The 72,089-nt window shown below is 42.4% G+C and overlaps 1 pseudogene; it reads right to left on the bottom strand.

Moving 5' to 3' along the window:
- Positions 1-33,209: 33,209 nt before the first annotated feature.
- Positions 33,210-35,438, bottom strand: LOC125901431 (uncharacterized; annotated as a pseudogene).
- Positions 35,439-72,089: the final 36,651 nt, after the last annotated feature.

Here is a 72,089-nt window from a genome sequence, read left to right as displayed (position 1 = left end):
AAAATGGAGTTGTTTGTCTGGCCAGTGATGAATAAGAATAATAAACACTGACATATCCATTTCATTATTTTTCAAAGGGTCCAAAAAATAACCCTCTGGAAAGATTTTAAGCACAAGTGGCCCATTGTAACTGCAGAGCAGTGCTGCAGGACAGTTTTTAAAGTAAGTACCTACATAAATCAGTTACAGAAAGAGTACTCGGCGATTTCTGATTCCTGAGAGGGTATTTTAAAAAGACAAGCACCTTTTGTTGTTTTTGCTGAAACACAGCATGCTGTTCCACTGTCTGGTAGATCCAAGCAAAGATGCCCTTAAGGCTCAGTCAAGCATAAAGCCCCAAATATATATTGATCATTTCAGTGGCCTATAGAATCAAATTGCTCCAAACAGCCTGAGGTATTGAATTAATTAGGACTGTGCAAGGGGTAAAGTGCTGCATCAACATAATAATTGAAGAAACAATTATGTTAACAACTCTTTTACTGGGAGCACACTGACTCTGTGTTTCATTTTTCATAGATACTCTGTACAGTGGCACAGTTTGTGCTCCCACAGTAACAACACATAATGAACAGCTCCACTGTGTTACAAGATGATTAAAATATGCTCAATTTCAATTTAAAGACACTTTGGATTGTGAACAAAGCTGAGTGAGCTCTGGTTGTCCGTCCAACATGTAATTGAATTTTTTTTTTTTTTTTAATTTTATTTACTTTATTAATCCCAGAGGGGAAATTCAATTTTTCACTCTGTTGTCAATTACACACAGGTCCGAACACACACATTGTAGTGTAAAAGTTTGTGCTCAGTGAATCAAGTAACAAGGTTAAGATACCTAAGTTGATTGGGGAACAAAAAAAGAGCTATATGATCATGTATAAGACATTATAAGAGCTTTGGACCTATATTAGATATTGTCAAGGTACTCAAACACCAGACTATGTAATGTTGTATGCACTTACTGAAAGAACACACCATGTCCTGTTTAATGATGAAACACATACTCAAATGTTGTAACTCACACACACACACTCACATATTGTATCTTGCACGAAACTAGGAGCACTGTGGACTGCATAGAGAGTCCCCAGAATTCACATATTTTTTAAAAATAGAGTGAAAATGGAACCAGACCTAAGGGTAGGAGATTTGGGAAATTCCAGGCTGCATTACACCATTAAAAACGGGCCCAATCAGAATTGGACACAAAGAAAAGTTCTCCACCAATAGAATTGGTCCTGAGTGGGAAGGATTAGCAAAAAGAGGTGGAGACTCATTTGAATCTCCACCAGCATATAAGCTAGGGCTCTGAAAACAGATTTTTAGTCACACTCCGGGGTCTGACTCACTAAGTTGTATGTGTTAAAGCCTGTTGACACATTAAACTTGATTGCATCGGACTTTGTCTGTTTCCAGTGATTCTTTAAGTGTTTGCAGCTGAGCCTAAGATACCAAATCGACATTTGAGGACAACAGACAAGAGAAGAGGTTCAAGGTCGGGAGCCTACAGGCCCACTTCCAGGCACCGATTTTTGACACTTCAACATGCACAAACTGGACCTATACATGCACTAAGTGGAGAGATGTCAGAGTGGGCTGCCCATGACAGGCGCTCCAAGCGGTTGGGGGGTTCGGTGTCTTGCTCAGGGGCACCTCGGCAGCGCCCAGGAGGTGAACTGGCACCTATCCAGCTACCAGTCCACGCTCCATATTTTGGTCCGGACGGGGACTTGAACAGTTCGGTTCCCAACCCAAGTCCCTATGGACTGAGCTACTGCTGCCCCAAGCTGTAGATATTGTTTCAAGCCAACACTCCACACTCTGTGAAGTATAGAGGCAGTGGTGGAAGTGAAAGTAATTTTAATAAAGTACTGTACTTAAGTACAGTTATGAGGCACTTGTACTTATCAATCAATCATTTAGTTCAATTAGTTCCACTTTTGTCAGCTGCTTCATAAGAGTGATAAACTTATTAAAACATAAATAGTTATAGTTCAGAATTGTGTCTCTGGTTTTCGTGTATGATGTGGTTCTGTTGGCTTCATCACACCATGACCTCCAGCAGGCACTGGAATGGTTAGCACCCCAGTGTGAACAGGTTGGGATGAGAGTCAGCAGCGTTAAATCTGAGGCCACGGTTCTCTGCCGGAAAAGGGCATTTGCACTTGTTAAATGTACATTCTTTAAAGGGCCAGTGTGTAAAATGGGTTGAAAACATGGCATCAGTGGTCAAATTCTAGATTGCAGGGCTCACTCGCTCATCCCTCCCGTCGGGTAAATGACGGTGGCCTCGTAGGGACAAAAAGTCTTGCGCACGAGTTTTTCAGGAGTAGGTCTATCTAGCGATGAGGTGAATGTTTATTTAGAAATCTAAACCATGTTACGATATTGTAATGAATCCCTCACGAGCAGGAGACCAGAGGAGCGTTCAGGAAAAAGGCCCGTTTATTTGAGCACTCCAGAAACTCCGGTAACACTCCAGGGGGTAAAAGACTCCGTCCCAAACTCTGACTCTTCTAGCGTAACAGACACACTTCATAACTTTACACACATACTCGTTTACCATATTGAGTGGGGACCCCCCTCCCCTCTCTGCTCCGCCAATCTCCAGCCCGCACACTGACTGACAGCGTAGCCTGTAAACAGAGCTCAGCTGTTTATTTAGCCTAGCAATATCTCCGGATTATAGTAGCTGCAATGGATGACTTTGATCGCGATTTTGAAGAGTTTCTTGTAGCGGACACAGACCCAGAGCCATACCTGTTTGAGCCGGAGCATACAGATAAGGAACTCCATGTGTTTGTTGCTGAGCGGGCAAGAAGAGAGGCTGAATGCACAGAATGGGATTCGGTGCTACTGCTACCATCGTTGGGGAGATATATCACCAGGAGGAAAAGCACCGCAGAGAGTGCATCACAAGGAGTGAAGTTACGTCTTCTTTTCCTCGCAGATGACGGTTCGGGTTCATTCTCTCCTGTTACGTGGTAAGTGTGGTCCATTCGCAAACTTTATAACTAAAAAAACTTTTCACTACTCTCTATCGACGAACTACTAACACTGCTGTTTCTTCCTCCTTCTTCCTTCCTTCTGCTGTCTTCGTTGGTTCATTTATACACGCGAAACGCGTTCTCTGGCTGGCTGGATTGTCCACTCGGTCTGCCGTACATACATGGCAGCGCAAGATGGCGATATCTCTCTAAAGCAAGGCCCTTGCTCTATATAAAAGCATAATTATAAGGCTACGAAAACCAAACGAATTTTATTGTATAGCGATCATACACTTGTATAAACATATTAATGGGTAGAATATTCAGATTCAGATTCAGATTGACAATAAACCATGCCAAATATTACACACTGGCCCTTTAAACATTAATTTGTCATCAATCTCAACTCCTAGGTATTTGTATGAGGAGACCCGCTCTACTGGTATGCCATTAATTCTGGATGTTGGGACCAGGATCCCCTTTTTATTAAAATCAATGACCATCTCTTTTGTTTTCTTAACATTGACCTCAAGAAAGTTGTCTGAACACCATTTACTAAAACTTTCTATCCCTGTTTCAAAATGGGACAAGATATCATTCTTAAAAAACTCACTACCGCTATACCATCTGCATATTTAAAATAAGCGTGGTCAGGGAAGGTTGCTTGACAGTTTTTGGTATATAAAATATATAGACTAGGTGACAGTACGCACCCTTGTGGTGCTCCTGTGTTAGTGCTTTTTAAGGACGAGACGCATAAGTTAAATCTGACTTGCTGGCTATGGTTAGTCAGGAAGTTCATAATTCCAAAGAATCTGCCAGTTTCAAAGATAAACAAAGCACTTCTTTTTTAAAACCTTCTCTTCCTTCTACACAAACGTGAGATTGATCGGTGGCTTAGTGCTGCGTCTGCAGTGATGCAGGCACTGCACTGCTGTGGTGCTGGGCAGCTGAGCCAGAAGGCGAAGCTTTCAATTTACTGTTTCATTTATGTCCCAACCCTCACCTGTGGTCATGAGCTTTGGGGAGCGACCAAAAGAATGAGAACGCAGATACAAGCAACCAAAATGAGTTTCTTCTGTGGGGTGGCTGGGCTCAGCCTTGGAGATAGGGTAAGGAGCTCAGACATCCAGAGGGATCTCAAAGTGGAGCCGCTGCTCCTTAATGTTGAAAGTGGCCAGTTGAGGTGGTTCAGGCATCTAATCAGAATGCCTCCTGAGTGCCAACGGTAGGAGGCCTCAGGGTAGTCCCAGAACATGCTGGAGGGATTACATATCTCATCTGGCCTGGGAGTGCCTTGGGGTACCCCAGGAGGAGCTGGGAAGTGTTGCTGGGAAGAGGGACATCTGGGGTGCTTTGCTTGGCCTGGCCTGCGACACAGTTCCGCGTAAGTGGATGAAAATGGATGGATAGCTATAATTCAGTGATATAATATATATTATTCTGAAATGGGAATGAGTACTTTTACTAATACTGTAAGCTAAATCGTGTGTCTGCCGTTAGTGTTTTGATGGCTGGTTAACCACGCTCGTTTGCACATCTGTTGTCACCACAAGGTTAAAATACTCCCAAGATGCAACAGCTTTCCCTGAATCAATGGGGATTTTATGAACTCTCCTTCTGCAAGTTTTTGCTTTATGTCATCCGGCGGCAGTAGCTCAGTTCATAGGGACTTGGATTGGGAACCGGAGGGTCGCCGGTTCAAGTCCCCATCCGGACCAAATGCGGCGTGTGGACTAGTGGCTGGAGAGGTGCCAGTTCACCTCCTCCTTCACTGCCGGGGTGCTCTTGAGCAAGACACTGAACCCCCCAACTGCTCGGGGCGCCTGACCAAGGCAGCCCCCTCACTCTGAAATCTTTCCACTTTGTGCATGTATAGGTCCTGTTTGTGCATATGTGTGTCTTTCGGACCTGTGTGTTAATGACAAAAGAGTGAAAACATTGAATTTCCCCTCAGGGGGATTATATAAAAATTAAAAAAAACAACCGGTAGCTGGCCAGTCTAATGCAATGCATTAGTTGCGTTCTGTCTCTCTTCCTGCTTCCTTATAAGCATTGTGTATCTATTTGCATTACATGACAGACATCAACACAGATAATTGGTAGACTCAGGAAAAGTGAGAGCCAAGCTTGAAGCTTAACATGCAAATAAAGGGGAAAAAAGGCAGAAAAAAAAGGCCCAAACCCAACTGAACACACAAACATTGTCATGACCCACTGGGTTCAGATCAGGTTACTGAACTCAAAGCCTTGCCCAAAGGCATCTCAGGGTTTGCAATAAGGAAGGGGGGACGCATCCTGCTCTTACACTCCACCACATGCAACTGCTTCCTGTCACAAGCCTGCTTCGCTACCCTTTTGGCAACCATTGCCCCGTTTAAGTCCTGTATTCCATCACTACCAGCATCAGGAGCCTGTATTATGAAGCAAGGTTAAAGTGTTAGCTGGCTAATCTGTGGCTTAACTCAAGTTTTTGTGTTTGAAGCTGGCTCGCTTTTCACCAGGGCAGATTATCATGGTAACCCACTCCAAACTGACCAATATGCACCTACTACATTTGAACCTGAGTTTCTATTCTGAGCTTTGGAGGCCCGTATCTCTGCGACGGCTTGGCCGATTTGAGTAAATGACACCTCGTTTGATTTGTTAGAGCCAATAGAATGACGCTATACCCACCAAAACAAGATTGACAGAATCAGAGTCAGCAGAGCGCGTTGTGGGGAGATGTCGGCTGCTGTGGGTGGTCATTGTTTTTGTTCCCCCGGAACCTTTTTTTTCCGCCCGGATTCATTTGAATGACGGACAACTTTTACAGCGAAATTAATAAGGTAAGAGCCATATTACAAATATATTTTGGCAAAGAGATTTCTGTTGTTGTTCTTTGGGCTGTAGCTCTGTGATGGTTAAAGGGAGAGTGATTTGGAGTATACATGTGGAAAGAGTGGAGTCTCAGCTTTCATTTGAGATGAATGGTGTGTGTTTTGAATAACATGGTCGAGTTAGAGCCCGAAATATACCGAGTGGGTCGGGATATCGGTGCTGTTTGGAGTTGTTGGAGTTAGTTGTTGTTGTTGTTGTTGTTTATTTAGTTGATGTTAAAACTGAGTTTGGGGCATGTAAAAAGTTTTTTTACAGCCTAATCTGTGGCTTAACTCAAGTTTTTGTATTTGAAGCTGGCTCGCTTTTCACCAGGGCAGATTATCATGGTAACTCAGGCTGCAGGATTACCCAAATTGTCTATTGTATATACCCATTGTAGTTTGCAGACCCACTTCCGGTTTAAAATTTGACCTACTGTGAATTGTGCACACAGTTTTCCTGTACAATTAGGGATTATTGATATAATATTAATTAGATAATCTAAATGTTTGCTTGTTACCAAACTGCCTTGTTGTGTGACTGCATATTTCTTGTTCTTGCTCAATGAACGTGGTGAGTACAAGATTCTCATAAGTGGCTGACTCTTTGCAATACTTCACACTATACTCTATACTTGAGAGTGGTTATGAAGGAACAGGTGAGTAATGAAACAACCTGATACTTCATGCATCATTAAGTAGTTCCTGAGTAACACAGCATGGAGGTTTATATAGTACATAATGGTGAGTTCCTCTACCAGACTAGGAGATACTATATTAATTTATCATTAGGTATTGAATAGTTCATAAATATCAGTGACTTGACATGTTGACCACTTACCACATAACTTCTGAATTACACTAATTCATTTCTTTTTATAGGCCTCTGCTCGAAAATTGGATATCCCTAATGAAATGAATATATCTCTGCAACCACAAGATCTATTTGAATACTTTTGGTGTCATGGTAAAGGGAACACTTGTTAAGATGTGTAAATATCAGTATATGTGTTACATGTGAAGAGTAAATGAAGATGGCACACAGCACAAATTAAAAATCTTGAGGTTCGCCTAAAAAAAAAAAAAAGCATTTTTAGGATGAGTATCTCTTTGGAATGATGCAGCTGCAGCTCTAAACCTCTATCGCATCATAGTACAATATGTGAACATTAACTCTGCAAAGGTTGATTCTGATAAAGTGAAGCAGAAGAATATTAGAGAGGTTTTAGTACAGGAAATTCAGGCGAGCTCTCCAAAATTGCTCCATGTTTGCAGGGGCGGAAATCCCGGGGGGGACAGGGGGGACATGACTCCCCCTTCAGTAAAGCTGTCCACCCCTAGAATAATTTGAGATACAATTAATAATTTTTGAACAATGCAGTAGTATTTATTGAAAGCACAATGTAAGTGGTGCTCATTATAATCGCGCAATAATGTGCTATTTAAATCTTAAAAGATTTTGTCCCCCCCCTCCCATTCCTAGTAGTGGTATATCCCACACTCTTTCCAACGGGCGCGGCTACTTGGCAGCAGTAGCAGCGTGTGGCTGGACCCGCTGCCCACATTGCGCATCACAGGGTAACATGTACACTCACACAGACACAGTTTAACTTACACAAGTTACAACACATCCCATTTACTGTTACAACAAGCCCCAGGCCCAGGCTGATAACCCTATAAACTGTCTGCAACATTTCTCCTGCATTGTTCAAAAGTCTACTCAATTACGAGTGCTGCTAAGCTAAAAGCTAATGATTAAGTTCAGAGTTTAGTGATAGTTAGAGAGGACCATGAGAAAGAAGAGGGAGAGGATAGGACAAGAGCAGTCAGTGGCGGAATGGCTCATAGCTAATGGGTACCTGTCTGTAGGCTCTCCACCTGTCAGTGAAACATGAGAGACGTGCAGTCTAATGGACGAGGAGCAGTCATTACGTGCGACTATTACGCAGGGTTGTGGCGGAGCGGCACGTAGCTAATGGGTACCTGTCTGTAGGCTCTCCACATGTCAGTGAGACAAACATGAAAGACGTGCAGTTTAACCAACGAGGAGCGGTCATTATGCACGACTATTACGCACGGTTGTGAGGTGCGCAGCAGCAGATCTCACAGCACACTGTTTATAAACCAGTTTACCAGTTTAATTGCAGGAAATGTTTAGTTGTTGAGCCATTTCTCATAAGTATAGACATTCACTCTGCCTGTTGGAGAGATAGAGAGACGATTAAAGCGTCAAATTGCGGTAAAAGATGCTGTATAAAAGACAGGCTACAACTTTTTTTCCTTGTCCCCCCCTGGAATTATTCTCTAAAATTTTACTGTTAATTGTCCCCCCCAGCTATGAAATGGGATTTTCGTCCCTGCATGTTTGCATGTGGTTTTTGTCATGTCCTATCCTATTCTATCCTATTTCTTTCATTTTTTGTTTCTGTAAATCCCTACTGATATTTAGGGTATACACATAGAACTGTCTGTTTCCCTCTTTTTTCTATTTCCCACTCCAAACTGACCAATATGCACCTACTACATTTGAACCTGAGTTTCTATTCTGAGCTTTGGAGGCCCGTATCTCCGCGACGGCTTGGCCGATTTGAGTAAATGACACCTCGTTTGATTTGTTAGAGCCAATAGAATGATGCTATACCCACCAAAACAAGATTGACAGAATCAGAGTCAGCAGAGCGCGTTGTGGGGAGATGTCGGCTGCTGTGGGAGGTCATTGTTTTTGTTCCCCCGGAACCTTTTTTTCCCACCCGGATTCATTTGAATGACAGACAACTTTTACAGCGAAATTAATAAGGTAAGAGCCATATTACAAATATATTTTGGCAAAGAGATTTCTGTTGTTGTTCTTTGGGCTGTAGCTCTGTGATGGTTAAAGGGAGAGTGATTTGGAGTATACATGTGGAAAGAGTGGAGTCTCAGCTTTCATTTGAGATGAATGGTGTGTGTGGAAATATACCGAGTGGGTCGGGATATCGGTGCTGTTTGGAGTTGTTGGAGTTAGTTGTTGTTGTTGTTGTTGTTTATTTAGTTGATGTTAAAACTGAGTTTGGGGCATGTAAAAAGTTTTTTTACAGCCTTGTAGCCCAGGTTCTGCTGTTAAATTTGATGTGCAACATCACTATATTCTTCTGATCAGTGTATTGATACACACCAGGCATTTATTAGCAGCTCTAGAGGTCCCTCATTTGGGGGACTTTAGGGTTCAACAGGTTTTAAACATTATTTACTGTATTGTAAAATGTTATCCATAACTGATTGCAAGTTAGGTCAGTCATACACTGTCAGTATCCTGCAACGACAAAACATCCCTCTGCTCCCATCACGGGTTATCATTTGACAGTTATTAATTAATTTTTTAAATGTGTATATAGGCTGTTACGGTCAATACAAATCCTATTATTATTATTATTATTATTATTATTATTATTAACTTTTTGTATAGTTTATAACTTACAGAACATTTTTTATGGGAATGTAATGGTTTGCAAATCCTTTTTTGACCTCTATTCATATGAATATAGTCCAGAGATAAGGATATATGATGGTGTGATGTGTGTGTGTGTGTGTATATATATATATATATATATATATACATATACATATATATATATATATATATGTATGTATGTATGTATATATATATATGTATGTATTAATGAATATACACCTATATTGAATTTGATGCCTGCAACACATTCCAAAAAGTTGGGACAGGAGCATGTTTACCCCTATGCTACATCAACTTTTAACAACACTCAGTAAGGGTTTTAGAACTGAGGACAATAATTGTTGAAATTTGAAAATTAAATGTTTTCCCATTCTTCAGGGGACAGGTCTGGACTGCAGGCAGGTCAGCCTAGTACCTGCACTCTTTTACTATGAAGCCACACTGTTGTCATGTCTTGCTGGAATAAGCAGGGCCGTCCCTGAAAAAGACATTGCCTGGATGGCAGCATATGTTGCTCCAAACCCTTTATGTACCTTTCAGCATTCATGGTGCCTTCACCAATATGAAGTTACCCGTGATGCCTTGAGCACTAAGACATCCATATACCATCACAGTTGCTGGCTTTGAAATTTAAGATGGTAACAACCTGGAAGGTCCTTTTGCTCTTTAACCTGGAGGACACATTCAGTCCATGATTTCCAAAAACAATTTGAAACGTGGACTTTTAACACCACAGCATACTTTTCCACTTTGTGTCAGTTGATCTCAGATGAGCTTGTGCCCAGAGAAGTTGGGGATGTTTCTGATAAATGGCTTTCACTTTGCATGGTAGAGACTAAACTTGCATTTGTAGATGTAGAGATGCCCCCTCCCACCCCCCACAAAAAAAAAAAAACAACAAAAAAGAGACTATCAGTTTGAACATTACATATCTTGTTTTGTACTGTATTCAACTAAATATAGGTCGAAAAAGATTAGCAAATCATTTCAATGTTTTTACACAGTGTCCCAACTTTTTTTTGGTATAGGGGTTGTGTATATACACCTACTTTTTTTTTTACACATGCTTGGGTACATTATACTCCTGTGTTTCACCATTATTTACTCAACTTTGTTGTTCTTGTTCTGTGCCAATAAAACTGATTCTGTTTCTAAGCTAAAGCAGGGACGCAGAACCAGTGTTTTGTTGAAGATAAGAAATATTAAGTGTGCAGCGGTGACCCACAGAGAAGTTGAAAGCCAGACTTTTGTCACATAGTGAGCAACCAGAGCAGTGCTGTTAAATTCTTGTTAAAATTAATAAATCCACATTACAACTTTCCAAACATTGTCCTTCAGTTTGTAAAACACAAGTCATCTCCTGGAGTCAAGTCAATATTAAAATGCATTAGTGCTCTGCAGAATGATATTCATGGGGTGTGCCAGCTGGATACAATTACTACTGTTGTTATTAAATCTGTGCATGAAAAGAAAATAAATAAATCATTACTTAACAGAAGTCTTCCTGCACAACTTGTGATGATGTTTAGGTATTACAAGGCTTCTCAGGCACAGTGTGGGCTCTCTTTCCATACTCGGAAAACTAATTAAGAGCCTTTGAGAGATTTCTGTTTCAACAGACATGGCTGTCAGGGAAGCATTTGTGTATGTATGTTGTGAGGAATTATCTGTCATAATCGATGCTTTGGAAAGTTTTTGCAGCTCTGTGGGCAGTACTGGCTCACACCAGGAAAAAAAAATCAACTGACAGTGACTTGAAAGTTGTTTGAAATCGATAATCCACCACACTGAACTTTTTCTGACACCTTTATTTGTTGTCAAAGGTACGTTATCTTTGTGTGGTTCTTCAGACAGCTGTGTTGAGAACTCTCCTTGTTGTTGTGTTCAGCGATACTCTGAAACCTGACATTTTAGGGTTGTTTGCCAAAAAGCTTTGGAATGTTCAACTAAGCTGTCAGAAAAAAAAAATCAAACACCAAACAACAGAAAAAATAAATCAACTGTGAACATATTGTAGGATCTCTACAGCTAAAGAATAAGAGTAGAAAGATCGCTATGGTAGTTTGGGCCTAAATGTGATTAGTTCATGAGGGAAAGCTGTGGTGCTTAGGATCAGTCAAAGGAATGTCACTGTATCTGACCTTCAGCTACAGGGTAGTTAGACTTCCCAAATATACAACAAATGATTATTTATTATTATTATTATTATTATTATTATTACTTTTTAAACACTGATTGCTTTCAACATTACTATGTGACAATCATAACGCTTAACAACAAACAAAACAGATAAATGGGGCAAAGTTGTCACTGTGACAGATTAACTTCCCAAACTGATTTTCCTTTTACACTGAATCAAAAAATATTGTCATGGTCCGGCTGTGCCTCTCCTTCCTTCTTAGTATTTTCTGCTGTTTATCCCTCCTTGTGTTAGTTGTTGGTCCTCTGTTTGTCTCTCAGTAGCCCCTTTTACACAACCTCTTCAAGGCGGAAATTTCACAGCATTTTGCCACTTCACTGTTTGGCATAAAAGGTACAATTGTGGAATGGGGGACAGAGTTGTCTCACCTTTAACGCAATAGCGGAGGAAGTAACAGCGCCAAAATGATGCCGGTATAACCAGGACAGCCAGCAGGACGGGATCATTTTGATGATATCCTGCTGCCCACAGCTGGAAATTTAAAAGGTAGCTGTGGGCAATTAGCAGCTAACTCAAAGACAAAGAACAGCAGCTGAGAATGTCTGGAAATTGGGAAAATAATGACGTCTGAGAGCTTCCTACCCTCCGAGCAGAGGACGAGATCAACCGCCATTATACAGGGACTGTAAGGACTGTTATTGACACATTATGCCATTGTTATTATTTATAAAGAAGTACAGACTTTTTGAGATGGTTCAGGCATCTGATCAGGATGACTCCTTGGTGCCTTCTGCTATATGGAGCTTTTTCCTGTCTTTATTCAAGAGAGTGGTATCAATTTGAGAACATTATTTATTGATTTCATATTCAGATTTATAGTACTGTCCCTCAAAACCCTGCCGTCACACTCAAATAGCCTCTGCTTGCGCTTAGATCTACCCTGTTTCCGCTCAAACTGTGTGCTCGCACTCAGATACAATGTTGCTTGCACAGATTTCCTGCTCCAGCTTCAGCTCTTCTCCTCGTGCTCAAGCTGCTTCTGTGCACTTGCGGAATTTCTGCTCTCAGATTTCTACCTTGCACTTGGATTTTTTTGTGTAACAACCCTGTCAAAATCCCCCAACCAATAGAACGCCAGGTTTATTGTTGACCAATGAAATGATCCCTGCCTCCTTGCGGGCGAGCTCGCTTCAGTTTTAGAGCATCCCGTCTGGGTGGGTACTCTTTAACCGGGTTCATCCACTCCCGCCTTCCAGGGCTTTATTAAATGTTCTTCCCTTGCTTTCTTTATGACTTTTGGCATAAAGGGAAAAAAGTAATAAAACACATTTTCCCGTCTCAGGTATGTAGATTTTATTGATGCCACACAATTATTTTCAATGTCCTGACTATAACACCAACTATTATAATCCAATGTGAATCAGGGTGGGAGGCCCCTGGACAACCCAGAACACGCTGGAGGCATTATACATCTAATCTGGCCTGGGAACACCTCGGGATCCCCCAGTAGGACCTGGAAAGTGTTGCTGGGGAGAGGGAAATCTGGAGTGTTTTACTCAGCCTGTTTCCCCCACAACCCAGTCCCAGATAAGTGGGTGAAAGTGGATGGATGGATGGATGGATGGATGGATGGATGGATGCTGACGTGTATATTACATGTCAAAGTAGAGGCTGAGGCTGTTGTCTGACATGTCAAGCCTCTATTGATTCTGTGATGCCAGCTTGCTGTCTGTATCACACACTGGAGCTGAATGACGCTGCCGTTGTTCGGTTCTATGAAAAAATGCAAAGGCAACATGACAGAGGGACTTCATGGCGGCCCTATAGTGCCCTCTCTCTGTAAAAAGGGCTTATCTCTTTCTCCAAACTCATTCTCATTTCCACTTCGTCAAAACCTGATGTTTTGTCAAAACCCCTCAGCATTTCATAGTGATGCACAGGACACCCTTTAGAGTATCTGCAGTGAGGGAAATAATTGTTTGATCCCCTGATGATGTTGTAAGTTTGCCCACTGACAAAGAAATGATCAGTCTATAATTTTAATGGTAGGTTTATTTTAACAGTGAGAGGCAGATAATCAACAAAAAAATCCAGAAAAAAAGATAGGAAAAAAGTTATAAATTGATTTGCATTTGATCGAGTGAAATAAGTATTTGATCCCTTTGCAAAACAAGACTTAGTACTTGGTCTCAAAACACTTGTTGGCGATCACAGAGGTCAGACATTTCTTTTGGTTGGCCACCAAGTTTGCACACATCCCAGGAGGGATTTTGTCCCACTCCTCTTTGCACATCATCTCCAAATCATTAAGGTTTTGAGGCTGACATTTGGCAACTTGAAGCTTCAGCTCCCTCCACAGATTTTCAAAGGGATTAAGGTTCGGAGACTAGCTGGAACACTCCAGGACCTTAATGTGTTTCTTCTTGAGCCACTCCTTTGTTGTCTTGGTAGTGTGTTTTGGGTCATTGTCATGCTGGAATACCCATCCATGACCCATTATCAGTGCCCTGGCTGAGGGAAGGAGGTCCTCACTCAAGATTTCACGTTACATGACCCCGTCCATCTTCCCTTTGATGTGATGAAGTTGTCCTGTCCCCTTAGCAGAGAAACACCCCCCAAAGCATAATGCAACCACCTCCATGCTTGACAGTGGGGATGGTGTTCTTGGGGTCATAGTCAACATTCCTCCTCCTCCAAACATGGCGATTCGAGTTGATGCCAAAGAGCTTGATTTTTGTCTCATCTGACCACAACACCCTCCTCCAGTCCTACTCAGAATCATTCAAGTGTTCATTGGTGAACTTCAGACGGGCCTGTACATGTGCTTTCTGCAGGGGGACCTTGCAGGAGCTGCAGGATTTCAGTCCATTACAGCGTAGTGTATTATTAATGGTTTTCTTGGTGACTGTGGTCCCAGTTGCCTTGAGATCATTAACAAGCTCCTCCCGTGTAGTTCTGGGCTGTTTGCACACCATTCTCATGATCATTGAAACCTCACAAGGCAAGATATTGCATGGAGCCCCAGGCCGAGAGAGATTGACAGTTTTTTATGTTTCTTTCATTTGCAAATAATCACACCAACAGTTAACACCTTCTCACCAAGCTGCTTGGCAATTGCCTTGTAGCCCATGCCAGCCTTGTGCAGGTCTACAATCTTGTCCCTGATGTCTTTGGACAGCTCTTTGGTCTTGGCCATGGTGATTGCTGCTTTTATAAAGGTAAGGAGCTGAGATTAGAAGTAGGCTTCTCTCTTAAAGGGAGAGGACTAATTTGTGTGCCTCGTGGACACATAACTGTAAAGTTCTGGAATAAAACTCTGACACAGCAAAGTAGCTTTTGGTCTCTTTAGTGAACTTATAAATTTCTGTTACAATTGTTTACATTTCTGTTATCTCCGCCATCTTGATTCTGATTACATCGCTGCTTCTGCAGTCTCCACCGTGTCTATGAACCCAACAGTGAAACTAAAACGCCCCCTTGTGGACTGAATAAAACAATGTCTGTTTACAACCAAAGACACATCACATGTGGAGCAACTATAACATCATAACATCACATGTTATAAATCATGAACAGTACAATAAACAGTCTGTGGGAGCCAGAAATCTTGCTGGTTGGTAGGGGATCAAATACTTATTTCACTCGATCAAATGCAAATCAATTTATAACTTTTTTCCTATCTTTTTTTCTGGATTTTTTTGTTGATTATCTGCCTCTCACTGTTAAAATAAACCTGCCATTAAAATTATAGAGTGATTATTTTTTTGTCAGTGGGCAAATAATTATTTCCTGCACTGTATGTGATGCACAGCTGAAACTCATTGTAACACATGGGTAATGTGAAACAGTCATGGTTAGATTTAGGCAACAAAACTGCTTGGTTAGGTTTAGAAAGAAAATAATGTTTTGAGTTAAAATAAGTACACAACATGATGGAAATATGTCACATGAATGACATCAGTGTGCGATGACTGTACGAAAACCATGTTTCATTGTGTTAAAACAACACTGACTGTGGTCTCCTTGATAAGGGTCTATATTCCTTTGCCTCATCCATCTCCCCTCTCCTCCACCTTATGTGGACTTTGTCCTTCTCTGTACTATGCCAGTTGCTCTCAGTGTCAAGCAATGCCACAGATGGGTTTACAGTGGAATAAGTTCAAAGCCTTGTGTGTCTCATAAAGATGCTCAGTGGCATGACACAGTGTCTGTATTTGACGACCTAGGAATCAGAGCTCTGATTCTCTGCCCAAGCTCAACTGGGCCTGACCCAACCTGGTGAATTCAGGCTGGGTCGGGCTGTAATTTAGCACTTTTCTCCTGGGCTTGAATCAGGTTGGGTTCTTGCCAATTTAACATTTTTCTATGAAACTGGCAGCTTTCATGCATAGATGGCAGGAGAAAAAGACAGAGAAAAAGTGGGGACTGCAACTGAGAGAAGGAAATTGACAAAACAAAGGAGTAGAATATAGTGGAGAACTGAGGGACAGAGAGAGAGCGTGCACCAGAGAGAGGGACATAAAACGAGAGAGAGAGTGCACCAGAGAGAGGGACATAAAACGAGAGACAGACAGACAGACAGACAGAAGGACAGACAGATAGACAGACAGAGAGAGGCTTCAAGGTGACTTGGTTGGCAGTGTTTCCTTCTGCTTCTCCAGCAGTGTGGGAGAGACATGCATAACATGCTGCAAAGAGCAGGGATCATCATCTGAGCGCCTCATCGCTATTAAACGCTGTGCGCACTAGACACACAGTGGCGCAGCCCGCTCTGCTGTACTGCTGTGCGTCATAGACTTTTGAAATAAGGCGAAGAAGAACGAGATGTGTTGCGAGGAAACACATCAGCCTTTAGCTTGTAATTAATGTTTTAATCTTTAAAAAATATATAATAAACATTTCTTTTACATTGGAAACTCTGGTTTTTAATCAGGCTCGGGTACAAAACTGCTGCCGTGGTTTGTGCTCCAGTTGGGCTGGGACAGAAACTGTGTGGGTTCATTTACAGTTGGGCCTGATTTTCTGGGCCTGGTCAGAGCTCTATGGGGAATAAGAACAGGCTACTCTCTGCGTGTGTGTGTGTGTGTGTGTATGTGTGTGTGTGTGTGTGTGTGTCCGTGTCTGTCTGGGTGTGGCACTTTTTTTCCATTCTGCTTCCAATCAATCTGCAGACCTGTGATCCATCCACGCTTTAAGCTCTTGCAGTATATATAGCCCAGCTCAACAGCTTTCTCACCAGATTATTCAGTTTACTAATGTGGTACGTACGCTACAGCCAGTCTCTAGTTCAAGTCTGTAATTTCCTTGAGTTTGCCAGTGCTCTGAGTGACTTCATATCTACCTGTGCCTCAGGTCAGGGGTGTTGCCAGGCATACAGCTGTGCAGGGGCACAGGCCCCCAGTCACTTGCCCACCCACAGCCCACGGTCCACCTAGTTTGCTTTTTAAGCATCAAACTGTACCACCTGCTTTTCATCTCAGCAAAATGGTCAATGACTTGACTGTGACTGACTTTATCAAGTTGATCCCTTTCAACAGCCTGCCTTGTGACATTGTGGACCTTGTGGACCTTAGCCAAGAATGTAGATCTCTCACAGCTGCAACTGTTGATTGGAATTGTGAGAGCAATCTAAATGATCTGTGTCAACGATGGGAACATCATTGTATCTAGTGAGTTATAAACAGACTGAGTATCATTCAATTGAAGGGTTTCTCTTCTGCGGTTTAGGTAGTTTTTTTGCTACTAGAACCTCCTGTGATTTCAGCTGAACCTGTAATGACCTGCCAGGCCAGAGAGGTGCTCCTCACGGAGAAAGTTGTCTGACTGTGGATCACAGGCCTGAACACCCTGTAGAATTTGGCTGTTTACAGACGAGAAGCGCTGGTCCATCGCTGCAACCATCCTGTCCAAACAAGGTAGAAACAGGTTCCTCTTTAAGTTTTCTGAATCACTGAGGTCACTTACTGCTCCACAACTAGACTCCACGACATAATCTTCCATGCACTTCTGCCTTTGTCTGGAAGTGGCACATGGTTCAGGAATCTGATTTGCAGCACATAAGGCCTTCACTGTATCATACAGTTCAACAGCCTCCTCATCAGTGTGCAACTGTTTCAGCGACTCACACACAGCTCCCTTAAACTCAAGCAGCCTTTGCCAGATCCACTGACTCACTTTGCAGGTATTTATGAAGGTTCTCAGTAAGAGAGAGCAACATCTTAAACACCATAAGCATGTAAACAGTTGAAAACTGTCTGAGTCCCACATGCAGTGCAGTTCTTCAGGCTAGAGATGCACTGGATAACAGCCGGGGAGTTTTCCAGCACTGCATTGACAGAGCGCAACTGGAATGACCAGCGTGCTTTAACAGCAGCACCAGTTCAGTTGGTTCCAAGCCCAAACAACTGACTGGCCTCCGGTATAGCGTGGCAGGTGTGACAAAGCACTAAATTCAATTGAAGGGCATAACAATGGACATAAATTGCCTCCGTATGATTAACTCTGAACCTTGCCTGCACACTAGAGGGTGACACGGGAGTAGATATTCAGTCCCGTCCCAATCCCACAAGAATGACTCCCGTCCCATCCCGCTCCCGTTGTAGTGTAAGATTTAATCTTTAATCAAGTAAAGGTGTTGTACTGCATAAGTTGATTAAGAGTAAAGGTTATATAACCATGTTTTATGTATAAGTTCCTATAAAACTGTTTGTTATGCATCTATGTGTGATAAAACACTGTTATACAAGTCTGTGTATTCATAACACAAGGCTATGTATTCACATTGAAGAGCACACATATACCACATCATGTAGTGTTTAATAATAACACACACACACACACACGTTTTTATTGCATGACACACACTCTAAGAGTTCACATTGCATGAAAGCACAGGGGATTGTATAGAGAAAAGTCCCTAGGTTTCATATGTTTTTAAAAAATAAAGTGAAACCAGGTTCAAACCTAATGGTGGGAGAATTTGGGGATTTCCAGGCCAAGGGATTACACCATTAGGTCATGTTTGGACAAAGGCCCAAGGAGCCTGCCACCAATAGATTTGGACCACATGGAAAAGGGCTAAAAAGAAAAAGACCTGCCACCAATAGGTTCGAACGCAGGTAGGAAGGACTAAAGGAAAAGGGTGGAGATTCTCACCGGCATAAAAGAGAGAGCGCAGAGAGTGAAAGTTTAGTCTTGCTCCGGAGCCTGACTTACGAGTTGTATGTGTTGAAGCTTGTGAACACATTAAACTCGATTGCACCAGATTTTATTTGACTCCAGTGTTTCTCTAAGTGTCAGCCTACACTAAGATACTAATTCAACTCAGAGGACGATCTTGAAGAGAAGTAGAAGACGAGGTCGGGAGCCATCTGGCCCACTTCCAGGCACCGATTTTCGTTGTGTTTCAGTTACAGTAAAAATATATATATATATATCTATAGTACATGGATCACACAATGCCTACCTTAGTTGAATATAAACCCAAATATGACATCTAATGTTGTGTTTTGATGTTTATTGCCTAATTATTTTAACATTCACTCCACCTTGATGCTGTTCAGAATGATAAACAGATTTGATTTCTGATGTGGTCAGACAACACGTCATAAGAACCAGTTCTGCGAGAGAAAAATGTAGTTAAAGTATTGCAGTAGAAGCAGTGTTTGGTTCCTCTGACTGGTATTATTATACATGACATCATTAGATTATTAATACTGAAGCATCAGTGTTAGAGCAGCTTGTTACTGTTGTAGCTGCTGGAGGTGGAGCTAGTTTCGACTACTTTATATACAGTTAGACCATAAATCAGCATAAACAGCTGTCAGCAGGTGTCCTGACTCCTTGCAACAAACAGAAAGATTGTTTTCTTTTCCCACTGCAGCACAACCAAACTGTTTCAGTAATAGGTATGACCAGTGAGCCATTGTGAGATGTTTACACTTTTAATGAGAAAAGACAAATGTTATTTTCTACATATTTCTTTTTCTGCTGTTCAGAAAACATACTGAATCATGACTTGTGTGTATTGTTACACCCCTAATCAGAACCATCTAACATTTGAACAATGAGTCCAGGGAATTTATATGTTACTATACAGAAACAAGAGTGTGTCCACATTTCCGGGACTGAGGCTGGTACGCCTCTCCTCAGTTAGTCTTCCTGCAACACTGAAACTCCTCTCTGATGGGGTACTTGTTGCTGGAATTGCCAGCAGGCTTCTGGCAACCGGCACTAGCCCACCTGACAACTCCTTTCAGAAGTTGAGAAGGCACTGGATATATCAGGAATCAGGACTGTATTATATTACCTCTCTCACAATCACACTGTCACCTTTCTGAAGCAACAAACCCTTCAGCAGGACGAGGTGGAGAGTCGGTTTCTGATCACTGGAGAGGTGCCTGGTAGCCTCATCAAAAGGTTCCAGAAGTTGGATGATGTCTTCAAGAAGGTCTGGATCAAGGCTGTTGACATACCGGAGCTCGTTTCAGTGAAGCAGGACCTCGTGCAGCTTACCGGACTGCAGAGCCTCTCTCACCGATTGAAGCATTGCAAGTCTGGTATTCCACCTTGTCTCCACTGCTTGCTTCAGTGATCTGTCCAGTGCCTTTTGTAATCTGAAATTCAAGGAAGAGACAGTGCACACTCAGTAAAGTAGAACAAAGTGATAAAACTTTCAACTTGTTGGCTGAGATTTTTGAAATATTAAATGTTTGTTTATAAAAAGATTTACAATGGAAATAGTTAAGTCAAAATAGCCTGATGAACAAAAAAAGCAATTTATATGCTGCAATTTATTAATTACAGCAGTTTGTCATCTTGATTTTATTTATTCTATTTTGAAATTATTTAAGAAGCCTTATCAGGCAGGCATGATAGAACTAATATATCTTACCCCGTTCTTTTGAAGTGTGTGACAAGGGTCTTTGCATCCCTGAACAGGTTGATGATGATGCTGTCCTGGGGGTTCTGCTCATCCAAGTGGTCTAAGATGTGCTTTAAAATCAGGTTTATATTATGGCCGGCACAGGAGAGTCTGGTGTAGTTCTTAAATGCTGCCACCACATTTGAACCATTGTCTGTTACAAAGACAATGTCCTTGTTCAAGACGCCAAATTCCTATATGTTAGGTTAAAAAAAAGACAGTACAAACATGAAAGATTAGGAACCCAAATATAACAATTTTAAAACAGAAATATAACAATTTTAAAACATAATAATGATTAACAATAATTTGCTTTTACTTATAAAGTGCCTTATCCAGAAGTCAGAGCACTTAAAAACATAGTACTATATTAGTAGGACAATAAAAATAAATATAGTGTAACAAGTATGTATACTGTATGCATACATCATACATAGCACAGCAGGAGAGACATAATGTTCCCTGAAGGATTGACTCCACGGTCCTTCTGATGTTGTCATGGGTTTTGACACCCAGAATCTCCCCTGGGGCCAGGACCTGGTTCACCATTGTCCAATCAAGAAGGTAATGGACTGTAATTGTGATGTAGTGTGTGTTTGTCCTCTCTTCTGCCCAAAGGTCAGTGGTTACAGCGCAGTCTGGGCACTAAAGGAATATTGAGTATTATGTTAATTGTTATTTGAAGCCTCACACAATCTTACAATGGATGGACAGATGAAGCAATTTTTTTTAAAGAAGAATAAAAAAAAAAGCTGTTAGGAAAACTTATGTTTTAGTTAAATGCAGACACGAAAGATAGTGATAAATATTGTGTAATATGTTCTACATTTAGCTATAGTAGGTCAAGCCAGTGTAAGTACTCAGAGGCCTACCTGCTGGAGCTCCTCTTTAACATGTTTCTTTGCCTTTTCATACTCATCTTCAACATGGCGAGAAACTGTCTGTGCACTTGGCAGAACATCTCCAACGTCGACACTGCTTCCATACTGAGCGCCAATGTTAAGTAGCTCCTGAGCAACACTGGCGAAGCCTTGTCCCTCTACAAAAGCAAAGGGTCTTAAATCCTGGCTGCACATCCGAACAATAGTGTTCGTTAGTCGAGTCTTCACCGCTGCTGGCACTTTACGCCGCACAAAAGAGGTGATTGTGGGCTGCCTTTCGCCGCCAGGTTTACAGTTGTGCCTCTGAAGGTCACTCGTCCCTGAGTGACTCCCTGAGTATATTTTACTAGTAATTTACATGTCTTACAAGCTGCGTAGGAAGACTTAACACCGTCAGTCTCGACTCTTAAAAATTTCTTCAGGACTTCAGACTTGTCCGAAAGCTCCGTCAGTGTGATGCGCGGATCATTTTTCTTGACTTTAATCTGTAATGCTGCTTTCCCTACCTCCTCTGACTCCATTTTAGAGGGTTGTTACACCGTGCGTCAACATCCGTATACGTCATGCGTTGGTCAGGTGGCTGGTTGCTGGTTGGTTGCAGCCATCCACCTGACAGGAGAGAATAAAAATGAATAAAACAAGACAACAGATCGACCAGCTTTATATTAAAAATAAGGAAATAGCATTTATTCATTGTGGAACTGCATTTTTGTATATAAAACTTGACTATTGTTATTATGATTCCCAGTCCCGCCCGCTCCCCTTGACTTTTTTTCCCATCCTGTACCAATCACGTGATCCAATAGTGAAACTGATTCCCATCCCGTGGGAATCTCATGGGAATCACGTGACCCGCGGGACTCCCGAAAAAATGTCAGCCTCTACTGCACACCTCCAACAACACTGCTCATTACAGGTGCCCCATCATAAGACCGTGCAACACACATAACATCTTTGATGCCACTGAGTGACAACTGATTTTCCATTGCTAAAGTTATGCTTTCTGCATCAAATTCTCCCTCAGGGCCAGCAAACACTCCTTAATCTTACCCTCATTCACATAGCGGACACATATGGCTAACTGTTCAGTGTTGCCATCCCTGGCTTCATCGGCCATGATTGCAAACACTCCAACACGTTTGATTTCGCTTGCAATAGTCGCTGATACTCCCTCAGCACAGCACTCAATCATCTCATTTGAGATGAAGGTGATAAATATGTGCTGTGTGAGGGGGCTGAGTAAGACTGCAGGAAGGGATCAAACTCCTTTAAAAGGTTCATACATTCAAGAAAATTTCCTTTATTATTGCTGGACATTCCCTCATTATGGCCACGGAATGGAATACTCTGTTTTGCAAAAAATGTTGTGGTGGCAGCAATGTGTGTCAAGTACTTACATCTCTCTCTTATTTCAGCCTCATGTGCTGAGTGTGTTAGGGCCTATGTCCACATAACGCCTTTTCTGGCAGAAAGGCGCTGGAAGGGCGCTGCAGAGCGCTGGGATGAAGCATCTGTGCGCCCAAAAAAAAAAAAACGCTCACGAGGGTTTTCATTTCTATGACAACAATATATTGACAATTCCTGTAGCCGCGCAGTTTTGCAGCATCGCAAAGCAGCGAACTCCTCTGGTAATTTCATTAAAAGGCATGGCATATAGGTCCACAGTAGCTTATTATTATTATTATTATTGGGTCTTATAAGAGTGGGCTACAATGAGTACCGGGCCATCAAATCACAGCATCCACAGTGAGAGGACACGGAATTATGTGCGCTTTTACGTACACGGGTGTAGGTGATCACGGATCTTTATTGTGGGAAAGATGTAGCCAGATGTATTACCTGTTTTAGATACGTGGCTGTCTGTCAGTCCGTCCGTCCATCCGTCCGTAGCATGAGTCATGTGCGCCACTTCACCACCAACCCGTGCGTAAAAGCGCAAACAGTCCCTCAGCCGGCAGGGCGGCTGAGGGACACTCCCTCCTCATTGGGAACAATTGAAAAAAGACGCTGGCCTTCTTCTGGCGCCCAGAAAAAGGCACTATGTGGACACAGGGCCTAAAGCTACATTACCATGAGAAGCACAAGATTTAATGCTATACTACCTATCATGCTTGCTCTTTGGGCAGGTGTTTTCTCATGCTCTCTGATCCAGCGTCTTTCTCCAATTAGACATACCAGTGCTGACAAAATTATCATGTCTCACTTTTTTTTTCCAAACATTCTGCATGAAAAACAGAAAGCTGCATCTCTAGACACAGAATATTCCAACCATGGAAATTCAGCAAACCAGGTGGCACTGAAGGATTGTTTTTTCAATCCAAACCTTTGCTGGGGATATTGAGGCAATTTTATTTGATTCAGACCATCTTATTTCTGCCCCAAATCAGAGGCATCCCCAACCAGATTTTGAACAGTTTTGCATCTTGCCCCCTGACCAGTGCCTTCCTCTACAGGCCTATCTGTTTCTGTGGAATCTGTTCCCTCAGTGTGATCTCCATGGAGTGGTGGTTTCTCATGTCTTTTGCCTGTCTCTCGCCTCTCTCTCTCTACTTCCTCCCTCTGACTTGACTGTTCATCCAGTAAACTCCCTCCTCCTTCTCCTCCTCCTTGTCCTCCTCCTCCTCATCCTCCTCCTCCTCCTCCGCCAGCACTTTGCTCCTCATTCTCTGTTCCAGCAACATAAAAACAGTATACTCTCTGCATGCATTCAGGCTTGTATAGCCTAATTCACAGTCTTTAAAAATATCACAAGGAGGTTGTCCTGTTTCAATGCCTAAGATATAGTTAACAAGCAAACACATGACAGCTTTAATGGACAGTAGGATTATGCTAGGTGTCTTTCCCTCTGCCGATAAAATGGCATTTCTGAACGTTATCTAAAGTGAATCTAAACCAGTTTAATTTGGGGTTGCAATTTGCAAGACTCATATTTTTGGCGTCAACACAACAGACAAAAAGTTTGAACCACTAGACTTTTAACCAGATTTTACTTCCCTCCACCTCATTCTCATCTCTCCTTGCTGCTTCCCTGTCACTGCCTCCTCTGTTTTGCAAAAAGAATCTCCTTATGTCCATGATGATCTATCAATGTGTAGTGGTATTAGTGTAGTGGCCGCAGCAGCTTGCCTTCCAACTCCAATTTCGCATGGACGCGTGCTAGGCTTCATGCGCGTTCATTCACTGAATATGCACAGACGCACCCAATGCCTGCAAGTGCAACCTCTCCACTCTTTGATATGCGGCGCCAGCCCTACTGCGTGGTTGAAGTAGGAAGAAATTGTGCCCATGCTATTCTTCCTTGACACATCAGTCATAGCGTAGCCCTAAGGATATTCAGTAATGAATACGGATATTCAGTAATGAAAAAAAATAGGCTTATTTATGAAATTTGATTGGGAATTTTTACAGGGACACAGTGCATGTTTACTGAGGCTCCAGTGAAAAGTGTCTGGCGACACGCCTACCTCAGGTCCGTTTTCCTCCTGTGATCCCCGCCTGCCTAACCTAGTGCCTCACCTGTCTGTTTTCCAGCAACCCTGCTCTTGGGGTGGTGCGATGTAACAATATTAGATGTGTACGTTGCCTGTGGGTTACATCTGTAACAGGAAACCGATGGAATTGGGAGCCGGCAGCCCCCACAGCTGGGGAAATCACAAGTTTGCACCATTTTGGTATTCCTCTGTTTACCTACAGCAACTGACGAGGGTGTGTTGTGAGCCTGAGCTGGTGTTTGCGCAGGTAGTAGCAGGTATATATAGGGCTAGTACATCTTTTTCCTCACAAATAATAGCCTACTGGTTCTCTGCTGGAAACAGCCGATGAAGTTTCCGTTAGCCATTGCTATTCTGCGCACCTGCATGGCGTGGTGATGAACTGTCTAATTGATTTCTGTTCACGTGCTGTCTTGCGGGCCTGCACGGCGGAGTGATACTGGCCAGAAAATAGTCCTAATTGATAGCAAGGTCTGACATAATGCGGGGATGTTTTAAAATTATTGAAATAGTCTAACAAAACACATGCATACTTTTTTGTAGCTTAAAACCTTTTGGTTACATGTTCCCCTTATATCTTCAGAACTACTTTTTCTCCGGTAAGCTACAGGTGATTTCTCAGAGCAGGAGGCTGGTTGACAATAGTGACACTGTCACATCAGAGCTACAGATGGTCAGTGTTTCACACAACTTCATGTTCACTATCAATTTAAGGTTGCGGTACCTGTACACAATGGGCATGATGGGTCCTCATTTCCCCACAGTTTTAGGTTCTGGGGGGTTGGTAACACATCGTATGTAGCCCCTACCAGGAATCTAAAATGATTCTCCTCCATATTCCACAGGTCCCTCCATCTGAGCTTCCTCTTCTCTACACTTTCCCAATTCAACCACTGTCCCTGCTTAGTCTGGGCCACTACCTTTGCACCCCTTAATATCTCCTCCTGTTATGTATCTGTTCCACAGCCAGCTTTCTTTTATCTTTGGGACCTGCTTTATACCATACCGGTTTGCCTGAGCCAAGCCCCAGGCCTTCCCGGCCAAACTGAACATTACCTACATTAGAACACAGTGCAAACCACAGTTATTTGCAAAGTTTTCAAAGATAAGGACCACATGTCGGAACCTTTTTAACCACCTCAAAAGAAAGCACTCGAAAGAGTATGGTGACAGACAGACAGTGAGGGGATCCTATGTGAGTGCATCAGCAGCAGCTGTTGTTGTTCCATTTATTTTTATTCTATTTTTCATGTTTATTATGTTTGTTACATACTGCTACCTCAAAAACAGTGTGAATAGACTAGTTTAGGTGAGGATATAATAAGCTACCTTACTGTTACAATTCCTACCAAATGTTAGATTTTTTAATATTATGTAGTGAGGGTGCACTTTATGTGTGTGTTGTTTAACTTTTGAAACCAATGTTCATTTTGGGAGTTATGCAAACATCTCTTAATGTACTTGAATACATTCAAATAAATAAGAATTTTGTGCTCTACATAGCAGATCAGCGCTCAGTGAATAACCTCCTAAGCCCTTTAATAAGCTATTATGGCAAGGCTTAACTATACAGACGAATGAGCAGTGATAACTAACATGTCTTTCGGGTCATCAGGTGGGAACTTCCTTTCACCAGTGTTTCGTTTAGTTGGTCCCACGACACCTCCAGGAAGCTAGACAGTGATCTCTGGCGTCCCAGAGACACTCCCCTAATGCCAGGTCTCACTGCTCCCCGCACCAACCCAACAACCTCCTTTACCTTACATTACACATGGCTTTCTCAGCCCAAACAGCACTGTCACCTTCAACAAACCCAGGCCCCGTTTATGCGAGCTCTACGTAGTGGCCGTGCCGATACTACCTCTCCTAGCACATTCACCATACTCTATTTCACACGCTACATATCATAACTCCAATATAAGCTAAAGTTAAAGGAGATAGAGAAAATAAACTCACAGGCTTTCTCAACCCAAACAGCACTGCCACCTTCAACAAACACAGGTTAAAGTTAAGGGAGATAGAAAAGACTAACTCACAGGATCAGCAAACACACTCACCTTGCAGCATGGTCTCAAACAAAAGAGATTTTCTCCTGGGAGGATTGATTGGTGGATCTCTCCACCTGAACTCAAGGAGTTATGTACCCTGCCTAGTGGGTCCCCCTGCTGGCCCTCAACTGACATTATTCCTCCTCATCCAAATCCACTGACTAAGATCTAGCTGTTTCATCTGACATTTCCTTCACTGTCTTCCTCAAACTCTGTCCCCACACTCCGAGTTCCCCCAGGAGCGAGACAATTGATCTTGCTATGAATCCCCTACACCCCACTTCCACTGGACAAATCCTAGTTTTCCATCCTCACTGCTCAGCTTCTGCTCCTAAGTCTGCATACCTAAGCTTTTTTCTTTCATAGGCTTCTTCCACTGAGTCTTCCAAGGGAACTGTCAGCTCAATGAAATAAACTATCTGTTGACTCACTGACCACAACACTATGTCAGGCCTCTGCCTGGTACAAACTATTTCCAGTCTATTTCAAGTCTAAAGCATGTCAAAACCTGCCTAGGATATCTGCCTGATTGGGACCCAATGTATTCTAGGGTATGTCTCACCCTTGCTGTCACTGTAAAAAATAAATTAATTGCCTTGTAAAACCAACAGAAGGAACAGGAAAAAAACATATGTAGTTCATGTTCAGGTTTTAAAGAAACATGACTTTTACTTTATCATTTCTCATTCCAAGTACACTGTGTTAGTGTGCAGAGTGCTGCATTAGCTGATTGTTAGTCCCCTCTGTGGTTTAGGAGTCTTTTTGAAGCTGACAGAGGCCTTTTAGGAAGACGAAAAAGGCCTTTAAAGACATGAGAAAAGCTCTAAAACTGTGCACAGAATTTATCACAGTTTGTAAGATCATGAAAGGGGCTCCTCACACATTATCTCATTATAGTTCAGTTCTATTTTGTAAACTCCCTTATGTATGTAATGCAGGCTTTCCCCATTATAATGATGTGATTCCCAGCCTTCTCTGCCACAGATGTCATGGGGAGCTGTGAAAAATATTTTAGCGCTCTGCTACCTAAGTATGGTTCCTGATCTCTGGTGATGCTGTTGGATTCCAATGTGGCTCCTTCAGAGATTCCTTCTCTCTTGGGGCTGATAATGATGACCATGCTTTCAGCTGGCACATATTTGCAATCTTAACACTTCATCCACTCAACAGAAACTATGATTAATGGCTGCAACCTGAACATTCTGCAAATAAATAGAAGCCAGGTGGACATGGATGAAGAAAAATGATTCCTGCCGAGCCTTTTTCTCACTGTTGGGTAGAGCTTCCTAACACCATCAAGGTGGCTGACAAATGAGTCAAGTTGTGGTAGGAAAACCAGTCCATCAGTTCAGCTCCATTCTTCTACTCTGCTGTAGTCTGGCAATAATGATAAAACATGTTTAGTCCATGTATTGTGTCATATTTCATCTGGTCAAGGAATGCTAGGAATCCATATTACAGCAGATGTGAGAGGCATATGTTCAGGGAGGACCTGTGATGAGGAATGCACACACCACGTCCATGTACTGTACAGTTTGGTATTCATGTGCACTACATTAAGCTGTCAGCGTGCTCTCAGAAGGAAAGTCAAATTTAGAATAACTGTGAGTTCATGGGGATATTGCTTATCTTGTATTAATCCTGAACAGTGTAAATAAGTGAATGGAAGCACTGTGTTCATTGTAAAACATTTTTCTTTCTTTCTTTCTTTCTTTCTTTCTTTCTTTCTTTCTTTCAACCATGCTAGCAGTATGATTCTCAGGATAGCATTCTTCGCTGGCTGGATTGCCATGACATTTTGTATAGACATGACTCCAAGAGGTAAATCCTACTAACTTGTTGACAGTGATGTCTCATTGTTACTCTCAAATGTAATATATTACATATTACTATTTACTTATTTGAAAGTAATACATTTCTTTACAATATTAATCTCTTTGTAGAGTAATAAGTTAAGTAACTGTCCGGGAGAAGCGTAGTTCCAAGCCGAAGTCCAAGGTTCACCACCAGCCTGTTCATGTTTCTAACCGTTTTTCCCCACTCAGTGACACACACGCTGAGGAGAAAACTCTGGTTATTGGCAGCTCTATTTTGAGAAATGTGAAGTTAGCAACACCAGCGGCCATAGTCAAATGTATCCCTGGGGCCAGAGCGGGCGACACTGAGTCAAATTTAAAACTGCTGGCTAAGGCTAAACGTAAATTTAGTTTAACATTACACAACATACATCTATCTTTAAGTTCATGTCACCCAGTTTTATATTGTTATGACAGCATGAACCCCAACCACCAAAACATGATAACATGATAAACACAGTGGTGATGAAGTGTCTTGAAAAACTGGTTAGGAGTCACATTATGACCTTCATAACCCCCAGCTCGGACCCATACCAGTTTGCCTACAAGGCAAACAGATCAACAGAGGATGCCGTGAACGCAGCGCTTCACACAGCGCTGTCCCACCTGGAGAAACAAGGAAACTACGCCCGCCATCTCTTTGTGGATTTTAGTTCGGCATTCAATACAATCCTTCCGCACTGTCTAGTGGGGAAACTGCTGAACCTCGGTCTACCTCATTCCACATGCCTCTGGATTAAGGACTTTTTGACAGAGCGCCCACAGCGGGTCAGGATTGGCCCCCACACCCCCACACCTCCGCACCCCTCACACTCAGCACCGGTTCCCCTCAAGGCTGTGTGCTGAGCCCCCTGCTTTTCACCCTCTACACTTCAGACTGCACCCCCCATCCACACCAGCAACACCTTCATTAAGTATGCGGACGATACCACAGTGGTAGGCATCACAGGAGGTGATGAGTCCGCTTACCGGGATGAGGTGCAACAGCTGACTGTGTGGTGTAGAGACAATAACCTGCTCCTGAACACATCCAAAACAAAGGAGCTCATCATTGATTTCAGAAATAACAAAACGGACATTCAGCCCATTCTCATCGGTGGGACCTGTGTAGAAAGGGTCAGTGACTTCTGCTTTCTGGGAGTCCACATCGAGGAGAAGCTGACCTGGAATAAGAACACTACACAGCTGGTAAAGAAAGCACAAAAAACACTCCACTTCCTGAGAATCCTCAGGAAGAACAACATCAGCCAGAGACTGCTTGTGTCTTTCTACCGTTCCACCATGGAGAGCATCCTCACATACTGCCTCTGTACGTGGTTTGCCAGCTGCTCAGTGGCAAACAGGAAAGAACTCCAGAGGGTCACCAAAATGGCTGAGAAGGTCATTGGGTGCCCTCTGCCCACACTGGAGGACCTTCATGGCTCTTACTGCCTCAGGAGAGCCAACACCATCCTGAAGGACTCCTACCACCCGGGCCACTTCCTGTTTGAGCTACTGCCGTCGGGCAGACGGTACAGGGCCATCAAAACCAGGACAAACAGACTGAAAAACAGCTTTTTTTCCAACCGCTGTAAGAGCCCTAAATAATTCTTGTCTGTAATATGTGCAATATACTGATACAACTGACACTACCTCTGTGCAATATTCATCCTGCTATATCCACTGTATATATACACACTACAGCCTCTCTGCACCTTATGTACATACCCTTTTCAATCTGTGCTTTTTAGACTGTGCCTATTTATTGTAATTTTATCTTGTCTTTTTGTGTTTTTATTTTCACAAAGTTTTTATATATTTGCTTTGTTTTTTTGCACTGAATGGCCTGCACCTTACCTTTCGTTGCACTTGTTGCAATGACAATAAAGAAAATCTGAAATCTGAAATATATATATATATATATATATATATATACATATAGACCAAAAGAAGAAATACAATTAACAATTAGAATTACCGCCCCTCCATGCACCAGTCAAGTTTCTCTTACAGTTTACATCTATGTCTGTGAATGGATGCTTCACACACAGTCACCCCTCGACAACACGGGGGATCTATAAAATCAGCACAGTTTGAAGGTGGACACCCAAGATTAGTGTCACCAATTCAGTATGTGACCAAATTCTTCCCTTTCTGTTCCTGAGATATGATGTTGAATAATGGCCACAAAAGTGTTTTATACAGAACATTATAATATCACAGTGAAGCTAACCTTTGACCTTTTGGATATAAAATGTCATCACTTCATTGTTTTATCCTATTGGACATTTGTATAAAGTTTGTAATAATTGGCATATAAATTCTTGAGTTATTGCCAGAAAACATATTTTGTGAGGTCACACTGACCTTGACCTTTGACCTTCTACCAAAAAAATCCTAATCAGTTTATTGTTTAGTCCAAGTGGACATCTGTGTCAAATTTGAAGAAAGTCCCTCCAGGCACTCTTGAGATATTGCATTCATGAGAATGAAGCAGTTAAAGTCACAATAACCTTGACCTTTGGCCACCAAAAACTAATCACTTCATTGTTGAGTTAACAAGGATGGGACAGGCAGGCGGACGGAAGGATAACCTGAAAATATAATGCCTCCAGCCATAGAGTTGCTGGTGCAGAGGCATTAAAAAGAGAAAATGGAATCCCAAGTTTGTTATTAGAGCCACCCCTAATACTGTGCATTATATTTTCTATGTATACGAAGGACATTAAATCTTTCAGCCAAGAATTAGAAGATGAAGGCTTTTGATCCTTCCAATGAAGTGAAATATGCCTGCGGGCTACAAGAGAAGCAAAAGCAATAATATTGTAGAAAAACTTAAAAATTCTACAATAACACCAAAAATAAACATCAAGGACTCTCAGGTTTATTGAGGGCTTTTGAGAGTGTATCATAGAGAGAAGACCAGAATGAACCCAGCCTTGGACATGAGAAAAACATGAGTGTGATTGGCAGGTGACAGATAGGTTTACTACACAAAGGAATCACGTTCAGCCATTGGTGGCCGAGGCTCCCATACAAGGTGCCATCTGCCACTCAGTTTTTAAAAGCACTCACACACTGATAGCACATCTGGAGCAATTTGGGGTTCAGTAACTTGCCCAAGGATAATTTGACATGCCGACTGAAGGAGCCGGGGATCGAACCACTGATCTTCCAATTAGTGAAAGACCCACTCTACCTCCTGAGCCAAACAAACAAGAGAAGCGTCCATGTCTCAGTCTGGTCAGTCATCCATCTGTGGAGCTGTCAGTCAAAGCCGCTGACTCTGAGGATGTTAATGCAGTCTGTAGTAAACACAATGCAGACTGCCACTGCTCTGACTCATTACACAGTATAAATACTGGATGAATGCTCTTACCAGCTAATTGTCATGAATACATACAAAATAATATACAGCCTTAAGCTGTGATGTAATGGTTTAAGCCCGCAGTAGGAGAATATTATTTGTATTTATGTAACATAGAATAAATTACATGCTTGGAAAACTACATCTACACAACTGTTGTCACATTTATGCATGTTTCTCTATTGCTTTGAACTTCGAATACCAGTTCCATAAAGCTAATAATAGAATCACTCGTGCTGCAAGGGAGAGGAGAAACATGGACACAACACAGACAGTAAACACCCTGAATTGATTGTATCAGAGTAACAGCATGCAGTGCCGTTTCTTGTTCATTCATCTGTATTCATTTTCTGTGTGCTGGAGTTTCATTAACAATTCTCAGATTTTTATGACAGATGATAACCTTGATGATTATCTATTTTAATGGAAGATTCTGTAAATCACTGGACAAGCAGATGTGTAAACTGTTCTTTATATCACTTCCACCATTGTTTTTGTTCCATTTCTTTCCACTTCCTGTTGCTACTGGTGGCTGTAATGAAATCAAGTTAAGTCTTTATCCACTGTCAGTCTTCCTCACTGTACATTAGACTGTAATATTGCTCAGATATTTGATTAAATGTTGTAGATGTTCATAGACACAATGCAACACATTCCCACTTCTGCTGTACACAGGAAGTTGATGGAAGAAGTTTATTGAAGCATATAAGGTCAAAAGGGCACATAATGACAGCCATTTCATTGAATCTATATGGCCGGTCCATATAGTAAATTTCAATTACTATTATTATTTTGAAATATCTATGAAAATTATGACTCCAGGTTTTCCTTGAAATCTGCTCTAGTTTGCGAATACTTTTTGTTTGTGTAGTTTACCCCAAATTGGACACTGCTAATTTTGCCTTTGGCCTTGATGACAACCAATATTCAATTTTACTACCACTACTATTTACTACTTTATTATAATTGGATTTTCCGTGAAATCAAATATAGTGCCTCTAATGGTAGACTCAGCCTAGAAGTCATATGTTTATCATTCATATGGTGTGTGTACATATATATATATATATGTAGTAAGCTTTAACATACACCAACTTGGTGCTCCTGGACACATCTTCAGTGATATAACATGGGGTCATTGGGTGTTTTGGGTCTTTCAACAATCAGACACCCTCTCCCAAGCAACCCAGCCAGGGTTGATCAAGCCCCGACTTGTGTCCAGGTAGCTCTACCCCACCCACGGCTCTCCTCTCCTGATCCACAGCCACCTTGATGCCACCTCTGCTGCATCAGTGGCTGACTTAATGGCTCTTCTCCTACTGGCCCCTGTGATGCCCAGCATCTTATAGACCCTACAGAGGGACTGTCCCACAAACCCTCTGCATCCCACCTCGATGGGCTCACACCTTGCTCGCCACCCATTGCTTCGGCATTCCTTCAGAGTGTTGCTGTTCAGGCTCCGAGGTAGTCCCAGCCACCTCTGCAGGAACCTGCTGACCCTCCTCTCAAAGCCCTCCACTGTAGCAGTAGGGGACTTCGTAGACCAAGAGGGGCCAGAGAATCCGTGGGAGAATGCCATGTTGGTATATCCAGGCCTTAAACTTGCCAGGGAGGCTGGGCTTTTCCACTGCAGCTAGCCAGGTTTCCAGCTCTTGGGTGGTCGCTTGTGTGGAGGCTGTGTCCCTCAGACTGCAGTCAAACACTTTACCCAAGCTCTTTACTGGTTTCTCGGTGATTGATGGAATCTGAGTACTGCCAAGTGTGAAGCGGAACTTTTCCATGACCTTCCCTTTCTTCAGCACAAGTGACCGCAACTTTGCCGGCTTGAAGCTCATGCGAGCCCAGGTGATCAGCTCCTCGAGGCCGTTCAGGATCCACCTGCACCCCGTGACAGATGTAGTCATCACCGTCAGATCATCCATGAAGGCTTGGATAGGCGACTGTCGAACTCTAGACTTGGTGAGGGGCCCCCTGCACTGGACCTCAGCAGACTTTGCCAGCATGTTCATGGCGAGCGCAAAAAGGGTAACCGAGATGGTGCAACCGGTAATTATCCCTTTTTCCAGCTTGTGCCACTCTGAGGTTGTTGACCCAGAGGAGAGTCTCAGGCTGAAGTTTGCATAGTAGTCGATGATGAGGTTTCTGACCTTGCTCGGGATGTAATGCCGATTCAGTGCCTCTTCAACTAGCTTATGGGGTATGGACCCGTAGGCATTTGCAAGGTCCAGCCACAGTACAGACAGGTCCCCCTTGTTCTCCTGGGCTTCCTTGATCAGCTGGGTGACCACACCTGTGTGCTCCAGACACCCCGGTACCTTTGGGATTCCTCCTTTCTGGACCGAGGTGTTGATGTACGAGTTCCTCAGGAGGTAGTCTGTCAGGCGGTGACAACAATGCTGAAAAAGATTTTCCCCTCAACACTGAGTAGCGAGATGGTCCTGAACTGATCGATGTTCTGTGACTCTTCCTCCTTTGGGATCCAAACCCCCACTGCAAATCTCCACTGATGAGCTACCTTGCCCCTCCTCCAGATCACCTTCAGGATCTTCCAGAGCCTGTGGAGTAGCCTTGGGCAGTTCTTGTATACCTTATAAGGTACTCTACTAGGCCCTGGGGCTGAGCTTGCTCTTGCCTTCTTGACCACCTCTTGGACCTTCTTCCAGTTAGGCTCCTTCCCATCGAAGTCCAGAGCTGGTGCAGGTGGATGAATCAGGGTCTTGCAGTGGCCCAGGTCTTGCTCCCTCAAATCATCGCTGAAGGTTTCTCTGAGGTGGTGGTTGATCTCAGCTTTGGAGCAGGTAAGTTGGCCACTGCGCTTCTGCCCTAGCAGCTGTTTTGTGAACCCAAATGGGTTTGCTAGAAAGGTAGCACGCTTCCTGGCCCTCTCCCTCCCCCTCCTCCTCCTGTGCCACTCAGCTCTCCTCAAGGTTGTGAGCTTCTTGCGGATTATGCTACGAAGCTCGGCAAAAGGTGCCCTCTCCTCCTCACTCGCCATCTTGAACTGCAGCCTCAAGCTCTTTAGCTCTTGCCTGAGCTGGTGGATCTTACTTGCTCTGTTGTTCATGGTGTAGGCGAGTTTCGCTGCTCGCTTCCCCTCCAGCCCGAATCTCTCAGCTGCTAGGCTGATGATGATGGTGGTCATTGACTGGAGGCGTCGATCAGCCTCACCCTTGGCAGTGGCTTCTAAGATGGAATCGGCATCCTCGTCAAACTAGAGCCACTCCTTGTCCTTGCTGGCTTGGGGCCACTTCACCTGACGATGTTCTGATGCTCTGTGTGAGTCTGGTGCTTGCGTCACCTGGAGGCTCCGGGCACTGTGGGGTGACTCCAGGCCTGGCTCCTTCTGCGTCTCACCAGGCGTAGTTCCTGAGTGCTGTGACACTTGCACCTTCTGCACATATTTCATCTTGGCCTGGTGGATCCTCAGACCATGTCGGTTCTTGCATACCTTGCCGCATATGCATTCCATAGTCGTTGTCGTGTTTCTGTTGCCATGTGTCGTGATTGTTTTGTCTGTCCGGGTGGGATTCTCTTCCGCCCTCCCCTCTCGGAAATCCCTGGGGGTATTTCTCCGTAGGTCAATCTGTAGCTTGTTGTAGGTTTCTTCCTCTCAGAAGAAACAGGTCGGGCTGCCAACCCTTACTGCCCCCCCCCAAAAAAGTAATATAGTAAAAATGTGCAGTAACATTTTTATTTATTCAGTTATTTATTTATTTATTTATTTATTTATTTATTTATTTATTCATAAGTATTACACATTGCACTTTCATGGGAGATGAGACGATCATGGGAGATGATAGCCTATAGCCATACCAGAGGCTCTGTGAGGCTTTACTCTACAATGTGCTTTAGCCTCAATGCTGTTGATATTAACAAGCTGATGTTTGGCAGGTATAATGTTTACCAAGTTCATCTGAGTTAAGAATGTCAGCATGCTCACATTTGCTAATTAGAGCTACACACAAAGTGCAGCTAAGGCTGATGGGAATGTTAGTTTTGCAGCTATTTGGTCCTAAACCACAGTACTGGAAAATTTTGAATTTGTGCTTGATGAAAAGGCGGCAAAGGTACAAGAATTACCCCTTTTATAATATAACAGGTCTGGACCAAAGTGGTGGATCAATTTAAGCCCTGTATACACTGTGCGATTTTGGGCCATCCCAGACTAAAGATGATCAGTGTGAAAGACACGTGGTGATATATTTAGTTGTGTCTCTAAAACAGTGGTCCTATGTTGCACAGTGAAAGAGGTTCAAGGATGGCTGTTGTCATGGTCTTGCAAATTTCAAGTCTCCCAAATTTATTAGATCCGTGTTGCACAGTGCCAAGTCCTGCCAACGCGTATGCTATATGTCACACTAGAGGCCAATGCTGTTATGTTAAACATCATGCCTATTTTGATTCCACGTTGATGGCACAAAGGGTCAGATGAAAGCTGTACACTGCCATCTGGAGCTAACTGCAAAATATTTGAATTAGGGAATCAAATATGGAATTTGACAAGTATTTGCAAAGCATCTGTTACAGGTGCTGGAACTGAAGAAAAGTCTCCTCTGGTCCAGAACCAAAACTCGCTCACCAGGTAGGAGGGGAGCCTCTTGTGCTGTCCGATCATAAAGCCTTTTATTTTGTCTGCTGCTCTTTGTAGGCTGTCAGATGTTTTCTTATAGGCATAGTGCATGGCTCCAGTCAGCATATCTACAGGAATCCTCAGGTGGCGACCAAACATGAGGAAGGCTGGCGCATATCCTGTGGAACCATGAGCAGTATTATATGCCTGGACTAGCCCTGGTAAATACTCCACCCACCTGTTCTGTTTTTCCACTTCCAGTGTGCCAAGGAGATTCAGAAGAGTTTGGTTGAGCCTCTCACAGGCTCCATTCCCCATTGGATGGTAGGGAGTAGTGCAGCTCTTTCGGCACAGTTCTTTAATTAATCTTGACTCAAAGTTAGGGCCTTGGTCTGAGTGAAACACTTCAGGACAGCCAAATGGCTGGATTACATGTGTCCATAGAGCATGGGCTGTTGTCAGAGCCATTTGGTCTGGTGCGGGGACTGCCCATGCAAACTTTGAGAACAGATCGGTCATAACCAGTATATTTTGATACTTGTCTGTGGGGCGACCCAGGGTCAAGAAATCAAGGGCCACAATGTGCATTGGTGTCTTGGGTATGAGAGGAACTAGGAGTGCTTAACCTTGTGATCTGGCCTTGTGCAGAATGCAGCGTGGGCAGGCTTGAATCCAGGTATTCACAGTCTCCTCCATTTAGGGCCAGTAAAAGTTCCTCCTCAAAAGGGACAGCGACCTCTCCAACCCTGGGTGCCCCGTCTGTTGATGGTACGTTTGCTGTAGCGGTTGGGCTTGGACAGGTGAAATGACAATCTGTTTAAGAGTCTCAAGGGTTTGCGAATCTTGTACATTTCTGCACACAACACCATCTTTTAATTCCATCCGCCTCCAATGGCTCAATAGTCTCTCTTTTCCACTGTTCTGGATCCCAACCCCAAATGTCAGGCACAGCGTCTGGGGTGTGTGGAGCTTCCCCCCCACCTCTCCATCACATTTTCTGAGCAACGTTCCATCGGGCAATTACCCCTGCGGCCACTGTTAACAATGTCACTTCACACACAAAACTAAACATTTTTTCCATCCCCACACAGGAAAAAGATACAACATAAAAGGAGTAATTTCCTGTCTCACATCCAATGTTATTTACATGCTTAAGTGCCCGTGTGGTCTGGCATACACTGGTAAGACTTTTCTGGATCTACACTCTGGGTACCATGGCTCCTAAGGGCCTTAACGAAGACTTTGACATCAGACCATACCGTTGACCTTGTTGTTTGTTATACTGATATGTATACTTTATGCTGCTTGTGTGTGTATACTTACTGAATCATCCAATGTTGATGTTGCTATGCAGTTAATCTGTCTTTAAAAATACTTATTTTAGATCCCATTTTTAGACAGAGGCGCCTCTTATTATAGTTCGTAGTTTATGATGGCTCTGTAGCTTGATTCCGCCTTACTTTACTAAAAAGGATGTCCAGATGTTGTTAATTTGTAAAATATGTTATGTAATGGGCGGCACAGTGGTGTGGTGGTTAGCACTCTCGCCTCACAGCAAGAGGGTTGCCGGTTCGATCCCGGGCGTGGGAGTTTGCATGTTCTCCCCGTGTCAGCGTGGGTTCTCTCCGGGCACTCCGGCTTCCTCCCACAGTCCAAAGACATGCAGACTGGGGACTAGGTTAATTGGTAACTCTAAATTGTCCATAGGTGTGAATGTGAGCGTGAACGGTTGTTTGTCTCTATGTGTCAGCCCTGCGATAGTCTGGCGACCTGTCCAGGGTGTACCCTGCCTGTAGCTGGGATAGGCTCCAGCCCCCCCGCGACCCTCAAGAGGATGAAGCGGTTAGAAGATGAATGAATGAATGAATGAATGTTATGTAATTTAAATTGTGTCCACATATTGTCTGCATGTGGATTTATATTACTTTGGTATTTAGGTACCTTATATGTACTTCTCAGTGTACCTTGCTATATTTTTCATACACTGAACAAAAATATAAACGCACCACTTTTGTTTTTGCTCCCATTTTTCATGAGCTGAACTCAAAGATCTTAAACATTTTCTATACACACAAAAGACCATTTCCTCACAAATATTGTTCACAAATCTGTCTAAATCTGTGTTAGTGAGCACTTCTCCTTTGCCGCAATAATCCATCCCACCTCACAGGTGTGGCATATCAAGATGCTGATTAGACAGCATGAATATTGCACAGGTGTGCCTTAGGCTGGCCACAATAAAAGGCCACTCTGAAATGTACAGTTTTATCACACCGCACAACGCCACAGATGTCGCAAGTTTTGAGGGAGCGTGCAATTGGCATGCTGATTGCAGGAATGTCCACCAGAGCTGTTGCCTGTGAATTGAATGTTCATTTCTCTACCATAAGCCATCTCCAAAGGCGTTTCAGACAGTTTGGCAGTACATCCAACCGGCCTCACAACCACAGACCACGTGTAACCACACCAGCCCAGGACCTCCACATCCAGCATGTTCACCTCCATGTATTTTTCAAATGTATTTGCTTGATATTTTTCTGTAAGTATTTTTCCAAACTGATTGATACCAAGGGCAGCACGGTGGTGTGGTGGTTAGCACTCTCGCCTCACAGCAAGAGGGTTGCTGGTTCGATCGCCTGGAGTTTGCATGTTCTCCCTGTGTCAGCGTGGGTTCTCTCCGGGCACGCCGGCTTCCTCCCACAGTCCAAAGACATGCAGATTGGGGACTAGGTTAATTGGTAACTCTAAATTGTCCATAGGTGTGAATGTGAGTGTGAATGGTTGTTTGTCTCTATGTGTCTATGTGCCCTGCGATAGTCTGGCGACCTGTCCAGGGTGTACCCTGCCTCTCGCCCGATGTCAGCTGGAATAGGCTCCAGCCCCCCCGCGACCCTCAAGAGGATGAAGCGGTTAGAAGATGAATGAATGAATGACTGATACCAATTGACACCAGCTGTGTTATGGGCGGGTATCTTCTTAAGCTACCAACTCTCTATCTATCCATGTAACAGCAGTTTGAGAAAGAGAAAGTTTGAGAAAGAGCCTTGTGCTCTAAACGTCTATAATAAAAAAGCCTTCAATGGGAGCTGAGACTTAGTGTGCGGTACATTTTTTCCATTTTTCATGACTTTTATATATGTGTATCCAGCACCCACTCCAAATGGACCTTGGGATGTGCGTGTTTTTTGACTATTTCTGCAGGGTTGGAGCTTTAACCACTCTCACAAGCCGTTCCTCTCCTGGTTTTTCTCCAGCTTGGTCAACATTATTGTTGTCCTTCCCGGGGCAGTATTTGATGGTATAGTCAAAGTTACCCAACTGTGCAACCCATCTTTGTTCCACAGCCCCCAGCTTTGCTGTTTGTAGATGTATTAGTGGGTTGTTATCTGTCACTACAGTAACCTTTGCCCCCCACAGATATTCTTTAAACTTCTCCACTATTGCCCACTTCATAGCAAGAAGTTCTAGTTTAAATGAACTGTAGTTTGAATCATTGCGTTCAGGCGGGTGAAAGCTCCTGCTAGCATATGCAATTACATGTTCCAGGCCATCTTGTTCCTGGGCCAGGACAGCCCCAAGTCCACAATTACTGGCATCAGTGTAGACAGTAAATGGGAGTGTGTAATCAGCATATGCTAAAATCAGGGCTTGGAGAAGCTCTTGTTTCAGTTGTTGGGAGGCTGCTTCACACTGATCAGTCCACTGAATAGAGGGTGAGCGCCGGCCGGGCTGCACCCAGTACCAGCTGAAAGTTCATTAAGGGGTTTAGAAATTTTTGAAAAGCCCCGTATGAAACGCCTGTAATGTCCCACAAACCCTAGGAATGCACGGACTTGCCTTACAGTGCTGGGGGGCTGCCAATCCACAACAGCTGCCCCTTTGTCAGGGTCAGACTCCCTGGCTGGTGACCACATGTCCTAAAAACTTCACTTGTTTCTGGAAAAGCTGGCATTTCTCTGGGTGGAGTTTGAGGCCATAGTGTCCCAGGGCTTGGAACACTGACTCCAGATGGTCCAGGTGATCTGAAAAACTTCTGGAGAACACAATCACATCATCCAAATACACAAGAGCTGATTCTGTTAACTGCTCTCCCAAGCACCTCTGCATTAATCTTTGAAAAGTAGTGGGTGCATTGCAAAGGCCAAACGGCATCCTTTTGAACTCAAACAGACCAAATGGTCTTTCTTTGTCGCTTTCCTCAAACTCAACCTGCCAATAGCCACTGGCTAGATCCAATGAGGAATACCACTCTGCTTTGTTCAGGTTTGTCAGAGAGTCTTCAGTACGGGGCAGGGGGAAGGCATCTTTGTGGGTGACATTGTTAAGTTTGCGGTAGTCCAAGCAAAACCGCCAAGCTCCACACTTCTTTTGTACTAAGACAATAGCGGCGGCCCAGAGGCTACAACTGTCCTTGATAAGCCCTCCCTCCAACATGCCTTTCAGTAGACTACGGATCTCCTTATAAAGTGTAGGGGGCACTGGTCTAAACCTTTCACGAACAGGCTCTGCATTACCTTTGGGGATGCACTGATGTTTCACAACATCAGTGCATCCGCAGTCTTCCTCGTGGGTGAAGAAGGCAAGTTGTCATTTGTGGAGCAGTTGGTCCAGCTGCTGTTGTTCCCCCTCTGTCAGACCAACTCCCTTAAGGGAGAAACCAGCATTTCCACCAGCCGCCTGCAGCAGCTCCTGGTCAGCGTCAATGAGGCCAACCTTCAACACCCCTGGACTGACCTCTACGAGGGAGAACTCCTTGCCCTCCTGCACTCTCCCAGGGTCGATGGCAGAAACAGTGGCCAGCCTCTGGAGCCTGCTGAGATCAACAGCATAAGGGTGTACATTCCTGACCCTTAAGGGTATCCGACCACTCCCCACTGTAACTAGAGCCCTAGCTACCTCTACACCCCCATTTTCCTCTAAGGGTTCCACCAGGTCATAGCATTGCTGCCTTGAAGAGTCAGGGGGGATCTTTGCCCATACTAGGGCTTCACTCTGTGCAGGGATGGTCACTGTGGAGCGGCTGGCTAATCTGGCTGTGGCCTGCCATTTGTTGCTAATGGAGGCTGCGTGAATATGTTGACAGTCCACAAAAATGCTATTCCACTCCCTACGGAAAACTGGGGACCCGGAGCAGTTTAAGCCTGAATTCTTTCTGTGCAACAATTCCTCCCAACAATCTGCAATTACATTCATTCCTAGAATGGCCTTGTTGGCTCCCATGATGTCATCTTTATCTACCACTATACCATGTGCGGGGACCTGGACTCCGCAAACCTGGATGTCAGCAACCATGTAGCCTACATAGGGTATGGTCTGTCTTGGTCAACCATCTCCCACTCCTCCCTCTCACACCTCAACACCCTCCTGCTTGACCTCCCCTCCTCCTCCTCCCCAACCCCACGTGTCGTCACCTCCACAGTGTGCTTCACTGTTGACCATGTGAGAAGACAGCTGATGAGACTCCACTCAAATAAGGCTGCAGGCCCTGATGGTGTCAGCCCCAGGGTGCTCAAAGCCTGTGCCCCCCAGCTATGTGGAGTACTTCAGCATGTCTTCAACATGAGCCTGAGTCTCCAGAGGGTCCCCTTGCTGTGGAAGACATCCTGCCTCGTTCCTGTGCCAAAGACGTCGCATCCCAGTGGCTCCAAGGACTACAGACCCGTGGCATTGACCTCCCACATCATGAAGACCCTGGAGAGACTCGTCTTGGAGCAGCTCCGGCCCATGGTCAAGCCACTTTTGGACCCCCTCCAATTCGCCTATCAGCCCCGACTTGGAGTTGAGGACGCCATCATCTACCTGCTCAACCGTGTCTACACCCATTTGGATAAGCCGAGCACTGTGAGGGTCATGTTTTTTGACTTCTCTAGTGCGTTCAACACCATATGTCCTGCTCTACTGGGTGACAAGCTGACAGCAATGCAGGTGGATGCCCCCCTGGTGTCCTGGATTGTAGACTACTTGACTGGCAGACCACAGTATGTGCGCTTGCAACGCTGTGTGTCAGACAGAGTGGTCAGCAATACTGGGGCCCCGCAAGGGGACTGTCCTCTCTCCCTTCCTCTTCACCCTCTACACCACGGACTTCAGCTATCGCACTGAGACCTGCCATCTTCAGAAGTTTTCTGATGACTCTGCTATAGTTGGATGTATCACCAAGGGTGATGAGGATGGATACATCCTGATACAGGGCTGTTGTGGATAACTTTGTCACATGGTGTGAGCAGAACCATCTGCAGCTCAACGTGGCAAAGACAAAGGAACTGGCGGTGGATCTGAGGAGGACCAAGACACCGGTGACCCCTGTTTCCATCCAGGGGGTCAGTGTGACATTGTGGAGAGCTATAAGTACCTGGGGTACACATTGACAATAAACTGACTGGGTTAAGAACACTAACGCGCTCTACAGGAAGGGCCAGAGCCGTCTCTATTTTCTGAGGCGACTGAGGTCCTTCAACATCTGCCGGACTATGCTCAGGATTTTCTATGAGTCTGTGGTGGCCAGTGCTATCCTCTATGCTGTTGTGTGCTGGGGCAGCAGGCTGAGGGTGGCGGACGCCAACAGACTCAACAAACTGATCCGCAAGGCCAGTGACGTCGTGGGAATGGAGTGTGACTCTCTGATGGTGGTGTCAGAGAGGAGGATGCTGTCTAAGCTACGAACTATCTTGGACAATGTCTCACACCCACTCCACCATGTGCTGGTCAGGCACAGGAGTACTTTCAGTGGGAGACTCATACCACCAAGATGTACCACTGAGCGCCACAGGAAATCATTCCTGCCTGTGGCCATCAAACTGTACAACTCCTCCCTCTGAGTGGCCCTGTGACTATTTCACACACTGCAATAATTTAATCTAACTTGTGCAATAACCCCATTCACCCTGACTGTATATATTTTGTTTGTGTAAATAATCTTGTTCAGTTTACAATATATATATATATGTGTATATATATATATATATATTTATTTAAGTTTATGTTTGTTAATAATTCCTGTTTATTTAACTCTATATTTGTTAATACTAATGTTTAAATTTCTTATATTTTCACGTATCTTTCCTCTCTTGCAAGGAGCAACTGTAACATAAACAATTTCCCCTCGGGGATCAATAAAGTATTTCTGATTCTGATTCTGATTCTGATGTTCAGGGCGTTTACAGCTCCTTAGCTGTTTGTGCTTGAGGAATTCGTTACATACACTTTCACTGAACAGGGTAACCTGGGAACCAGTATCCACTAAGCACTTAATGTCTACATCATCTACTTTGACATTTACTATGGGGCAGTCTCCACTCATTTTAACATCAGGGCTGCAGTTGGTGGGGTTGCTTTCAGAAGGTCCGGACACTTGACCTGCAGTGGCCGGAGAAATTAAAAATCCTGATAAGCTGTCTTGGAGGGGCAATAACGGCTAATGTGTCCCACTTCACCACATACATTGCATATTGGTCGTCCCTGAGGATCCCATTTGTATTTAGCATTGGTGGGCAGGGCTCCAGGTCTATGAGCTCAATTGGGGCCTGTAGCAGCACGAGGGCGAGGGTCAGCCTGAGTGGGTCTGTGAGAGTCTCTCAGCTTATCTAAAATAGTCTTGGTGATGGCAGTCATTTGTTCTTTTATCTCATTTAAAATCTCTGTACACAGCTCTTGTTTTCAGTCTTTTAAGGATTTTTAAACACCAGGGGTTGGTCTACTCACCGCCAAGCAGCCAGAGGGCATCCATTGCTCCCCCTGTTCCTCCTCCAGCTCTAGTACCTCCATTTTTACCTCATCAAAAGACACACGAGGGGTTTTCCTAACTGGTCGCCGGAGCTCCTGGCGGATGGGGCCCTCCTTCAGACCCATGATGAACTGATCTCTCAATAAGACGTCCCCATGTTCCAAGCCGGTAGCATCCTTCTGTTTCAACCTAGAAAACAGCTCACGTAAACGGAGAGAGAAAGACCTGAGAGACTGATTTGGTTCTTGCCTACAGTTGAAAAACTGAGCCCTCAAGGTGGAAGCATGTGTGTTATCACCGTACAGTTCAGACAATATGTCAAAATTTTTCTCAGGAGTATCTCTATCAGTTCTTTCTAGAGTCAAAATCTCCCGTTTTGACTCTCCTTCTAATAAGACCAGCATAAAGTCTGCCTTTTGAGAGTCTCTGATTGGCTGGAAACCCAGCATTGTCTCCACCTGGGATCTCCATTCTCCAAACTTACTCTCAGACCCAGTGCCGCTGAATTTTGGCACCCATGGGCCCATAAAAAAAGGCATCATCATAGGCTGTCCTGTGACTTGTGTTTCGTCGTCTCACATGCTGAAAAGACAGAGCTCAGCCAAGCAGAACTATCCTGCTGACAACGCCAAATGTCACGGGGAGTGAAACCTTGAATTATCCTATCTACATTTCTACTGGGGAGGAGTCTGTCAATCAGCGCACAAACAGCAAGTTCTTTACAAAAAATTTTTTTAAAAACTAAATAAAATATTTGCTGAAATAGTCCAAGACTAAAGTCTCTTAAAAAAGTCCAGTTCACCAACACACCAGCTGCTAAGAGTTCAGGGTCCAGGGAAGAGCCTCTTCTTGTATCAGCCGGGTCAGGCTGCATCCAGAAGTGGAGCGGTAGAGAGCTTAGCTGAGAGGAGGCGTGAAGCACGTCTCACTCCTCCGCAGATCCCACAGCGCCTCCTGTCTGTCTCTCTCTCTTCGCTTGCTCCTTCAGCTCCGCTGCACAGGTCTCTCTAGGCCACCGTCACACGCCGGTCCCTCTGCCTGCAGTACTTCGCTGCCGTGCTCTCCTTACAGCCCCCTGTTCAGATCTGTTGCCCCAGCCTCCAGACGCTTCCTCACGGCTCCATGGCTGCCCGTCGGCTCTGTGTCCTGACTCTCTCTCATCACCTGAATCCCACACACATGTGTTGCTAAAAAGGGACCCAAACCTCACCAGCACCAATCACAATTGCTGCTGTTCAGTGGACAGGTGCAGCTAATCATGGCAATCAGTGCGGTGCACTCGCTAACCACAGGAGGGGGGCGGGGGAGGGGGGGGGCACACACACCAAAACATACACATACACCCTGTGACACGTGGCCCAGTGAATCCCAACACTATTACACTTAAACACTTTTTAGTCATTGTGCTTGACAACATGGCAGCTAACACACTGATAGCATGATGCTAATGCCACTCACAAGATTTAAATCTGCTGTTAGCAGATCATTTAACACTGACAAGATACCTCTTAGAGCTGGTAATATGCTCTGCTCTGCTATGCTTTGCAGTGTCTTTATGTACTAAAATTACCATTAACTGACAATAAATCTGTTTTAACACCCCCCTGTAACAATAAAACACAGCAGTTATCACTCTATCAAGCTTTATTTTGATTTGTGTATCGCTGTGGCACTGCCATAAATCATACTCTTGTGGCACTATGGCTGGGCTACAATATAATCTATACACTGTCAGAGTATTTCATTGAGGGCAGTTTCTCGTGTTGCTGAACTTGAGCATCTCCATGGCAACTACATAAATGTTTTTCCTTGCACAGACACAGGCCATCATTTGCAGGCCCATGCTGAAAAATGTGCCTCCATCTTGTGACAGATCTGTATTGTCTGCTGCAGTCATTGCCACTGAGCACAGTGTCATCGGTTGATCTTCACTGTGAAAGTTTTTCTGGACTCACAATTGCTGTGTATTTATCTTCTTCTGCTGCGTTTATTGTGCACACTCAACACAGGTCTAATGGTGCTTCCTTCACATGCTGCACAACAGAGAAATAAAACTACTTAGCAGAGCAAGGACTTCATCAGCTTTACCTTGGATATTGCTGCAGATGATCCCCAGAGATTTGTTTTCATCTTTCATGCGTGAAAATCTCAAGAAACAATCAAGCCCCAGATTCTGGCTTAAAACATCACCCAGTAATGTCTTTGATGCCCTCACCTTGATCTGCAGCAACCTTAAATAAATCAAGATATCTACACAATCCCTGAGAAACACTGCGTGTCTCATTCATCACACAGTGTGCTAGTTTTCACACATTCACAACCATTTTTTTTATCAATCATGCAACCCAAGGACCGTGTTGCAGAGAAAACAACGCCAGTGTTTTGAAACCGAGCCTGCAGCAGGCTTGACAGAAGTACGGAAAGTTTGTTATATGATTCAACCGAGAGCTTGCCATGTGAAATAGGAGAAAATCTACCAATGCAGCAGCTTTACAAGGAGCTGTGAAGGTTGGGTGAATTTCAGTCCTCAGGTGGGGAGTTAATGGGTTATTCCAGATGAATAAAACTATGGGTTTATTTGTGTGGCTTAGCAAAGATCTGTGAAGAGAGAGGAAGAGCGCACACCAGGGTTGGAGAGGTGCTGACCATTGATGAAAATATACAAATTTGAAAAAAATGTCACGTGCACACTCCAAGACTCGATGCAAAAATGTTTTCTTTTATTCAAGTACCAACGTTTCGACTAGACCGTCTTTATCAGGGTATTACAAGACACTGAGCTACCAAACATTTTATAAGACACACAGGTGAGCTCAATGATGAGAGGGAGTGTCTTCAAATACAGGCACATGCCATGGGAGGAGCCGACAATCAACACAAATTGCCACACAGATGAAACAGGAAAAAAGCACAAAATGATCAAAGCTCAATTTCCATTCAAGTATAACCTTAAAGACTAAAAAAGTCAGAATATATACAATTCAAAAGTACACTTCAAAAACACTTGCATTCTTTTCAGTTATCAGAAAGTAACAGACAATAAAAAATATCATTATCTTAAATACAGCCAGATCAGGAAAGTATAATGCACTTAAACAACACTTAAAGTGGAAAAGAGCAGAATGCTTCTGTTTCTTGAAAAATGAATTTCTATATGAGGGAGAGACTGCAAAAACAATTGTTAGGACTTTGAAATAAGACATCTAAATATATGAAACATAATTGTAAATGATTAAGTAGAAAAATGTTAAGTTTTGAATACAATTTCAGAAAAAGAATTTTTAGGAAAAAACTGAATTTAGAAAAACTCTACTTACAATAGTAATGGTAGATAATTGAAATAGAAAAAAAAGTTCAATTTTAGGAATTTTGGAAAAATGTTTAAGGATTTAGAATCTACATAAAACTTTAAACACTCTTGTTGAAAGTATAGATCCAGAAAGCTTCTCTTTTCAACAAAAGAGTATCTTTTGTTGAAAAGAGAAGCTTTCTGGGTCTATATTTTAAGCACTCTTGCTCCCAGTGGCCTTAATGTTGAGTTTAACATGTCAAACCTTTTCTTTGACTCCAAACCTTTTCTTTGACTCTAGATTGTCCTGTGTCTTATAGGCATTGTGATGCATTTTCTAATCCTTTATCCTTAACTTCCTTTTATGTAGCTTGTTCTAAATCCTTTCCAAAATTCCAAAATTTTTTCTATTACAATTATCTACCATTACTATTGTAAGTGGAGTTTTTCTAAATTCAATTTTTTCCTAAAAATTATATTCAAAATTTAACATTTTTTCTACTTAATCATTTACAGTTATGTTTCATATATTTAGATGTCTTATTTCAAAGTCCTAACAATTGTTTTTGCAGTCTCCCCCTCTAATAGGAATTCATTTTTCAAGAAATTTTGCTCTTGTCCACTTTAAGTGGTGTTTAAATGCATTATTCTTTTCCTGATCTGGCTGTATTTAAGATAATGATACTGATATTGTCTACTACTTTTTGATAACTGAAAAGAATGTAAGTGTTTTTGAATTGTACTTTTGAATTAGGCACTGCTAATTTTCAAATTAGCAAAGATCTGTTACACAGCTTCACTGCTACATTTAACGCCAAGCAGGCCAAGAAACATTGAGCAAAAAATAAACAAGTTTCTTCCAAACTTGTTTAATACATTCAGAACCCATTTATGGGTTCCCATTTACTCCAAACACACACACACACACACACACACACACACACACACACACACACACACACATACACAAAAAGTATTTGTTGGATTACTGATAAAGGTGAAGTTTCAACAGTTTCCAGTACAGAGCTCTTAATTTGAAGGACTGTTTCCTGCTGCAGATAACAAGCGTCGCTATAATGTGCAGTGTTTTAGTACAGGGATACTCAACTTGTTTTGTCCAGAGGCCACTTTTGCCAAAAAAAACCAGGAAGCCAGGGGCCTGTTAATAAACAAACATTTATAATATTTATCAGCATATATAATAAATACATTGGCTGTTTTCAACATATCAACCAAATTGGTTTTAAGCTCTTTCCCTATACAAAGCCCTAAATGTTGCTCGAATGTACAGGAACGACGCCCTGCAATGCTTTTTTTCCTCCAAGCTAGGATTGGATTATATGCAGTTCACATGATCCGGTCAAAATTAATATATATATTTTAAATGCCTGAAAAAAAAAGCCCACCCTGGATCCAGAGGTGTTAGCCAACTATAGACCAATATCTAATCTTCCCTTTATGTCAAAGATCCTTGAGAAAGTAGTCGCAGACCAGCTGTGTGATTTTCTCCATGATAATAATCTATTTGAGGAATTTCAGTCAGGATTTAGAGTGCATCATAGCACTGAGACAGCACTAGTTAAAATTACAAATGACCTTCTGATTGCTTCAGACAAAGGACTTGTCTCTGTACTTGTTTTATTAGATCTTAGTGCGGCGTTTGACACAATTGACCATCAAATTCTACTGCAGAGACTGGATCACTTAATTGGCCTAAAAGGTTCTGCACTGAGCTGGTTTAAATCTTATTTATCTGATCGTTTTCAGTTTGTTCACGTTCATAATGAATCGTCCTTACGTACCAAAGTTTGTTTTGGAGTTCCGCAAGGTTCTGTGCTCGGACCAATCCTATTTACTCTATATATGCTTCCCCTAGGTAACATCATTAGAAATCACTCTATAAATTTCCATTGTTATGCGGCTGATACACAGTTGTATTTATCGATGAAGCCAGAAGAAAGTAATCAATTAACTAAACTCCATAACTGCCTTAAAGACATAAAAACCTGGATGAGCACCAATTTCCTGATGTTAAATTCAGACAAAACTGAAGTTATTGTTCTTGGCCCCAAACAACTCAGAGACTCTTTATCTGATGACATAGTTTCTCTAGATGGCATTGCTCTGGCCTCTAGCACTACCGTAAGAAACCTCGGAGTAATATTTGATCAAGATTTGTCTTTTAATTCTCATTTAAAACAAACCTCACGGACTGCATTTTTTCATCTGCGTAATATTGCGAAAATTAGGCCTATCCTGACACGAAAAGATGCAGAAAAATTGGTCCACGCTTTTGTTACCTCAAGGCTGGATTACTGTAACTCTCTATTATCAGGTAGCTCTAGTAAGTCCTTAAAAACTCTCCAGCTAATTCAGAATGCAGCAGCACGTGTACTAACAGGAACTAAGAAACGAGATCATATTTCTCCTGTTTTAGCTTCTCTGCACTGGCTCCCTGTAAAATCCAGAATTGAATTTAAAATCCTACTGTTAACTTATAAAGCTCTAAATGGTCAAGCTCCGTCATATCTTAGAGAGCTCATAGTGCCTTATTATCCCACCAGAACTCTGCGCTCTGAGAACGCAGGGTTACTCGTGGTCCCTAAAGTCTCCAAAGTAGATCAGGAGCCAGAGCCTTCAGCTATCAGGCTCCTCTCCTGTGGAATCATCTTCCTGTTACGGTCCGGGAGGCAGACACCGTCTTCACATTTAAGACTAGACTTAAGACTTTCCTCTTTGATAGAGCTTATAGTTAGGGCTGGCTCAGGCTTGCCCTGTACCAGCCCCTAGTTAGGCTGACTTAGGCCTAGTCTGCCGGAGGACCCCCCTATAATACACCGGGCACCTTCTCTCCTTCTTTCTCTCTCTCTCTCGTATTCTATTACTGCATCTTGCTAACTCGGCCATTCTGGATGTCACTAACTCGGCTTCTTCTCCGGAGCCTTTGTGCTCCACTGTCTCTCAGATTAACTCATATCGCAGCGGTGCCTGGACAGCGTGACGTGTGTGGTTGTGCTGCTGTCGTGGTCCTGCCAGATGCCTCCTGCTGCTGCTGCCATCATTAGTCATTAGTCATACTTCTACTGTTATTATACACATATGACTATTGTCACACTTGTATACTGCCAGATATTAATACATACTTTCAACATATTGTACTACAGTAGCCAGAACTGTAACTATAATATTATTACTTTCAATAATGCTATTGTAAGCTACTGTCATTACCTGCATCTCTCTCTCTCTCTCTCTCTCTCTCTCTCTCTCTTTCTCTGTCTCATTGTGTCATGTGGATTACTGTTAATTTATCATGCTGATCTGTTCTGTACGACATCTATTGCACGTCTGTCCGTCCTGGAAGAGGGATCCCTCCTCAGTTGCTCTTCCTGAGGTTTCTACCGTTTTTTTCCCCGTTAAAGGGGTTTTTTTGGGGAGTTTTTCCTTATCTGCTGTGAGGGTCATAAGGACAGAGGGATGTCGTATGCTGTAAAGCCCTGTGAGGCAAATTGTGATTTGTGATATTGGGCTTTATAAATAAAATTGAATTGAATTGAAGATCCACTCATTACTAAAAGTGTATGTCATCCAAGAGACACAATAAAAACTAATGGAATGGTCAAAGTTGTCATATTGAAATTGAAGGTTTGCTGATGGATTCACATCACCAACTCATGCACTGAATAACATTACAAGTAAACGTTCCACCTTAAAAGCCTAAAAGCTTAAAACCAGTCATCACAGTGAATCAATTTGTTTTTCTCAGTCTACAGCTGCTGCTGGAGGAAACAAAACATCCTTTTATTTCATAGTTATAATTTACTAATATAAGTAATAAGACTTGCCACGGTATGACCAGCAGTTACATAAGCTTCACAACCAGCATCAACTCAGCCCTGAGCAAGAGTGACTGTCTGCTATTGACCAATCAAGTTCCATCTTTTAGTACCTGACCAAAAATGGGGATGGTAAAGAATGGTTCCACTGGTGCCATCCACATCTTTTCACAGTGGAAACGGAAAAAATGCAGTTCCCCATTTAGTAACACTGACAGAGAAGAAGTTGAAGTGGGTCATTCCACAGTGTATCTTAATACAAGCACAACACAGTCTTAACTTGCCAAACCAGCATTTTCATACTGGGCACTCTGGCCTTGGGATGTTTCACAAAATATTGAAAACATATCAGGCATTCGAAAACCACATTCAAAACATGAGGGCTGTTACAGAGGGTTGTAACCGTCTACAGCTCTCCAATGCTTCTGTTTCTATGTTACTGTGGTATTTGTAAATATAAATTATTTTTTTAATCCTCTATGTAAGATTCTCTATGCTGCCATTATCTTTTTGTAGGGAACATAAATTAGGCGTCACATGGAGGCACCAATTATGATGGGAACAACAATATCAGGCCTCACCATGGGGCACCACTTATGTTGGGAAAAATTCTTCTGGTGATACTATAAAAGAGGGGATACTATGTGTTGTGATCTAGGCACCAGTGCTATGGGACTTAAGCCTTAACACGGGCCTGACCTTGTAATAGATCTCCAGTTAAAGTATCAAATTGGATATTGTAAATAATTAGTAATTATTAATAATAATTAATAATTATGTTAAATAATGTGACTTAATTAACATTAAATCACCTCGTGGGGCACCATTCCCATAAAGGGAAAAATGATAACGAATTAACGATATCAGTCTCATAAAATACGCTAAACTATTAATTTGGAATTTTTGATTTATAGTTAAATTAATAACCATAACCAAAATTAACAGTAAAGCCTGAAGGATTTCGAAGTTCTTGATGCAGCAGAGGTTGACTATTCATTCACTCTTGTGCAACATTAAACAGACAGCCGGTATGATTCCAAAGAATTCTATTTATTAACAAAGTAAGTGAAGAAAAACCAAAACACACAAATTCTAGTTAAATAACTATATACAAGCTTGGTGTGTATATATGTGTGTGTGTGTGTGTGTGTGTGTGTGTGTGTGTGTGCGTGCTTGTGTGTGTGTGTGCGTGAGAGAGAAAGAGAGAGAGAGAGAAAGAAAGAAAGATGAAGGCGGGTGTGGTAATCAAGGGGCTGTTTGACCTACAAAACAAAATGGCTGACAACAGGGAACGACAAGATGGCCGAATCAAAGCTGGCTTCAGATCGGGGGAGGGGTTTGGCTGACCGTGTGGTCAGGACAAAGACAAAGGAAGAGAAGCAGGAACTTTGAGATGCCTGGTTGGCTGTAGCTCTGTTGAAAGCCTATTTGTAAATGAGTCTATGAGAATGTGATATGTGTTGCAAACGGTCTGGATTAGTGCAGAGGATGTTTAGTTGTGTGCAAGAATCTGTCTGTGAACAGCATTAGCAAACTAAACACTTAGCTTTGGCGAAGCCAACTAATCAATGATCTAACTGCCAGCAATCACAACAATAACTCAGTAAACAGCATTAAATCACATACAACAAGTCAAACAGTCTTGCTTAGCCTGTACAGCTGTGATAAAGCTATGCCCAGTTGTTACATTACCGATCCTTGAATGGATGGGAGAAAGAGTCACTTGATGGTGTACTGCTTTGTTAGCTGGCAGAGGAAGGTGGGAAAGAGCTGTGGTTCCAGATGTAGTCTTTATTGTGTCCTTTTTTCCAAAGGTGAAACTCTGAGGAAGCTGGTCACTCAGGGTCTTTGCAGAGTTAGACACTGTCTACTAACTCCTGTGAATCTGCCCGGCTTTTGGAGGAGACCAGGAGCTGCTCTCGACGCTAAAGCTTGACACACTCCGGGGCAGGCAGCTGCAGGTGTGGATGCCAGCCGGAGTCACCGGCGACCAGTGGATCTTCTTTTGCTGTAAAATTGGAGGTTTTCAAACGGGGCTTCTGAGCGCGGGGAGCTCGCGGCGCTGGAGCCGTTCACTCCGAATATTCCTCCAGTTTGCTGCTTCCAGTCCACGCTTGTCCAACGCTAACCGGGGGGCTAATCAGCTGAGAGGTCCACGCTAACACCTGTGCTAACCGGGGGGGCTAACATCACCAGTGGCACTCAGTGGGGTTGCACCGACGGATATAAGCCCAGCAGCTGAGAGGTCCACGCTAACACCACCAGCGCTAACCGGGGGGCTAACACCACCAGCGGCCCTCAGCGGGGTCGCGCCGACATCTTGCATATCAAAAGTGTTAGAAAAAATTGTAAACAAGCACCTTAAGGATTATTTGGGTGTCTATAATATTTTGTCTGATGTTAAGTCTGGTTTTCGATCTAGTTATGGCTGTATCACTGCAACACTCAAGGTCCTCAATGATGTTATATCCGCCTTAGACTCTAAACAATTTTGTGCAGCAATCTTTATTGATTTAGCTAAGACCTTTGATACTGTTGATCATTCTATCCTCGTTCGTAGGTTGGCTAACATTGGGGTCTCTTCTCATTCACTGGCATGGTTTTCTGACTACCTCACGGATAGGGTACAGTGCGTAAAGTTAGAACATCTCCTTTCGCAGTCCCTTCCAGTTACAAAGGATGTTCCCCTTGGCTCCATCCTAGGCTCTACACTATTTTCTATTTATATAAATGATATTGTTTGCCTTGCTGGATACTCTTCAATCCATCTTTATGAAGACGATACGGTTCTTTACACAGCTGGTCCCTTCCCCGATGCAGTACTTTCATCACTTCAGAATAGCTTTTATAGGGTCCAACAGGCTTTCTCTTCTTTAAACCTCCTGCTGAACACTACTAAGACTAAGGTCATGTGATTCGGTAGGAAGGGTTTGATGCCCCTTCCACCACTAAATATTACTACTCTTGATGGAACTGTTCTAGACCAAGTCACTGAATATAAATATCTGGGTATCTGGCTTGACAGCACTTTGTCTTTCTCGCACCACATTAGCAAGTTACAGAATGCGTTCTACTTTCACTTCCTCTGCAAAGTTAACTCTTGTTCAAATGACCATCCTCCCCATGTTAGATTATGGTGACGTCATTTACAAGTCAGCTTGCAAGGGCTTGCTCCAGAAACTAGATGTTCTATATCACTCTACTATCCGGTTTGCTACAAATGCACCATTTAAAACACATCACTGCGCTCTTTACTCCTCTGTAAACTGGCCATCCCTACATACCCGGCGTAATATTCACTGGTTTATGCTTATATATAAAACTCTCCTTGGTCTGTCTCCTCCTTATCTGTGTCGTTTGTTGCAAACCACATTTGCTGCCTATAACACTCGTTCTGCTCACCATATTCTGTTGAAAATTCCCAAAACAAATAGTGTACTTGGACAGTCGTCTTTCCAGGCTGCTGCAGCCAAGGACTGGAACGACCTGCAAAAAAGCTAAAGCTAGAAAACTTCATTCCCAAGTTAATTTTCAAGGGCACGATTTTGGACATTCTCACTGAAAAGATGCAGCTGCTTTTGACCCAGTAGTATTTCTTTCTGGAACTTCTGTCTGTCTGCTGCCTTCTGTTTGCTCATTGTATGCTTCTTCTTCCTGCTGCTATTGTTATTGCTCTGCCAGTCTGTCTTGCTATTTGTTGTTTGTCTGTTTGTATGTTTGTTGTTTGTTGCATTGCTTGTTTTGTTTTTTGCTGCGTGATGCTGCTCTCTGTTAGCCACTTTATGCTGTTTGTCTTTTATGTGGTGCATGTTGTATGTGTTGCTGTTTCTTTTATCTTTTGATACCCCTCTAATCCCTGTCCCCTTCTCCTCAAGAGGCACTTGCCTTTTGCCAGACTGCTATTGTAAATAAGAATTTGTTCTTAATGACTTGCCTGGTTAAATAAAGGTTAAATAAAAATAAAATAAAAAACTCAACTTGGTTCTCCTTGTTGCTCATAAGTTAGTTGCAAACCTTGTGCTTGCAAATCTAACTTCTCGGGTTCAGGTTTGCCTCTGCCTTGAACATGGGCAAGTTGTGGTCCAGGAGACAGAGAGTCTGTGAGCAATTGCCCTCCATTTAGTGGTTTGGGGCAATGGCCTCTGAGTTGGTCAGAGGTGGTGTGTGCTGCTCGACATCTCATGAGCAAGAGAGCATCTGGGCTGTTCCAGGCCCAGCAGAAAAGAGAAAGAGTCTGAAGGGAGCAGACCTTCTACAGATGCCTGTGACATCACAGAGTCACATGTTGCTGTAAAAGTCCTGTCCAATCAAGTTTGGCAACTGCTCTCACTGAGGTGAGAAATAGCTCACATTGTCTAAAGAACAAAGAGCATGCAGAGAAGAGAAGCCTTCACATGTGCAGTTTAGATTTTAACAAATGACAAATCATCTGTGGTCCTGTGAATCCCAACATCTTATAAAAAACAGAAAATTGTTCTTGTTATGCTTTAAAACCTGTAAAACATTTGTGGAATCCTGAATGAGCCTGGATTGGTTTGAAGTGCTGTTGCAATACACATACTGCTTAATCTGTTTCCTGCTTTTCTGACACTATGGCTAGCACAGCACGGTCTGCTTCAAGTCACCTGGACAGCTGATTTTGCATGTGTTTTATTAGTCTGTGTAGGTTTCCCCCTACAGTCCAAAGACATCAGTGCTGCCAGGTGAACAATGTTCTTTCTGGCATTTAACATAGTTATAGGGATTGTATTATGATACAAACTCTGCTTTTTGCTGCAAACTCGGTTCTGCATATACCACAGTTTGGCAAGAAATTAAACAAAATATGCATCCCTCTAAAACAACACAGAAGTGTTTTCTGATCTAATGCCACAGTCAGCAGGACAACTGCTGTACTCAGGGTTAACTGCTGGCCAAACTTGAAAATAAAACCCCATTTGTAATAAACCAAAACTATCATTAACAGAAATACTGTCTGAAATAGTGTCTCTTGTTTCCTTATAAGGCCGTCCTGCATTCATTCTACACCTGATGAGGCAATCACTGCTGGTTAATAATTCATTTACAAGGGTAAAAGTGTGTATCTGAGGCCATTAAAGAGATCACTTGAAGACAAATGTGAAATGGAAAGGATTTAGACATAATAATCTTAATATCCCTGATTATAGGAAGTGTTATTTCCCCTCACTGAGGCCACCAAAATCATTTGAATTCATACGTTATTCATCAGTCTGGCCTGAGCCTCATGCTGTGAAATGTTCAAAAAGCTCCTATTAAGCAAGGGCTATTATAAACCCTGACAGGCGGCCACCTGCTGCAGCTCACCTCACATTTTCCTCCTCTCAACATTTATTAAACATTGTTATACAACAGTTAGTTCCGGCCCTGCAATCTGATTGGTCGAGAGACAGTAAAACCGTGATGATATTGGAGTACAACATCATGGTTATTTCACTGTGTATGTATCACTCCGCCTCACAGCTGATTGCAATCAACAATCAAATCAAAACTGACGGTTAATGTCAGTTAGGTTAGGTAGGCTAATTAATTCATCCACTGTCAAACAGCCAAAAATATGGATTTATTTCCTAAAATAAATTTTGAATTGAACTAGGAATGGTCATTAGAGGAAGATGAGTCACCAGAGACTTATTTCACCTGCTACACAATTAATGGAAACGTGCAGATAAATGTGTATAAAGAGTAAGTGCCTGGCGCACCATGTCTGCGTTACATATCAACAGTGACAGCGGAGTCCTGAGGAAACTATTTTTGTTGGCGGAAGACAACCTAAGAGCCCGCTGGTGGACACCTGTGGCTGAAAAAGAAAGCCTTTCAGGTCTGGCTGGCTCAGGGGTCACCTGAAGCAGCAGACAGGTACAAGTGGGCCAAAGGGGCTGCAGCTATGGCAGCCGAAGCAAAAACCTGGATGTGAGAGGAGTTCGGGGAGGCTATGGAGAAGGACTTTTGGTTGGCCACAAGGAAGTTCTGGCAAAGCATTAAATGCCTCAGGAAGGGAAGTAGGGCTTGTCTTAGGTTTTGCTCAGCAGAGACATAGAACTGCTGACCTGAACTATGGATATTGTCGAGAGGAGAAGCTGAATCCATCTGAGCACACATCCAGGTTTGTCAGTGTTTCATCAGCAGAGCTCAGTGACTTGGAGAAAAGCAACATACTGTCAGATCAGAAGGTAGAGTCGGATGTGCCTGTGAAGCGACAGTCCACCATGCAGTCACCAGAGACTTATTTCACCTGCTACACAATTAATGGAAACGTGCTAATAAATGTGTATAAAGAGTAAGTGCCTGGCGCACCATGTCTGTGTTACATATCAACAGTGACAGCGGAGTCCTGAGGAAACTATTTTTGTTGGCGGAAGACAAATAAAATGCTTAAATTATCTATTTTGTCCTCATTTTTCAACATTTCTTAATGAGCCTTGCTTAATCAGCCGCGGCCTTGTGCCTACGACCGAATCACAGCCGTGACGATATCACAGTACAACATCACTCCCTCTTGTGTGATATTGCTTAATTGTATAACCAGGTGTAGGGACTGGTTCATCAGGGGTCGCCATGTGGACAAGAGCCAAAACTCTTTAAGACAGCAGATAGAATAGTAGCATCTTAGATTATATTGCATATTTCCATGTTTGTCATGCATCTATCATACAAACAAAAGCAGACTATACTGGTCCTGCCTTAAACATTGTCACTTTCAAGCATGAGGTGAGGTTCTAAGGCTTGTTCACACTAGAACGGAATTCCCTGGGGAAAATTAAGTGGGTCAACAACAAATGACGGAGAACCCTGGAGGGGGGCGATTGGGAGGAATGGCCTGCCTGACCTGAGCCGAGTGGTGTTTTGTTATTGGCCATAACAAACACCATGTTCAAGCACAGGAAGATTCATAAGTGTACCTGGTGCCAAAACACTCTAGGCCAAAGATCGATGATCAACCTTGTGGTCTTACTATCAGATCTGTGGCAGTGTGTTTTGGACACTTGGGTGAAGAGAGAAACAGAGCTGTTAGCTGATCACCACCTGGTGGTGAGTTGGATTAGATGGTGGAGGAGGTGGCCAGGCAGACCTGGTAAACCCAAACATGTAGTGAGGTTGAATTGGGAATGACTGGCCAAGGCCCCTGTCCATGAGGTCTTCAAGTTCGACCTCCAGAAGAATTTCTCGTGCATCCTGGGGGAGGTTGTGGACATGGAATCCGAGTGGTCCATATTCAAAGCCTCTGTTGTGGAAGCGGCTGCTAGGATATGTGATTAGGAGGTTGTCAGTTCCCATTGTGGCAGCAACCTAAGAGCCCGCTGGTGGACACCTGTGGCTGAAAAAGAAAGCCTTTCAGGTCTGGCTGGCTCAGGGGTCACCTGAAGCAGCAGACAGGTACAAGTGGGCCAAAGGGGCTGCAGCTATGGCAGCCGAAGCAAAAACCTGGATGTGAGAGGAGTTCGGGGAGGCTATGGAGAAGGACTTTTGGTTGGCCACAAGGAAGTTCTGGCAAAGCATTAAATGCCTCAGGAAGGGAAGTAGGGCTTGTCTTAGGTTTTGCTCAGCAGAGACATAGAACTGCTGACCTGAACTATGGATATTGTCGAGTAGTGGAAGGAGCACTTTGAGGAACTCCTGAACCAGCTGTCATGTCTACCAAGGAAGAAGCAGAGCCTGAAGACTCGGGGAACTCTTGCCTGTGTCCCTGGCAGAGGTAGTCAGAAAGCTCCCCAGCGGCAAGACGCTGGGTGTGGATGAGATTCGCCCTGAGACGCTAAAGATTGCGTGGAGGAGTGATGGTGGTTCATATTTTCAAAAAAGAAGGGTGCTGGAAATGAGGCCCAGACCATGCGGATTCCGTCCTGGCCATCCGCCCCTTGTCACCAATCCTGTTTGTGATATTCATTGACAGGATCTCGAGGGGCAGCTGGAGGGAGGAAGGGGTCGTTTTTGGGGAACTCAGAACTGCGTCTCTGCTTTTGGCAGATGATGTGGTTCTGTTGACTTCATCACACTGTGACCTCCAGCATGCACTGGGGTGGATTGCAGCCGAGTGTGAAGTAGTCAGGATGAGAGTCAGCACCTCCAAATCTGAGGTTAACATAATCAGTAACTGACTGACAGTCCAGCAGCCTAAAGACAGGTGAGCAGGTGAGTACTCAGTCAGTTCAGTCTGTTCCAACGGACATATCAACCCTCTTAACCTGACTTCTTAGAAGACCACTCAGGAACACTCCACCCTCTACTCCTGCCAACACATTGGTCAAGATCGCAGCCTAGCACAAATTACTGACTCATGATTATGTGGGATATGCACAAATTTCACTGTATTGCTTTTTGCAGGAAAACATTTTTCATCTTTCAAGCTAGCCTTCTGCTTGGTGATGTGGACATGCAACCATTAAAAAATGAATCCAGGGATGTGATTAATTGTTATATTTTAAATGAGTAGGGGGATGACAACAAAAGTAAGGTTATAACGCAGGTTAGGGTTAGGGTTACTGCCCAACACTGCTGTAATGTCACTCAAATCAAAAGTTCCTTGGGGGCACAAAAAATCAATTATTTACATTTTTTACCAATTCTTCTTTCTGTGTGTATTTTATCAAATTTAAATCATCAGATACAGCCATTAAGTGAGCCCTCGTTACCTTGTCTGTATCCTACGCTGGGGTCTCATTCATAACCATTGCGTTTGCACAAATGGGACATGAAAAAGGTGTACACCACTACTCACACAAAAATTGTGATCGATATAAAAAAGCCAACTTGACAGGAGAAAGTGCACACAAGTATTGCTCTTCTGTCTCATGCGTATTGATATTGTAAAGACAGAGGAAAGTACCAATGCAGATGGTGGGTGGTAAATCAAAGCCAGATTGCAGAAATTAGATATGAGAAGAATCATTACGTGAGCACTAGGACCACCATAACCACTAACAGATAAACAGAATCCTTTGACAGACATATAACTCATGTAGGCCTAATGGTTTCAAGAAAGAGTACTTCACCCTGCCCATGTGTTATAGAGCACATTGTCCATAATTTCCCTGACTGTATTTTGCTTAAGGCAATAATACCATTAGTCAGGAGTTTAATATGTGACACACTTGAAACTAAAAACAGCAAGGTCAAACTACTCCTGTTAGTCTAAGGGACACAAGAGTCTACACTCTGTGTTACAGGAAGAGTGTGTGCCGTCAGCGCTGTGTTTGCGAGTGAGCTTTCAGTGTTTGTCATCCCATTGAAATAAAGAGAAGGGATGCAATTTTCCATCCTAAGACACCTTCAGGGAGAAAAGGAAGAAAAAAAAGCTCAGCTCATAAGAAAAGCAATGTGAGGTCTGCTTTCCAGTGCCAGCATTTGTCTCTAATTCTCTCCAAGTGCCCCGGAGCAAAACAGTGAAAAGTGCTCATATTGAAAAGTGTACCTGGCAATATATCTTCCCCTGTGATGAAAAATCTACTGGTAGCTTATTATGGTGCCCAGAAAACGTATCCACACACACACCTTAAGAGAAACTGAACACAAGTCTCAGATATTTTATTTGAACTTTATTTGAAGGCCATATGTTCAATTGGCAGGAAATGTGTTCTCAGCTTCGACAACATTGCCAAGAACCAGGATAAGGCATGACCTTTATTTCAGCCCCCTTCAGACAGGGAAGCTGCCAAACAGCTTTTTTGTAGAAACTTCTGCTTCCAAACCTGCTAAAAGTGGTCTTTTGTCTATACTGAACCACTTCACACACTATTACTGTCTTACAGACAACACTGGCTACAAGTTACAAGTTGGTATATTTGTTTTGTGTATGTCATCATACCATCATACCAGGTAATGTGTAAGTCAGGTATCTTTTAGCACTTAAATTTCAAATGCTCTAAAATACACAGTCATTAGCCACTTAATTAGGTACACCTTGTTAGTACTGGGTTGGAACCCCTTTAGCCATTAGAACTGCCTTAATCTTGTTGGCATAGAGCACAAAGTGCTGGAAACATTTCTCAGAGATTTTGGTCCATATTGACATAATAGCATCACGCAGTTGCTGCAGATTTGTCAACTGCACATTAGGGCTGGGCAATAAAAAAAAGAAACTTGGACCCTCCAGTTCTATCTAATTTTAGACCAATTTCCAAACTCCCTTTTTATCTAAAGTCTTGGAGAGAATTGGTTTTAATCAACTGCAAACTTTTTCATAGGATTTTAGTATTTATGAAAAGTTTCAAGCTTTTAGACTTGGCCGCTGCCTTTGATGCAAAGAATTGATTGATTGATTCTTTTATCTTGTCTCGAAGAGTGTGTGGGTATTAAGGGTACCGCCCTTGAATGGTTCAAGTCTTATCTGTTAAAAAGGAGTTGCTCTGTCCAACTTGGTGAATTTTCTTCTTCTGTGGCCCCTCTCTCCTGTGGGGTACCCCAGGGGTCCATTTTGGGCCCCTTTCTGTTTTCCCTATATATGCTGCCCCTGGGTTCCATTTTCAAAAAATATGATATCTCCTTCCATTGTTTTGCGGACAATGTGCAGATTTATTTGCTGTTTAAAACTAATACTACAGACACACTGCAACCCCTGTTAAATTGTTTGAGAGATCTTAAAACTTGGCTGGATTTGAACTATCTGTGTTTGAATGAAAATAAGACTGAAGTTATTGTGTTTGGTTGTTCTGATCAGCTGGATGGAAGTATTGCCACTCTTGGTCCTTTAGCATCGTTAATTCAACCATTTGTTAAAAAAATGGGCTGGTTTTTGACAGTACGTTTAAATTCGACAAGCAAATTAGCTCTGTTGTCAAAACCAACTTTTTCCAGCTGAGAGTCAAGCCGTATCTGTCTTAGAAGGATTTTGAGAGAGTCAGACATGCTTTCATTACAACTTGGCTTGACTAATGTAACTCTCTTTATGTGGGTCTGGACCAGTCATCACTCCGTCGATTGCAGTTAGTGCAAAATGCTGTTTCTGGGATTTTAACTAAAACAAGAAAGATTAAGATTTTATTGCTTGTTTTTAAGGTTTTAAATGGCATGGCACCTCCTTACTTATGTGAGCTTTTACGCATCCACACACCTGTCAGTGCTTTGAGGTCATCCAGTCAGATGTTGCTGGATGTCCCTAGATCTAGACTAAAAAATAGAGGTGACTGAGCTTTTTCTGTGGCTGCTACTAATCTTTGGAATACTTTACCCGTGTAGATAAGAACTGCTCAGTCCGCTGACTCTTTCAAGATTTTACTAAAGACGTACCTTTTTTCTTTGGCTTTTAATGTGAGCTGATCTTTGACATCTTGATTCCACATATTGTTTTTGTTTGTTTGCCCTGTGTTTCTGTATTTTGTTAGTTTCTTTTATGCTTGTGAAGCACTTTGGTCAACTCTGGTTGTTTTTAAATGTGCTATATCAATAAATTTGAGCTTGACCTTGATATATAAATTTTTTACAACATATTTTCAAGCAAGATACAGATGTAGACAATACTGTTTACATCGATAGAAGGTCAAGTGACATTCCAGTGTTCATCTCACCTCTCTCACAGCTCCATCCCACTCACTCAGTTCCTCCATCAACACTCAGAGAGACACATAGCTACTCCTCTGTTTAATCTGTCTGTTAACTAATCAGTGTGACATCAGTCTTTATGTTGCACAAGCTACGCTAAATCAGTCTGTGAGATGAATGAAGTTACCGCAGTAGCACGCGTACAATACCATGGGCCTTTTCCTCTATAACTTTTAGCCGCGTCCAGTCAAGCCACGCTGCGCCCTTTTTAGTTTCCGTTATCAGTGTAGACACCTGGTGCCACACCGAGCTGCGCATCTACTCCTTCTCCGGAGTAGGTCCATAAGCCAGGCCGTCCAGGCTTAAGTGGGTAGAGGCGGCATCTCGCACCCGACCACCCTGTGTCTCCCCCTGAAACAAGCTGTGTGTGATTTGAGACTCTACCCACCTCTGTCTGCAGGAGACCAGAGAGAAAGTCATTTTTAAAAGTCTCTGTGTGCTCAGCTCTCAATACTTTTGTAGCTCCTACTTTTGTGGTTTGGAGTTAGTTTCTCTCCTGCGTCCTGTTTGTACTTTAGATATCTGATTTTTACTGTTTATGTCCACTATCTACCTAAGGGAGAAGTTGTGTGAAGTTGCTGCTCAAAAGCTCAACATTTCCTTATTGTGCTGCTTCACCATAAAAGTTTTCACATAACAAAATAATGGTGAACTTTTATTTTTAAGACTCGGAATTAAAATATGTTTATTACCGAATCAGCGATACTTTATTAGCTGCTTTTCTTCAATTGAGACAAGTGTAATATTATGGCAATAATATTATGGCAATTAAGGAAAAGTGAAACCAGAAACAGAGTCTGTTGTCTGCATCTCCTCATCAACATCTCAATGTGGCTAACTGCACCTCTGCAAACAGCTCACCTTCAACAGGTAAACTTCTTTTACATGCCCTGCTGTGAAAAACACATGCAGCAAAAATAACAGGGGACTTCAGCCGTGGATCAGGTCGCAACTAAACATGTAGCCCACTTTGTTGAAAATATCGGAATATATATATCATGTATCGCCTTTCAGCCTAAAAAATACCAAGTTATGAACTTTTGTCCATATCGCACAGCCCTACTGCACATCAGTGATGTGAATCTCCCATCCCTCTACATCCCAAAGGTGCAGTGAACTCAGTGGCTATGGTTACATGATGGCTTCTCACTCGGAATGAAATAAATCTGAATGAAATCATTCGGAATTAAAGTTTTTCCAGGTAGTTTACATGGGAAATATTCATTCTGAATGAGGGTTTACATGGGAGATCAGTTCAATCACCTTTATTCAGGTCTGCGCAAGGTTTGGGGCAGGGAAGGTTTCTGATTGGATAGGGGGTGGGGTGGATGTTACGTGTTTATGTTTACTGGAAGAAAACACTGTAGTCCTCGCTCCAGATAACAAGATGCTTGACAACGCCGTTCTTAGTGCCTTTTTCGGGCTTGTTTTGCTTATATTCTTGAAGCAGCAGTACAACAACCTTGTTCTGCTAATACTTCGTCTGTTGAGGAGGAGAAGGGAGGTAGAAGGTCGAAGAAGGGAGATAGAAGACCGTGCTGTGGCAAATGGTAACCGGTGAGTGCAACGAGTCCGACTGCTCTATCTCAGCCCATTGCTATGCGTGCTATATACGTCATCGCACCAGAAGGGAAAGGAAATGAGCATGCGCAGAAAGACTGGAATGAACTTAAAGAGGAATGAGTGTATACATGCACACAAAATTCTTTCATTCGGAATGACAAACGGAATAAACCACCCCCTTTAATCGGATTTAATTTTCAATCGGAATGACCATTTTTCAATCGGAATTTGATTAAAAGTCCATGTAACGTACTGTTTGTCATGTTCACAAATACAGTTTGAGATGATCTGAGCTTTGTGACATGGCGTGTTATTCTGCTGGAAGTAGCCATCATAAGATGGGTACACTGTGGTTGTAAAGGGAAGGACATGGTCAGCAACAATACTCAGGTAGGCTGTGGTGTTTAAACAATGCTCAGTTGGTACTAAGCACCCAAAGTGTGCCAAGAAAATATCCCCTACATCATTCCACCACCACCACCAGCTTGAACCCTCAATACAAGGCTGTATGGGTCCATGCTTTCATGTTGTTTACACCAAATTCTGACCCTACCATCTGAATGACGCAGCAGAAATTGAGACTCATCCGACCAGATAACATTTTTCTAATCTTCTATTGTCCAATTTTGGTGAGCCCGTGCAAATTGTAGCCTGAGCTTCTTGTTCTTAGCTGACAGGAGTGGCACCCTGCGTTGTCTTCTGCTGCTGTAGCCAATCTTCTAAAGGTTCGACGTGTTGTTTGTTTAGATATGGTCTCCTGCATACCTTGGTTGTAATGAGTGGTTAAAACCTTACTTCTTTTGGCTTCAGAGCCAATCTGTAGCCAGCAAATGGCCCGATGGCTTATGGATCTTGTAGTCAATAACACTCCTCACCTTCAGAGCTTTTAATTCTTTCCTGGCATGATAGAATGTTATAAATGTACACAAATAATAAACAAATGGCTCGTCTGTTGTCATAAGGAAAATAAAGCCTTCAATGTGGGTTTTACCTTCTTTTATTGAAAAGTGCCTGGACATAACCTCAGGAAAAACATGTTTAAAATTTTTATTTTCTGTGATATTGTTATTGTATTGTAATTTGGACTATGTGAGGCTTCATGTTATGGTCCCACTATGTTTTCCAGCTAGTATCTCCCAGTTCTAGTCAACTGCAGCATCTTGTCTCAAGAAAATATTCAAATACGTATGTATTCTTTTTATATCTTATATATATATTTCTTTATATCTTATTTTGGTATATCAGAACATGTCTAACTCAATTAAAGAAGCACTGATTCTGAGTGTTGAGGATAAAACTTCAGTGATATCTTTCAAATGAGGCCATGTATGTTCATTTACTAAATATGGAAAAAGAACAGCTTACAATTTATTCTGGAGATGCCTTATATAAGCTATGTTGTATTAGCTGCAATCAGTTCTTGTAACCACAGATGGAGATGCAACAATCACCTGGATTACTCTTTATAGTAAGTAGTCTAAAGTGGGTGGTTATGTGATTTCTAAACGGACGCAGATGCTGATCCTCATAAAATGTAGATACACAGGCATAGACATCAACAGGTTGCTTTATATACAAGAGGTCAGCAGGTATGAAAGCATACACAGCGTATACAGTGGTGCTGTATTTGAACTATAAAATGTAGAATTTACTGGTAAAGTGATTGCTCTATGTTATAGTGTTATTCCACAGGCATTGTTCCTTTCTCTATGTGACTGGTGGTAAGTGTTCATCAGAATGACGCATTGCCAGAAGAAACTGTTCTTGTGTCTGGTTGTTTTGGCATGTAGTGTTTCCCAGCATCTACCAGCACTAGAGAGTGCAACAACAAGGCTGCCAGCCATGGCCCCATCTTGGTTGAAATCCATGTGTAGAAGAAGAAGAAGAAGAAGAAGAAGAAGAAGAAGATACTTTATTAATCCCCAGGGAATTTTTTATAAAATCACTATATACACACAGGGTTAAATACACACACGCACAAACAGGACCTATACTTGCAGTCAATGGAGGGATGTCAGACTGAAGTGGCTGCCCATGGAAAAGCGACCTGAGCAGTTGGACTTTTGGTGCCTTGTTCAAGGGCACCTAAGCAGTGCCCAGGAGGCACACTGGCCCCTCTCCAGCTACCAGTCCACACTCCATATTTGGTCCAGATGGGGACTTGAACCAGCAACCCGGTTCCCAAGCAAAGTCCCTATAGACTGAGCTATGGCCGCCCCGGGTAGGATGATCTATATTCAATGGATAGTGGGTGTGAATTACGTCTGTGGGTTCTGCTTTGACTGAGAAGGCTGTGATTTGTGGGATTGACATTTTGGAACTCCTAAAACAGAGACCTTTAAATATGCCGTGAACAATGTTTTAATTTGAAAACTTTTGCATTGCATTTTATTACATATTGTAACTTGAATTATAGGAGACTTTGGGAAACGACAACTTAGACACCCATGTTGCTTCCTGATTGGGTCTTATCAGTTATGACATGAAGCCAAAAAATTATAGCTAGGTCAACATACGTTTTGTGATTTCATCCTTCTTGTTTGGGTAACGTTACTCCTTTCCCATTGTCATGGCTTCCTCCAGTGATGGATAATGGTCCTCTGATATGTCGCTGTATTTTTGTCGTAACAACTCCCAATCTGTTTTCCGCTGCCTTGACTGCCATAAACTCATGTTACTTTCAGTGACAGTTTCATCTCGACTTCAGTCCAAGCAAGGATATATCTGGTCTTACTTTTGCCATCTTTATAGTTTTTTTTCTGTAATTACATAACCAACTGCAGAGTGGACAATCTGCTTCCTATTTGCATTGGCGCACACGTGCCCAGTGTACATGCTTGGTCATGTGATATGCGTTTCAGGCTTGTTTGTATGGACGGGAATTATAAACTGCTACTTTTTTGTTGGCCAATGTGGAATTTAGCATTGTTTTTGTACTCAGACTGCTTTAAGTGTGTTTATATTTTTACAATTGTGTACTATGTTGCATCTTGGTGGTATTTGTCTCTACACTCACGAGGTGTTTGTGTTGATATATGGGCCATTCTACAGAATTGGTGCAAAGTCAGAGTTGGAAACATCTTGAAATAAATGTGTCTTTTCCCCAAAACTTTTCATGTATGTTAGCTGTATAATATCCAAGGTACACATTTCTAGTAGTTGTACAGTTAATTCTCATTTTGTATTTTCTTACAGTTTTGGAATATTTCTCCTCTCCCAAAATTTGTCACTACCGAAACACAATGAAATATCACATGAAATAAATGGTTATATTAATCTATAAAATTTTTGTTTATATCTACCTTGTAAATATATTTTTTTGAAATTTTATTTTTCAAAATTCACAGGTAAATTGAAAAGTATATAATTTTAACAATTTTTTTAACCATTATTTATCAGAATCATTGGATTTTGAATCCAATTTTTCTTTGAAAAGGGCATAAAGTTGTTCATAATGATTACAAACTTTAGGATTCATTAGTTTTAATACACATTGAACCAAAGACCATCACAATATCTTAGTTCATAATTCAATATACTTTATTTTTGACAAAACATCACATGTTTCGGTAGTGACGGCACATTTTCGGTAGTGACAATACCGTTTCGGTAGTGACCACAATATATTGTTTGTCACGGCTGAATAAGACTGTCATCATTTTATGTCAATAAAAATAACTAATAACTCATAAATGTTGAACACATGTATATCAGACACACATCTGACATTAAATATCTGAAAATGACATAACAGTGCTTGAATTTCAGATTACACCTTACTGAAGAGGTATTGGATAGTTTCGGTCTTGACGAGACTGCAAGTGAGAAATCATAACAAAATCATAACATGTTGATTTTTCTACCTAAAAAAAAAGAAAACATCTCACAATATAAACTGTTTAAGAATCACTTTGTTTTATTATGAACAGCAACATAGACACTGAAAAGCTTTGTAGAGCTGAAAAGAAATGCAGAGCGATAATAATTCTAAAGGAGCTCCTCTTTTTAAACAACAGAATAAAGCCACAGTATATATTTAAAACGGTTAAAACAATGAGAAAACCTTCTTAACAAATGTCTACAGAACATGAACACAGAAATTAGTGTGTGTGTGTGTGTGTGTGTGTGTGTGTGTGTGTGTGTGTGTGAGAGAGAGAGAGAGTGAGTGAGTGAGAGAGAGATTGAATGTGTATCGCAGGTTAAAAAGATGAGAACATTTGCTTCGCAAAAGTCTACAAAACATGAACACAGAAATGATTGTGTGTGTGTGTGTGTGTGTGTGTGTGTGTGTGTGTGTGTGTGTGTGTGTGTGTGTGTGTGTGTCTGTGCGTTTGTGTGCAACTCAGAAGTCTGTTCAGTAGTCTAACTTTTCACACACAGCCTTGTACATTGGTGGGTTTATTTGGACATGCCCGCTCGTGACCTATTGAGGTGGACAGATTAGGGTGACGATCTTGTCTGCCGTGTACCAGATCTTGTCCTCAACTAGTGGCCAATAAAATCTGTTTCGTCCAATGTTGTGCATTACCCTGACCTCCACTGCACCTGAAGACATAAAAAGGGCAAATGACATGACTGGTGATGTTACTTATTCGAGTGTTATGGAAAATTAGAATGGAAAATAGTTTATAGGAGAAATAAACTGTTTGTATATATTGTTTGTATATTATAAATGAAAATTTTGTTATTTCTTTCTCTTTCCTTTTTTAAGTACTCTTCGTACTTCACAGGTTCATCCCTCAACCTTTTTCTGTACTCCCTCAGTCTCTCTGCTCCTGTTTTTGCTCTGCTCCTCTGGTTATTTGGCATACTGTCTCTCTCCCTGTATAAGTTAACCATAGAAATTAACATTACTGACACATTTTAAGAAGTCAGTAATTAGAAAGCAGTGGCAAAAACAAGTGTCAATCTGAGCCTGACCAATGGAACTAATGGAACATGCTGACTTAAAGGTGCAGTCTTCATTTGTAATCCAATACACTTTTTGTCAATTTCAGGAAATATCTCTTCACATTCCATGATGACTGTTCTGTGTGTGCACTCAAAAACATACTGGTGTTCATACGCAGTAGGTAAAGGTAAAGGGGAGTGTCCACCAACAGAGGGAGGAGTTTCCATTTTGTCACTACTGAAACAATCATGTCACTACCGAAACGTCACCACATGTTTCGGTAGTGACAATTTTAGATAACTAGCTAGCCTAGCTTAAAGAGGCTGATCAGCACATGGTTAGCTAGCAGTTTTCTGAACTATTGCACACACATAAAAACTATTTTTTCTGCCATAAAACCAAAAAAAGTTTGTTTAAGTGCAATAAATAGGTGTTCGGTAGTGACGTCTCTTAAAGTTACACACTGATTTTCAGACTTTTGAACACCTTTTCTTCAAAATGATGAGACCTAGCTACTCACCATGCAGCCAAAACATGAGAGGGACAAAGGAATACTTCAAGATAAAAAAAAATTAGAGGTGTGGCTTAAATCAGTCTTAGCCTATGAACTAAAACCTACAATGTTTCGGTAGTGACAAGAAAATGAGGGACAAGATTTTTTACACACATTTTCATGATTTACAAAAAATATATAAAATCAATCTATTTTTTTACACTTCCATTTCAAATAAATCAAAAAGACCCTTCTAAAAAGAACAAAAGAACATTTTATAAAAATCATTTCACTATCATTTTCGTGAATTGAAATTTAGGAGTTGGGGTTGGGGACAGCCACCTCACAATGTAAAGTACCCTATAAATGATGATTTTATATATATTAAGCATACTGATATCTTAAATATCATTTGGTGTTTCAATAGATAACTGCAAGATCTTATTAAACAAGTAAAATTTGCATACTTAAATGTTTTTTAAATTTGTTTTTTTGTTTGGGGACAGCAGTTTGCACCAATTTGGTAGAATGGCCCATATAGTCGAGTGTGTATATCACTATATGATTGTTGTTTTCTACACTTTGTATAATTAATGTGGAAGTGGCATCAGCTGTTTTTGATCATATGACCACTTACCTATTTAAAAATGGCGTCTCCCATTGTCCTATATGACCTGATGAAGAGCGGCAGCTTGAAACATTGTCATTTTATTTTGTGAATAAATTGCACTGAAGAGGAGCCCTGCAGCGTGCAAGCCTTTTCTTTACCTGCTTAGCTTACCTATTTAGCATTGTTCCCTCATCAAAAATGGGATTTTTCCTTTGGATTTTGGAGTATTGCAGAAATTAAGCTCTGTGGCAAACAAACAATTATGATACTTGCATGTTTTGTTCAGCAAGGTAATCTTCGCAAATTAACTCCACTTGTATGATTTTGGAAGTGTAAATGCAATCAGCAGAAGTAAAAAGCTAATGTTAGGCTGTAAAAACTATGCTCACATTCACATGACTTCAACATCGCCACCACCACCAGGCTGTAAAGCCATACTCAGCATGATGACATACTGTAGTCTCCTTTAGCTACTTGTTAGCAACTGTCTCTTTTTATAAGACAACGAAAAGCTTTAAAGTTCATGAGTGGGGTCTTTACTGGCATATTTTATGTCATAGAACAAAACATCAAAGTCTCTTCAGTTTGTGTTAACCACAAACTTTATTTCAGGCCTCTGACCAAAAACCCATTAAAAAAACATTGACTCTGAGACAAAGAAACATGGAGTGCTAAAATGCTAACTCATTTCCAGGTTTTAAGACCTCTGAATGGTCCTACAATGCTGCAGTTTAAAATGCCATTTTAAAATGAAAATGGGACCTAAGCTGACAAATACCTGACCAAGAGAATGCCTGTTTTTGTCACAGTGACCTGTCATACTTTGCAATCTGGATTCCAAGCCGAGCACAATTTTTATTTTTGTGAGAGCATTAGTGACCTTGTGTCTTGGTTGTGTATTTACAGGAATGTGAGGGCCACATGATGGATAAGTGGAAACTAATCAAAAGACTGACAAAGAAGTAAAAAAAAAAAAAGAAAAGAAAAAGGCCAAGTTTGAGTCAAGGCCATGATCACAGTGAGATAATAGATAGTTTTATTCAGCGTTGGATGGACTGCTTAAAGTACAGTGTTTTGGCCACTGCGATACATAATTCCAGAATGCTGTTATCATCTTTGTAAATGTGATGTATGCTGGCGTAAAACAGATGCATGGGCCTTTGTCTAATGCAGGCTTTATATTTCCTTACTTGTGACATTTACATGCCCAAAAAGGCATTATTACCCTGAGGCTATTGATTTCCTCTATATGTTTACTGCTCTTACTCTCAGCCTGCAAAGCAGCTTGTAAAGTTTCTTTTGGCTTAAACCTATGGCTCCTAATAATCTCAGCTGTCTGTGTGCTGTAGCTGCAACATTATGCATCCTTGTTTGAGTAAACCCTTCGAGCAGCAGATAAATCTCTCCTTCCTCTCGAGGAAGTTTGGCTTTTATTGCAGCCCTCTCCTTTGTCTGCCTGATGGATTATAGTGGAGAATTTATGCACACTTGACTTATAAATCTTGATCAGGCGCTCTTAAGCATCATAAATCACTACTTACGCCATTATCTGTGCCTGACTGTGGAGAGGCTGTAGGGAT

Source organism: Epinephelus fuscoguttatus, linkage group LG14 (assembly GCF_011397635.1).
Source record: "Epinephelus fuscoguttatus linkage group LG14, E.fuscoguttatus.final_Chr_v1".
NCBI classification, from domain to species: domain Eukaryota; kingdom Metazoa; phylum Chordata; class Actinopteri; order Perciformes; family Serranidae; genus Epinephelus; species Epinephelus fuscoguttatus.
This window is presented reverse-complemented; position numbering and strand designations above follow the sequence as displayed.